Source organism: Salvelinus alpinus, chromosome 35 (assembly GCF_045679555.1).
Source record: "Salvelinus alpinus chromosome 35, SLU_Salpinus.1, whole genome shotgun sequence".
NCBI classification, from domain to species: Eukaryota; Metazoa; Chordata; class Actinopteri; order Salmoniformes; family Salmonidae; genus Salvelinus; species Salvelinus alpinus.
Window position 1 is genome coordinate 18,906,544 of NC_092120.1, and position 51,899 is coordinate 18,958,442.

The following is a 51,899-nucleotide window of genomic DNA, read 5'->3' on the forward strand; positions in this document are numbered from 1 at the left end:
TCTTCACAAGACGGGAGATGGGTCATAGTAACTGTTAAACTTGACAATGCTATTTTCATCATCTGTAATGTATACGGACATAACTCACATGCTCCTAATAAGACCCTTTTTACCAGGAAAGTACAGGATTTAAGCAACAGATACTCAGAGGCTTTTCTAATTATTTCAGGGGATTTTAATGGAACACCTGATGCATCTGTTGATCGTTTTCCTCCTAGAACGAGTCAAAGCCCTCAAAATAGCAATATTTTCACTACATTATGCAACGTTCTCTGTGTTGAGAATGCCTGGCGTTATTTCAATCCGGATGCAAAGGGTTATACCTGTACCAACAAAACTATGTCACGTAAATCTAGAATAGATTTATTCATAATTTCCTATTTTTTGTTACAATTTGTTATAGATGTAGATCATCAGTTGGCTCCCTTTTCTGATCATCACTTGATTTCCCTGAATTTACAAGCTACTAAAAAATCAAAAGGTACTCGAGGATACTGGAAATTAAACAACACACTTCTTCTTAAAGATACTACTCTCATTGAAAACATCAAATCGTTAGCTAAAGATATTTTTTTGCAAGAAAAGACTTCGGTCATGGAAGTAGATGGGTGTCCACAAACCCGTGTAGTGTATCTCTGGGTAAGCTAGTGCGTCTAGCAATCTCGCATGTTCATTGGTGTAGCTACCAAATCTAGTCAGAGAATCTCATTGGACAATGGATTTCGCGGCATTTCTGTAGGGCGCATGCGTTCTATACTGTCAACTTTCCAGCGCGCGGAATTGTACAGGGGAGGGAATCGTTGTGAATACGTTTTACACTTTATTGTCTTGCCACCTGTTTAAACATTATTTTATCATATAACGTAAACTAACGGCACCATGTGGAACCAAGGTGAGTTTGTCCTTGTAGCAATGTTTTTTATGGCTGTCAACAATAGCTCAAAAGCGCTGCCTAGTTGTTGTAAATAACGTTAGCTTGCTAGCTAGTTACTGTTGCCAGTTACTGTAGCCAGCTCTCTGTTTTGTTGTGCAGTTTGGGTGCCTAGCTAGCTACGGTACCTGAATTGGCTGTATTTCTTCTGTAAACTAAAAGGCACCGAGCTTTTTGTCGTACAGTAACGGGAAACAACAGTAGCAAACGTTAGCTAGGTAACGTTAACTCTAACTAACTAGCTACTGTAGTTAGCTAGTTACTGTAGTGCTTTTGTCAGCTAACGTAAACTCACGTAAACTCGTACATCGCATTGGTCCGTACAATTGCCCTTATTTTCGCCTCAAAAACGTAATACTTCCAGATCAACTGTAATGTCAATACCATTGTAAAGCACAATTTCTCCACTTTCCAACATTATCAATTACATGACCTAAACGCTGCCCGTTTCTGCATAATTCAAGCAGGCAATGAGCCCACGTCGGGTCTTTTTAAAAATGGCGGGTGGGGAAGCGAAACTAATGCGTGATAGTGAGAAGGAGAGATGTTGTGTGGGAAAATAGCTTTTTTTCACTCGATCTGTCCAACTTATCACCTCTAAAATGTAAATAAAACACTATAAAGAGTTTATATAATGTGTCGTTACATACCTATTTGAAGGTTTGTGTCGAATTTGAATCGGGTTTTTAGGGCAGTGCTAAAGTGATCTTAGAAGTAAACAGCGGCTTTGAGAATGATGATCGCATGCAATGATGATGCAAAAAATGACTAGGTATCCCCCCATACCTCCGTCACTGTCCATTTCCTGTTTTTAAACGATGAGAGAAGTGCTACACCTGGTGGATAGAGATTGTAAGACAGAAATAGTTCCTTTATGCGTGCTGTACATTACAACATGACAAGTCACGATGTAACGGAGGGTCCGTTTTTTCAACTTTTCTCCAATACTATAGAGCCATTACCATGTCGATCAACGCTTGAATAGAAACCTGGTTCACACCCCCGATTTTGAAGTCAACACAGTCGCTACAGTCCCATTAGTTTTCTTTGTAGCCTCGTTTGAATGTTGCGGTTGTGCACATTTGTACGGAATGGGGTGAGTTTACGTTAGCTAACTTATGTGGCTCGCTAGTTAACGTTGTGTGTAGTCTCCATCTATAAGCTACCTAACGTCGTTAGCTAGTAATGCAAGCTTGTTTACATGGTTTTAGTCAGAGAGTGGATTATTGCTGCAGTTGTCTCATTGTCACAACCGGCAGTGATTGTGCGCAGCATTATGGGACTCCCAATTGGTCCAGCGTCGTCCGGGTTTGGCCGGTGTATGTCGTAATTATAAATTATAATTTGTTCTTAACTGACTTGCCTAGCTAAATAAAAAAAACACTGTCATTTCATGTAGGGGGATCATACGGTGAATCAAACATGGGTGGTGGATACACTCAGTCCCCGGGAGGATTCGCATCACCTGCTGCCTCCCAGGGAGGAGAGAAGAAAGGGGTCTGTATTTGTCACTCACCAACTCCATATATTACACAGTTAGCGAACAGTAGGTGGAAGTCTGTCATCGTTATATTAGTAGCATAACCTATGGGCAACAGTTAAATAATAGCTAAACGGACAGTAAACATCCCCATGCACTATTGTCTGCCATTGTTTGTTTTTTTGTTGTAGGATAAAGTTGGCTCAATGTGAATTATTCAGACTTACTGTGTATGTATGTTTACAGAGACAACGTGCCCAACAGATTGTCCCCTGCACAGTGTCCCAGCTCATGTCTGCTGCCCAAGCGGAGGATGTCTTCAAAGTGGGAGAGGTAGAGGTTGCCCAGGTAACCCAAATTACATGTGTAAATATGAGGATGGTGGTGCGTTGTGATACAGTGACTCATAGACTGATCAGGATTTCAATCTTCCATGTACAAATGAAATGTGTGATGAGTGCCTTGGTATCCCATGACAGTATTCTCTTTTTGTGTGCTAGGTTACAATTGTGGGCATCATCAGAACCACTGACAAATCCATGACCAACATCCAGTACAAAGTCGATGACATGACAGGGGCCCCTATGGACGTGAAGCAGTGGGTAGATACAGAGGTAATCCTCATCAGGGCAACTGAGACTGCTAAGTACTAGGATCAGCAAGGATATACAGTACAGTCAACACTTGCAGTATAATTTCTAAATGTTAAATTAACAGATATTTTGTGACAACATGCTACACTCAAATGGGAGTTCAACTGCTAATCTGCTCACCTATGGTTCTGTCCTGCTGTCTCTCCTCACTCATAGGATCCCAGTGTGGACAGCACTGTCATCCCCCCAGGCACTTACGTTAAGGTCTCGGGCAATTTGCGCTCCTTCCAGGTGAGGTCATCATTCCCATACAAGTACATACCTTTATCTATAGGTCATATCACAGCCCTGACCACATGGTTTTCAAACAATGGAGAGCTATGTGTAACCTGAGATGTTTTATTTTATATGCATCTAGGGCAGGGAGTTGTCTCTTTGGCATTTTGATTCACAAATGGAAACTACACACATGCCAGTGGCGATTGGTGCCGTTTAAGATTAGGGTGGACGAGTCATATTTTTATGAGGCTGGTCATATTTCTATTACAGAATTTAGGATGACTGTCATTCGTATTCTATTCACCCAGCTCAATGTATCACAATAGGTTTAGGCTATTGCATAATACGCAAATTTGCCCTATACCCATGAGGTTGCTACAACCTAACCTACAAATTAACGTTTATAGTGTAGGTACACAGGTCGAGAGAAATTGGAGTAATCAAGGTGAGACCGTGACACATCAAATACTGCCTTGCACACTCTTGCCTGCATCTAGCTGATCTGGTGTCTAATCATTTGTCCAAACAGTTGCAAAATGTTCTGTTTTGCAACTAAAACAAGTTTCTATTGGACAAATTTGGGTAGGTCATCCCCGTTTAGTTCCGTTTGCTTCCGTTTAAGAAACATTTTCTAACAGACTTGGCGAGTGAATACACAGCTGATCACTCACACACACGGTTCACTTTCATAGCAGCCACATACAACATCATCACTTTGATGACCAGGTGCAACAATCTCCTCAAGCCAAACCTTCATACTATAACTGCTACACAGCCTACATCGTTGTCACCATATTAGCTAACGTCATAGTCAACAAAGTAGAACTAGTAAACCCACAATCAATCCCTGTGTACAATCACACAGTACAGTGTACAGCAATCAGTTTAGCATTTACACCGGCAGGCCGATGTGGCGATATATTAATAAAACAGAAAGCTCACCTTGACTTGGAAGAGTTGCAGTGTTGGATAGCCTTAGCCACCTAGCCAACATAAATTGCATTTCTCTCTGTCAGGTTCTTGTGTAGACTAAATCGTCTGCATTAGGTAAGTAAGTGAAAGGTAAACTGAGAATTCAAAAATACATCGAAATAGCCAGTGTACAAAACATTATGAACACCTGCTCTTTCGACGATGTAGACTGACCAGGTGAATCCAGGTGAAAGCTATGATCCCTTATTGACCCAATTTGGGTGGAGTCTCCTCTCTAAACATTACATCTTTATTACTAGGCAGGAAGTTAAGTGATGCGGGCAACAAACTGTTCCTTCTCCCTTAATGTGACCTGACCTCAGCCCCACATTCCTCACAAAACCACATCTCTCCATCAGTGCCTGTCAACATGTGATTGCCTTTCCTTTACTCAGTACATTCCACGCTTAATTGCCTCCACCATATACACTCCTACAGATAACCATTAACTTCTATTGTAGAAAACAGGCTATGGCACTCAATATTTCAATAGGATAGATACCTGATATTTAACAATATTTAAAGTTTAGGAGTCGGAACCCATCAAAGGGTAGGCGACAGGTTAAATAAGGAGTTATGAGACAATTTAGATATGGATTGTGTATGTGTGCCATTCAGAGGGTGAATGGGCAAGACAAAATATTTAAGTGCCTTTTGAACGGGGTATGGTCGTAGGTGCCAGAAGCACCGCTTTGTGTCAAGAACTGAATTGAGGTTGTTCTGAGGTCAAAAGTGGTCCTGCAACTCAATATTAGGAAGGTGTTCTTAATGTTTTGTACACTCAGGGTGGGTTGCACCTACATGGTTTAAATGAATCTAGGATTAGAGTAATCTAGGTTTTGTAAATATAATTAATCAGAGATGTTGCGCCACTTAATTTTTAATATGGATAAGTAACTCTATGATTAACGGTTTTAAACTATGATTAGTGACATGTTACACCAATATGAGGTATTTCGAGTTGAAGCGAAGTAGCTAGCCTACTTGACAAATAAGGCCACAAAGTTGCTGTTCCTTGATATTATTATAATAATAATAATAACAATGTAAAGTTAGAACTACTGCAACTCCATCGTGAAAGGTTCTCATTGGTTGGCTGATTTGAAATAAAATCTGTTATTTGCCAGTACTAGACAGAATTAATTCGCTAGCTAGTTTATAAACCAAGTTAGCTAGCACACAATATTATTTATTATTGTCATTACTTAACGTTATTTAGCCATTTTATTATTTGTCCGCTAGCCACCTGATCATGACACGTCAAAGAAGTTCAAATTTCTCCGCTTATGGGGGGAAAAAACGTAGAAATTTAGTAACGTACTGGAGGATAAAAAGACAGACAAGCACGACTGTTAAAAAGAAGGAAGACACCTGGGCCATTTTATGCGACAAATGTAATGGATCGACGCAGATTGAAGAGAAGAGGGACCCAAATTGGATGAAAGCGTGCAGGGAAAAAATGAAAAGCCAAAAAGGATGCGGCAGAGGAGAGGCGGGGGCTATTTCAGACCGGAGCCGGAGGGGGGCCTCAGTCCAAGGGAATTGATCCTATCACCCAGAAGATATGCGAGATGATTCCCCAGCAGTTTGCCCTTCTCCATAACCCCTATGATCACGACGGACAACTTGATCCACCAATATTTAGTAAGCATAAATAACTGGTAAATATCAATGCTTGTAATGCACGTTAAAACTTTAATGCTACTTCACTACAATGTTACCGTTATCAGGCCCATTACAGCATGTTGCATAACATCATCATTCGTACCAAGGCTGGGCATATCGTAAGCCCCAATTCAATTGTTGTACAAAATGGGCATGTAAATAGCCAACTAATAATGAGTTAATTATCATAAAACTCAACAGGATTCAACCGGTCTCTAATTATTCACTGAGGAACTAGTTTTGGTCTCTCCACATTAGATATGCTGCCATTTTATCAGTTAAACCACCTCAAGTGGCAGTTTAGAATGAATCTCCAATCTAAGTTTAAATATATATTTTAAATTTATTGAACAACAGGCTTAAAATGTATCTAAGTTAAGTGAAAACTCAATTTAAGATTAGAGGAATGATTTAATTTAACTAGGATTAATTTTAAACTAGATTTAACATTTGGTGCAAGAAGATTGATAGATAAACCTTGATTTAACCCAGTTTAAGAGTTAGTCCATTTTTGAAGAATTGAATTTGTTCAAAATGTTCAACTATTTTCTTTCTCAATCTTTCACACTTTATGCACTGCAGTGCTAGCTAGCTGTAGCATATGCTTTTCAGTACTAGATTAATTCTCTGCTCCTATGTTTGAATGGACAACATGTCAGTTTAAGCTGCAAGAGCTCTGATAGGTTGGAGGATGTCTTCCGGAGTCTTCAAAATTACTTTGTAAGCCTATGGAAAGGTGTGAGAACCATGACCCTTCTAGGTTTTGTATTCAAGTCAATGTACCCAGAGGAGGACAGAAAATATATGTCCTCCAGCTATACCCTGGTGCTACCCTGGAGGGTGCTGTTGAGGCTACTATAGCCCTTCATTGCAAAACAGTGTGTTTTAATCAGTTATTTGTTGCCGTGGATATATTTAGTATAGTTTTATCTAAAATTGCAAACTTTTTTTCACTTAAAAAAAATGAAATCTGCTGAGTGGGATGGTCCCCCCTTCTCTGAGGAGCCTCCACTAATCCGTGCAAATGCATTCATATCGCCTGCAAGTGTGCATTGCACATTCAGTCCTGTCTCTGTCTCTCTCTCTCTCTCTGTCTCTGTCTCTGTCTCTCTCTCTGTCTCTCTCTCTGTGTGTGTGTGTGTGTGTGTGTGTGTCTGATGTACTGTTTGTGTGTAACTTCCTGTCTTCAATAGAACCACAGGTCCGTGGTGGCGTTCAACGTCCGGCCCCTTCAGGACATGAACGAGATCACCTCCCACATGCTGGAGGTGGTGCAGGCACACATGTTGCTCAGCAAACCACAGACTATTATGGTGAGAACTTTCTTCACGCATGACAAAGAGCACCAGGGCCTAAAAAAACAACCGCCACCTGCCAAATGTGGGTAGATTTTGGCTAAGATGCCTATTTCACAAGCCACGTTGGCAGTTGGTCAGGGCTCCCACTTTGAGCGTTTCACTCGCATTTGTTAATAAAAAGTCAAGTATGATCACATTTATAGCAAAATAAATGAAGCAGTAGCTGTTTTCTAAGTATTTCTGCCATTTTGTTTCATAGCTGGTAAATTAAGCGCACAAAGTTAAAGAACCTGTACGTCCATGAAGAGCTAAGTGAAAAATTGTTTATTGGTAGCGCTGTGAACAGGCATAAAAATGTGTCTAATTTACTTGAATCTGAAGTTTATTTATGTGAGACTTTGTCCTTGAGTTTCTTGGCAATTTACTTTGTTTTGTTTTCAAGCTAGTTTGTTTTTCAATGTTTGAGTTTCAACTAGTAGGGCAGAGTGGACAATTCGGCTATTAGTCAGACTCTGAATCTCAAACACATGACTCTTGCATAGCTTTACCACAGTAACCTCCCGCCCGTGAAGGGGCAGGTGAACATCTGTGATATTTTGGTTAACACTCAGGTCACAAAAAATATGAAATTAAACAATATACCACATTACTTCTTACTAGTAATACATTTATTGTTTTAGCAACATTACAAAGCATGCTCATCTTTTTTTTGTGTTTTGTTGATGTAATTATAGGAGGGGGATATTTTGTCTGGTAAAATGTTTTGTGTGGTAGACCAAAAAGTACATTTTAGGCCCTGAAAAGCACCACTATGCCTGAATATCTGACTATTTTCCACCTGTCCACTCTGTGACTACTGTCATGCGAGTTGGCCTTGGCCCAACTGCCACATATTTAAATTGAGATGAATGAATCATTAAACTTAGCTTTGAATAAGGCCGTTCAAGCTCAGTAACGCCACAATCAAAACAAGTTTTGTTTCGAGTCTCTTCCTGTGTGTCACCACTCACACACAGTTTTTGTTCCCTTTTAGATGGGCGGAGGAGGGGGAATGAACACTAGCATGGTGCCCATGTTACGGCCGGGAATGGGTGGCAACATGGGAGGTGGATACTCGGGTGCTAACGACATGTCCACTAACGGCCTGAGCCCAAGCCAAAACCAGGTGAGTCTGTAATGGACTAAAGAAAAGTGCTGGAAACTTTAAATAGTTGGTAGGATAAACAATAGGTAGCCTAAACTCACCTACCATACCAATTAGAAAGTAAACCAGCATACCTTACCTGTTACCAGGTGAATGGAGAAAAAAAGTGTACTTTTAATTTAAAAATCCAGCACTAGATGATAGGAACATTTATTGGGTCTCATCAGTTTTTCTATTTATTAAAAATGCCTTACCAAACATACCATACTGCCATCTGTAGAACTGACAGAACAATTGGGAAGTCTTCAAGTTGTTCTAAATATGATTGGTACAATATTCTATATGAATGTGTGTTATTCTCATGTCTTCTCATAAGGTGCTGAGCTTGATAAGGAGCTGTCCAGACGCACAGGGTATAAGCACACAGGACTTGAAGCAGAGTCTCAGCGGCATGAGCTTGGCTGTCATCAAGTAAGACATTCCCTTCCCTCCGTCCTCAAATCAGGCTCTGAAGTTCTTGATATGCTTGAATGTGTCCTGTTTGACCACAACAGTGGTCGTGTTCTGCAGGGCACAACGTTGGCCAGCATTCAGATACAAATATTTTATAGAACAAATATGCTTTTCTGGGATGAAGAATAAGTAATATCAGCTCTATTCATTGCATTTCTATCTGCAATGTTCAACATTTGCCTACTGAACGTGGCCCAGTGCACTCTCATGTGCAAGGCATAACAGAGTAGACTGCATAATTAAGCATGCTGCATTGGCACCAGTCTTACTGTCCTTTGTCTAATCATAGGCAAGCAGTGGAGTTCCTCAGCAACGAAGGACACATCTTCTCCACCATCGACGAGGACCACTTCAAGTCTACGGACAATGATGAATAAAGCATCTCTCCATTCCCTGTTAGCACTAAGAACATGATCATAGTCTTGGGATCATTCTCAACACACTGCGCTATGAGCGGACGATTGTGTATATAAGGATAACGCCCAAAATCCTCTTAGAGTTTTAAGATCTCTGAAAATAGAACCTGTAGTCATTATTGGAACCATGATTCATACTGAGTAACATCATGGGATGTCTATATAATCCTGAGGGTTTCTGTGAAATTTGGCCTTCTTGGTTTGACTGACACATCCTGTTTCAACTTCCGTTTCGTTAATTATATTACAGTATGAGAGGGTGCATCACAGGCTAATGGTTTTTCTCACAGTGAATGCAATCTGTGACTGACCAGTTCCTGAATCATTGGTATTGGTAGTTGTCATTTAAAAATGGTGAACAGAATGCAAAACAGAATGCCATTCCTATTCAGAATTTTTTATGTCTCTGTTTTGTTTTTGTCTCTAGTAAACATATTTTCAGAAAAATGTTCTCCAGATATTTGTTCCCCAGATATTAATATTACTTTATATAGTCAATTGGGAAGTATCTCTTACAATGTGTATCCTTAGAATTCAGAAATATAAGATCATACAGTATTGATAACCAAAGCAATGATACATATGCACCAGTAAAGCTTTGTATTGCGAATGAAGATCCCCACTGTTATCACTCTGGCTTTCTGATATGGACCTCCAGTTTTAAAATGAGGGGGGAAATTTAGTTACAAAATACACTGCTAAATTATGAAATGTAACCGGACCTTAAACACCAATGGGCTATTATAAGCATTTGGGACAATCGGTTGGCAAGTGTTGCTTGTGATTGCAGCAACGTAGAGAAAATGAAAACCAAGTAACAAAATCTGGGTACAATAAGACATGTATCCTGTTTTTGCATAGTCCCATCCCATAGTCCCCAAGTATTTACATTTACAGTGGCTGGCTATCAGTCTGCATAGTTCTGACATTCAGTTGTCTTGCACCCCATAGTCTAGTCTATTTTATGCGATGAGACTTGGTTACTTGAATAGTTAGCCTTTTAATAGTAGTTCATGTGGCTGGTTCAGTAAAGTAAAAAACTGTCCTGTGCTGTTTTCAACATGTCGTCCACTTGCTCATAATCATGGTCGCTGCCCTCATCTGCTTGCACTTCATATTTCGGCACTGTTGAAAGACAAGTTAATTTTAGGCTTACCGTATAATCTAGGTTTTGTGTGAAGTGGTCACCCAGTGCAAAAACATTTATCTTAACAAAGAATAAAACTACAGATAACAGTAAAATGTTTTATAAAAAGCTACACCAAATGCAGAACGATGAATGGGATACTTTTTGGTGTTGACTTTTACTTCCCTGATGTCATAGCTCACAAGTAATTTCCAATGTAGGACATACTGTACCTTTATTGTTGGGCTTGTGACTTATAGACGTGACATAAGTGTTTGGCTGAGCCTTTCCTGACTTGACACCGGTCATAGGCTTTCTTGGATTCAGCGGAGGGGCATCCGTGATAGCCTTCACGACAACAGGAAAATGAAACTACCGTTATATTAGGAGTGTACATGCTATGTTGAAAAAACAGGAACCACATACTTGCATGGGGCGAGGTGTCTGCATAATCAAATAACATTTTCACATGATAACTGATGAGACTACAGTAACATATGTGGAGTGTGTTGTGTGTAAATGTTTTATAAGACATTGAACAACCCAATACCCTATTATATGAGGCAGCATTCTAGTCCTAGTCAAATCAAGTCACAACTTATTCCACTTATTTAAAGTGTATTTCACAATATCTCAACACACAAACACACGTTTCCCCAGGTTCTGTGTTGTTGTGGGTTTGTATGTGTGTGTATTTCAGGAAATAGCTTCCTGGATTCTAAGCAGCTGATTGGTCGACCCCATCGCAGATTGGAGCTCTGACCCCTCCCTCTTGTCAGGGGATACAGCTGTCTCTGCATTTACCAACTCCTTCTCCAGCTTGATCAAATCCAGTGTTCCTTTGTTAGAAGAGAGCTTTTGATGTTCTGTGTTGATTGTTGTGGCAGTCAGTAAAAGTTTTGTGGATATTATTTTGTAGCCGCTCCTTCCAAGGTATGTATGCCAATAGGATTTAGTGTTTTTGATTATTGAAATTGTTCACTAAGTATTAGTAATAGTAATTGTTCCTGGGGGGAGGGGAACGCACATTGGGAGTGTTTAGGCAAAAGACCTGCGGGCATACATAACCTGTAGTATTGAATATGTCTATGCACACTAGGTAAGACCTGGGCGGACCACCCCCTGTATTTTGGTTAGCGCGCCAGGTGGTGCTAAAGGTTAGGTAAGTAGTGGTAAGGTAGGAGAGTGGACTAACTTTTACTTTCTTTGCTTTGGTTCCATCCAGCCCCTTTTCCCCACCTTACCGTGTGTAGGAGTAATACATATTTTGTAAACTGTATTTTTCTCTGCTTCTGTCATCCTTCCCCGCACCTACGATCACATCATTTTTTCACTCCACGGGGAAAAGAGATGTAGTGGGGTGTTGCGTTCCCTCCAAGAGGCGTACGTAACACCACTTTACAGATACTTAAAAAAAAAAAAGTTGAAACAGCAGACAGAGACAGTACAGTGACAAAAAAACGAGACAATTTCACAGCTAAGACAAGGAATGTGGGGGCTCCAAGGCAGAGTACAAGGGCAATACATGGGATGCAAGACAGTAGGCAGGACATGTAGGACAGTAAACGAGTCCAGCAAGACAGGAGTGACAACAGGAGATGAGCAGCGCTATATCCTGCCTAGAAAGTACATAAGGTCTGAAAGGAAGAGCTTACCGGAGGCAGAGGAGCAGGGGGCCTGTGAGTCTTTTTGCTATCAAGACTTAGACCACTCAACAGGGAAAGGGTGCCACTTTTGGGTGGATGGCAGGGGGTGTCTGGTTGTGAGGGTGAAGGGGTTGCCTTTGAAGACTTTGAGCCTGACGATGGCTTTGATCTTGACGATGGCTTTGGTGGACGTGGTGGTGGGGGTTCATCTGATGCGGTGAGCTTTCGAAATTCGCAATAGAATGAGTCCGTCACCTCTGTAACTGTCTCCAGGTGATATTCTTGGGCCAAAGGCAAGGGGTCATTAGTTAAGGACAAAGACATGTTAAGCCAGTGAGTGGGTATCTCAAAGCACCTCTCTGGCTTTCCTGGAAGGCTGGCCTGTATCATGGGCTGTATAGTTGTAGCCTCCAGCCTCAGGGATGAGAACCCCACCAGAGGATCTGTCTCCAGCTCTGCGTCACGGCTCGCCACCTTAACGTCCAACGGCAGGGCAAAGGCCTTGCCCAAGTCCTTCAGGCTGTACTTCTTGTTGTCCGTGAGCTTCTCCACAAAGTGGCTCTGCATGTACAGGGGCAAGTGGACCACCTCGCTCTCCTCCTCTTCATCCTCCTCCTCGTCATCGCCCACTTCTTGGAGACGTCTACATACAAGGACCTCCATGGTCTGGTTATTCTTCTCCTGGCTGGTTCTTCCACCAGGCAGCTTCACCTTCTCGCAGCGCAGCACCTCCAGCTGCTCGCCCACACTGAGCGCCAGAAACCCCTCCTCGTCCAGCTCCTCACTGTGCTGCGTCACCCTGACCTTGAGAAACAGTGCCCGGGTCGAGGCGGCGTACAGCTCGTACACTGACTCAAACTCCCGCGGCCTCCGTCGCAGGCGTCCCCCGTAGCGCTGCGACACTAGGAAGTACTGGCGGGCATTGCGCCCCTTGATACCCGAAGCCAGAACCATGGCTGAGGAACCACGCTTGTGAAGGACTAGAGGATGGCCCTTGTGTAGTTCAGCCAGCCAGGTACAGCGGAACAAAGGCTGGCCCTCATGGTGCTCCAGTATTTCAGCCATGGTGGGGAAGGCCTCGTCTGGCTGGGCAAATACCTCGGGCAGAGTGAGCGGGGTCACAAATGTCAAGTCTTGGGATTGCGTCGTCACGTCAACTACATCCACCTCCAAGCTGGAGGGGAACTTGACTATGTTCTTCCTCACTGTGAGAAAATTTGAGAAATTATGTTGAAGGGTGTAGACCCACACAGTAAAGTACTAAACTTGATGCTGAGCAGAACACAAAAACTAAGCTTTATGTTCAAAATGTGCAATGATTTGTGAAAAAGAAATGCAGGCTACAGCTTGCCAATAGCTTTAATGACGTGCTCCTCAGCCAACACTTCTCTCACTTCTAGATTATAACATGATCAGTGTTTTTTCATTGGATAAGGAAGTATGCCGTTTGTTGACTCAGAACCAGGTTCTACTCACAGTGCATGATGGCCTGGACCTGGTATATGGGGCTGAAGACTAGCGATCCCCTGTGCTTGGTATTCTTGCTGAAGTGAAAGCGCCGGATACAGAGGTGGGGCGAGGATATGATCTCCTGGAGGGTGTAGGTCTGGTCACTCTCACACTCATAGAACTCCCCACGGCAGGAGAAGGGGACTAGCACTTCAGCCAACGCCCCCTGCTGGCCTCTGAGTTGACAGCGGACGCAGCTCTCCTCACCCCCGTCTTGCTGCTCGATGTACAGCATGGTCACGGCCACCCCGGCGCCGAGGGTGAAATTCTCAAAAGTCAGCTCACATTGGCTGGTGAAGGTGAAGGGAAAGCAGGTGTCCAGGCCTACAGGCCTCAGGCTCACCATCTCCTCCACTGTGCTGTATGGCATCTCCTCTGGAACCAGCTTGAACAGATCTGAGAGGGAGAGTCCGCAATGAGCCCATGAATAACACAGCATTGATCAAGGGACTTTATTAGAATTGATTAAACATATTACCATGGTTAGTAAAGAATTGGGGGGCTCACTTACATAGAATTACTAAAACTGCCATTCTTGGTAGAGTCAATCATCTTTGCTAGGTGGACCAGAGGTTTTTCTATTTCTAGCCCTGGCTAAGCGCATTTGTTGAAAGCCTCACCTGCATGGTTGAGGGGCAGCTGAAACTTCTCATTGTTGCTGATGTCCTCACAGCTGACAGACAGGAGCTCGATGTCGATGACCTTCACCAGGTCCCCCGTGGATAGGCACACCTCGTTTCCCGACAGCTCATAAACAGACCCTATAAAGCATCAACACACCACAATTTCAGTTCTGATGACAATGCATATTTGCAGCAACATGCACGTACAGAACTTGTTGATTATATATTTTTTTATCAGAGGTGATAACTCAATAATACTGTCCCATTACAATGCATGCCTGAACTGATGGAAGTAGATCTTAATATATACAGTACACAGTATTAACTTCTCTGTTCTAGGAACCACTCATGAGACTTTGTACACTCATTTTTCCCCCATTTCCGTATTTGTCTGCTGCAACATTTCAAGGTAGTCTATTGACTGACCGTCCATCCATATAACCAAGCATATGATCTATTAATCTTTGAACATGTGATATTACATACACTCCTCTATGTATTTATTTAGACTGAAGCAAAATGTTTCATGAGGCGACAGTACAGTGTCACCTTTTGTTTGAGGGTATTTTCATACATATCTGTTTAACTGTTTAGAAAGGAAAGCACTTTATATATCTAGTCCTCCCATTTGAAGGTGTCATACAGTATTTAGACATTCACTTATGAGTATTGAAGTATTCAAAAATGCGGTATTTTAATCCCGTATTCCTAGCACGCAATGACTACATCAAGCTTGTGACTCTACAAACTTGCTGGATGCATTTGCCGTTTCTTTTCGTTGTGTTTCAGATGATGTTGTGCCCAATAGAAGTCAAATGAAAGTTTATTGGTCACCTACACAGTTTTCCAGATGTTATTGGAGGTGCAGTGAAACAGTGCAGCAATACAATAACAATACGCACATAATCCGAAAGTAAAATTAAATGACAAGGAATTAAGACATCAGAACAATTTTCAGAGTCCGGAATATAAATACATACACTACCGTTCAAAAGTTTGGGGTCACTTAGAAATGTCCTTGTTTTTGAAAGAAAAGCAAAAGAAATGTGTCCATTAAAATAGCATAAAATTAATCAGAAATACAGTGTAGACATTGGTAATGTTGTAAATGACATTTGTGGCTGGAAACAGCAGATTTTTAATGGAATATCTTCATAGGCGTACAGAGGCCCATTACCAGCAACCATCACGCCTGTGTTCCAATGGCACGTTGTGTCAGCTAATCCAAGTTGATCATTTTAAAAGGCTAATTGATCATTAGAAAATCCTCTTGCAATTATGTTTGCACATCTGAAAACTGTTGTGCTGATTAAAGAAGCAATAAACATGGCCTTCTTTAGACTAGTTTAGTATCTGGAGCATCAGCATTTGTGTGTTCGATTACAGGCTCAAAATGGCTAGAAACAAATTACTTTCTTCTGAAACTCGTCAGTCTATTCTTTTTCTGAGAAATGAAGGCTATTCTATGCGAGAAATTGCCAAGAAACTGAAGATCGCGTACAACACTGTGTACTACTCCCTTGACAGAACAGCGCAAACGGGCTCTAACCAGAATAGAATGAGGAGTGGGAGGCCCCGGTGCACAACTGAGAAGGACAAGTACATCAGAGTGTCTAGTTTGAGAAACAGATGCCTCACAAGTCCTCAACTGGCAGCTTCATTAAATAGTACCCGCAAAACACCAGTCTCAACATCAACAGTGAAGAGGTGACTCCGGGATGCTGGCCTTCTAGGCAGAGTTGCAAAGAAAAAGCCATATCTCAGACTGGCCAATAAAAAGAAAAGATTAAAATGGGAAAAAGAACACAGACACCAAACAGAGGAACTCTGCCTAGAAGGCCAGCATCCCGGAGTCGCCTCTTCACTGTTGACGTTGAGACTGGTGTTTTGTGGGTTCTATTTAATGAAGCTGCCAGCTGAGGACTTGTGAGGCATCTGTTTCTCAAACTAGACACTTCTTCTTTTTCTTCTTTAATCAGCACAACAGTTTTCAGCTGTGCTAACATAATAATGTCAGACCTGCCCTCACAGCATGGCTCGTCAGTTTTGTGAAGTAAACAACACTCTGGCAGGAGCTGAAGGGAGGTGTGGCTCAAGGAACTCCTTTGGGTCCTCTCATCTTCCTTGCAGTCATAAACGGTGCAGTCTGGGATGTTGACGGTAGGTGGAAGTACATTGATGATTTCAGTCTGGCCCACACATGCACAATGGGAAAACTCTGCACACCAAAGCAGGCCCTGGACAACTTTGACTCATTGGTTCAGGCAAGCAAAATGTTACTGAACTCTGCCAAGTGCAAGGTCCTATCAGTGACCCTCACTAGAAATCCACCTGTCCCATGCCCTCTCCAGTTCGAGGGGCAGGGCTGCATTGGAGCTCAAAGTATCTAATAGTGTGAAGGTTCTAGGGTTATCGGTACAGATGGATTCACAATGGGGTAAGCAGGTTGTTACAGTTTTATTCAAACACTTTGGGTGCAATTTTCACAAGTATGTGGTACATTTTCACAACACTTAGTACAAAACTCAAAACAGTGTGGCAGACGGCAGGGAGAGGTGAGGGGAGTGGTTATTGAGGGGAGATATAGTGCAGCCTGCTGGCTCCACCCCCAAGCCTTATATGGACTTCCTGCCCCAACGACGCAACGCTGTCGTTCCTTAAGCCAGGGAGTGCTTGGGGATAAAGGAGGAAGCAGCCTGCACGATTGGAGAGAGAATTGTGTATTATGAAGAGTGGGAGAAGAGAAAACAGTATCAGTGAGATTACCCCTTTTGTGTACCCGAATTGGCTGAGGACCCGAGTTTTTGGATTCCCCTGGAGGACGGAACAGACAACGAGAACGGCTTGTGAACTGGGAAGTAATTTGTGAATTCCCCCTTCTTTCTCTGTGCACAAAAATCCCTAATAAACTCCCCTTTGCATTCTAGTTGTGCTACTGGTGCATGTTGTGTTATTGAACTTGATGACTTTGAAACCCCACACCCATGAGCCTGCTACAACATATTATCAAAAAGGCAGTTTCAAAACTCAAAGCACATTTCCAAATGACTGAGTAAAACACAATCATAGTCACTTTTTTCACTAAAATTCAATCAGTGTTTCATCTAGAAATACATGTTTTGCATTGCAACATGTTCATATTAAGAATTTGCCTTTCGCAATGCTCACATTACTTTTAATATGATAGTCTTATTTGGTAATATACCTTTCACTATTACTTAATCCAACTGCTCTTATTCGATAATCACAACCTTTTTGTAAACCTATACACTTTAAACTGGTTTGTCTACCATATACAGATTTGGAGAACTACAGAATTCCAATGTATGTTTGTAAAATATAAACGTATAAAGTAGGATATACACTGAGTGTACAAAACATTAAGGACACCTGCTCTTTCCATGATCTTGACTGACCAGGTGAAGCCAAGTGAAAGCTATGATCCCTTATTGATGTCACTTGTTAAATCCACTTCGGTGTAGGGGAGGAGACAGGTTAAAGAAGGATTTTTAATCCTTGAGACAATTGAGACATGGATTGTGTATGTGTGCCGTTCAGAGGGTGAATCGGCAAGACAAAATATTGAAATGTCTTTAAACAGGGTATGGTAGTAGGTGCCAGGCACACCGGTTTGTGTCAAGAACTGCAATGCCGCTGGGTTTTTCACACTCAACAGTTTCCCATGTGTATCAAGAATGGTCCGAGGACAGACGCTACGTGCTTCAGCACTGGGTGGTACTGTTCTGTGAGCTTGTGTGGCCTACCATTTCGCAGCTGAGCCGATGTTGCTCCTACTCGTTTACACTTCACAATGACAGCATTTACAGTTGACCAGGGCAGAAATTTGACAAACTGACTTGTTGGAAAGGTAGCATCCTATGATGGTGTCACGGAGCTCTTCAGTAAGGCCATTCTACTGCTAATGTTTGCCTTTGGCGATTGCATGGCTGTGTGCTCAATTTTATACACCTGTAAGCAACGGATGTGACTGAAATAGCCGAATCCACTCATTTTAATTGGTGTCCACATACTTTTGTATATATAGTGTATCTTGCATTTTTTGCTATTGGATCAACTGGTTGTTGAAACAACTAAATTTAGAATGTATCATTATGTTGTATTTTGGTGATTAAACCAATGTTTTCATGATATTTCACAGTAAACTTATATTTTGGATGAATGGTTGTGTGGTGAAAGATGTGTCCAAACAAAATGAATGCACAATAAAAGGTTTTGAATGTAAGACTGGCTGTGTTACAAGTGTTACCAGTTTGGAGTTTTGTACTAAGAGTTAAAAGATTCACCACATACTTGTGAAAATAGCAACAAAGTGATTGAAAAAAACTGTGAAACTCAATGTGGTCCTGTGTGGCTCAGTTGGTAGAGCATGGCGCTTGCAACGCCAGGGTTGTGGGTTCATTCCCCACGGGGGGACCAGGATGAATATGTATGAACTTTCCAATTTGTAAGTCGCTCTGGATAAGAGCGTCAGCTAAATGTAAATGTTTTATTTTAGGAAAGTTGAGAGATAATGTTTGTAAGAAGGCAATTGTAGGCCAAAATGTATTCTTTTAACTTTGCTGAAATAAAACAGAATTTTTAATGGTGAGCTTTTCTTTCTATGAGGATCACATTTTTTGGTTGTACCTCAACTCACGTTGGTTAAGCGCTCGCCACTTATTTTCACATCAGTCTAGATGTATGTCAGGCTTGGATTCGCAATACCAAAACGATTCATTCATGATTATCCATGATCATGGTAGCATCCACATTAATATAGAAGTGTTCAGTAACATATGGTACTCTTATTTACAATAAAAGTGACTCCAAAATGACACAATACATCATTTACTATTAATTTCTACTGGGCACAACATCATCTGAAACACAACCAAAGAAAACTGCAAATGCATGCTTGGACTATTTAATCAAATACTACACCTTTGACTACTTTAATACACATATCTATTTTACCATTTAGAAGTTACAGTATCTAGTCCACCCATTTGAGGGTGTCATTTATTTGGACAAATGTAATTATATGTATATGAAAATACCCTCAGTTTTAAATACGACATTCTGTACTGTTGCCTAATTATGAGACTTTTGTTCTACTTCTGTTTGTGTATGTCAGAATTGAGTATTAAAAAACTGCCACTGACTGTTAATCAGTAAGCTTGTCTGTCTCATTTCAGGCAATGTAAAAATGGGTTTTCCCACACATGGAGTTTATGAAAGAAAGTATGAAAAAGTCCTACCTTGAAAGTATACACCAGAGCAAACCTGTAGAATCCGTGGCAGACAAGTTTGATCCAAGGATGCAATTAATTCTTGCAGGGACATAACTACTTCAGTGCCTGCCATCACTGCAGTGCAGAACCCGATGTTGTGCTGTCTAGGCTCAACTGTGGTTCCCAAGAGAGGTGCCACTGATCTAACAGTTGAAAGCAACGATTGTATGAGGAAGTAGGCAACCAGATATTTTCAAGTACAGTTAACCTCTGCCCTGTGACACTAGCTTGTGTTGCCAATAAAGAAATGTGAACCTGGCTTTTACTTCTTTATTGTTTGCTTATTTTATGCAGCCATAAACATTTTATTATTTGCCTACAATCAAAAAAGAAAGCTTACAACTCACCATGTTTCCTATGGAAAATCTATGGTTCCTAGCAGTACAGTATTGCATTGTGGATTTTTTGTTATTCTATTCATGTTCTTCTCTGTACGTGAATATATTTTTTATAGATTTCTCATTATCAGCTGTAAAGCAAACTGCCCCTCAGGAATAATAAACATTATATACTCTACACCATAGCAGTCCAAAGGTCTAATTAAAAAACATTCTGCAAAATTGTATGGTCTGTGATAAATGGGAAGCTACATGAACATGCACCAAAATTAAATGTTGCACCGCAACTTCCTACAATTTTCAGTCTATAAATGGAATATAAAACAAGGAGGATGTTGCTCTAGTAGTCTATGTTCTTCTGTCCAGTGGCTTTTCAATAAAAAAGAGTATATTCTATTGACTATTCTTGAAGCTTTTCAATCTGATTCAAGTGAATGAGCGATAATGAAAGCTAGGCAGAACTGTATGCGTTAGTGCGTGTATGTTCACAGTTCATAGTTGCCATTACATTTTAGTAGGTAACCTTTTTTTCTAGGGTCGAATCAAGTCATTGTAGATAATGGAATGTATTACTTTCTTTTCGTCCATTTGGGCAGAGACAGAGAGATTTAGCTGTCAACGGATTAACCCCCCAAAAACTACAATTCCCAAACCAAGGGAACATTTTACCCAGCATTCAACGGGTTTGTGAATGGATAATTCTGCAAGATGGCGACAAATGCAACTGCTACAAACTTACCATCTTTTGATTGTCCAACATGGTGAGAAAATGCATTTACCGAGATATTTACGTTATACAAAGACATCAAGTGCATGCAAAATCACAAAACAGCATTACTTTTTTTAATTTTGTAGCTGGAAACGTATGTATTCCTTTTAGCCACGTCTTATTAGCTAACACATGCTAGCTAGCTGATACATTTCACTGAATGGTGTGCTTAGCTTTTGGTCCTTGTTCTTTTCAGGGCAGGCAAGCCCCCTCCAGGACTCCATTTGGACGTGATGAAAGGTGACAAAATGGTCGAGGTAAGAGCTTGGGGCTTCACGGGGCAAACATTTGAACTGCCTGTCTGTATTAGCCACACTCAAACAAGGGTAGATATTCTGTATTGTTCCTTAGAATATGGCTAATATCTTGCATAATAGATCATCCATTACGCAACTGATGGGTTTACTTACATTCTGTACTTACCAACTGTACCAGCTTTATCAAAAGCTGTGATAGAGAACCATATGTGGTCCTACATGACGTAGTTTACCCATAAATGTCTATAGTCTAGACTGTCTACTTCAATAGAGTATATACAATATAGTCTACTTCAGTCTGTATACTTCAGTATAGGTAGCTAGGTGTCATGGTGTACTTAACTAAATAAACACATCGATCATACATGCATGCACCAGATACGGACCCGACTGTGAGTTCCGTGACTGTTGGGTTTAAAAAAAGGTGCTACAGAAACCTCAGCCCTGATATTTAAGCTCATGAGTGTGAAGGTGCACTCCTGAGTTATGGCTCAGAGGCACAGTGCTTTAAACTGTTTCTTACAGCTGGAAAGGATTTCATTCAATGTCATCAGTGTTGTTAGCCTGGTTGTCTGGTTTTGATCTCTTGCCGACTCCTTATGGAATTGTCTTGCTAAAACAGCTTGGCGTGAGTGATGAGTTGGCAAGAAAGCAGAATTATATATGGGACCTGACAGGGCAATACATGTATTTTCTCATATCTGTTATGATGGTGAATCCTTGTAGAAACTGATCATTGACGAGAAAAAGTACTACTTATTCGGGAGGAACCCGGACATGTGTGACTTCACCATCGACCACCAGTCATGTTCACGCGTGCATGCTGCCTTGGTCTACCACAAGCACCTGAAGAGGGTGTTCCTTATTGATAACAACAGCAGTAAGTGAACTGTCGTGTACATTAGTCTGTAAAATACTGTATCTTACTGTAGCTAGTAAAAGGACTCAATGTAACAGTTGCATTGCCTTAGCCTTTATTCTACAGTGCACTCCTCTATGGAACTATTATGTTTTGTTGACTCTTTACTTCACTTTCTATAAACTACATCCCAACATGATATGTGGACTTGAAGGTTGTAAATTACGTTCTCAGCGCATGGTACCTATCTGGGACACATCCGCCTGGAGCCCAATAAGCCTCAGCAGGTCCCCATAGACTCCACCATGTCGTTTGGAGCGTCCACGCGAGCCTACACCATCCGGGAGAAACCTCAGAGCCAGCAAGGAACCAACGCCACCACAGGGGACAGCAAGGCCGGAGAGGACGAGGAGGGGTCTAAGGGCCTCTTAGGATTACCAGAGGAGGAGACCGAGCTAGAGGTGTGTCTTTGTGCGTCTTCAGTAGTTGTCTACTAGGGCATTTGTCTGGACATGCTGGTAAGGATGGTGTGTACTATTACCACAGTGGCTATAGATACACTATGTAAAGCAGGACATAGTGAGTTATCTTTTGTTCTGTCAGTGTCTTTAGTGTTTTTTTAGCTCTCTGTTTCCAATTCTGTGTGTTTAGACAAGGCTATTCCTATTAAGCACATGAGTGTATTAGCTTTGTTTGGGAAAGGAGAAGTGAAACATTCATCCTGTCTGGGCTGTGACAGAACCTGACAGAGTTCAACACGGCCCACAACAAGCGCATCTCAACCCTGACCATCGAGGAGGGCAACCTAGAGATCCAGAGACCCAAGAGGAAGAGGCGGAACTCCAGAGTCACCTTCAACGAGGACGATGAGGTCATCAACCCGGGTAAGCTCTCTCTTCAACCCCATTGGCCTAGCACCAGTATCCCAGTATCTGTAGTTGAGGAAAAAGTGTTTCTGTGCCCGTCTTCATATTTCACAAAGTGTCTAAGAGAGAGTTTATTTAATTTGATGATTTTAAAGAAAATATTGATCCTAGTTGAACACTTTGAGATGCTTTGTAAACAAAAGTTTGGACACCTATTCATTCAAGGGAATTCTCTCAACCAGCTTCACCAAGAATGCTCTTCCAACAGTCTTGACGTAGTTCCCACATGCTGAGCACTTGTTGGCTGCTTTTCCTTCACTCTGCGGTTCAACTCATTTCAATTGGGTTGGGGTTGGATGATTGTGGAGGCCAGGTCATCTGATGCAGTACTCCATCACTCTCTTTCTTGGTCAAATAGCCCTTACACAGCCTGGGGGGGTGTTGCGTCATTGTCCTGTTGAAAAACAAATGATAGTCCCAATAAGCGCAAAACGGATAGGATGCCGTATCGCTGCAGAATTCTAAATAAATCACTGACGGTGTCACCAGGAAAGCACCATCACACCACCACCTCCGTGCTTCACGGTGGGAACCACACATACGGAGATCATCCGTTCACCTACTCTGCTTCTCACAAAGACACGGTGGTTGGAACCAAAAATCTCTAATTTGGACTCACATCAGACAAAATGACATATTTCCTCCGGTCTAATGTCCATTGCTTGTGTTTCTTGGGCCAAGCAAGTCTCTTCTTATTAGTGTTCTTTTAGTAGCAGTTTCTTTACAGCAATTCGACCATGAAGGCCTGGTTCATGCAGTCTCCTCTGAACATTTGATGTTGAGATGTGTCTGTTACTTGAACTTTGTGAAGCATTTATTTTGGCTGCAATTTCTGAGGCTGGTAACTCTAATGAACTTATCCTCTGCAGCAGAGATAACTCTGGGTCTTCCTTTCCTGTGGTGGTCCTCATGAGAGCCAGTTTCATCATAGCACTTGATGGTTTTTGCGACTGCACTTGAAGAAACTTTCAAAGTTCTTGATATTTTCCGCGTTGACTGACCTTCATGTCTTAAAGTAATGATGAACTGTCGTTTCTCTTTGCTTGTTTGAGCTGTTCTTGCCATAATATGGACTTGGTCTTTTACTAAATAGGGCTATCTTCTGTATACCACCCCTACCTTGTCACAACACATTGACTTAAACGCATTAAGAAGGAAAGAAATTCTACAAATGTACTTTTAAAAGCCACCCCTTTTGGTTGAGAGAATGCCAAAAGCTGTCATTTAGGCAAAGGGTGGCTATTTGAAGAGTCTCAAATATCAAATATATATTTTGATTTGTTTTACACTTTTTTTGGTTACTACAAAATTCCCTGTGTTATTTCGTTGTTTTGATTTCTTCACTATTATTCTACAATGCAGAAAATAGTAAAAAATAAAGAAAAACCCTGGAAATGAGTAATTGTCAACTTTTGACTGGTACTGTAAGTAATTACGTAAACTGAGGTTGGGTGAAAATAAAGAGCTGTGTGCCAATCTAAAACCTGTTGCTTTACTCATGTATTGCATGCGGTAACTCAGTACTTCTTGAAACCTTACAGAGGACATTGATCCCTCAGTGGGGCGCTTCAGGAACATGGTGCAGACTGCTGTCGTCCCTATAAAGGTAAGCCACTAAAATGCATCTATTGCATGAGGTGTCAAGATCCTTTTATACAGTCACATTTCAATTTAAGGAAGCCTATAATTAAGAAAATTGCAATGATATCCCAGAAACAAACACTATACATAGCCTACAGATGAGTTACTACTCAGTCTTTGGTCATTTCCACTCTAGAAACAGAAAATGGAGAGGCACGGCTCACTTAGTATGGACGACGTTGTGACGAGGCGCATCCACAACTACACCTTCGGCGGCGGCCTTTACGGGGACCTGCCACCCACCAGCCACGAGGTCCACCCCGCCGGGGCCCCGAGCGGAGCCACTATCCTGGGGGGTCTCCCTCTACCCTTCCCCAACCCGGCCCCAGAGGTGAACCTGGCCCCGGATGCCCCCCAGCCACCTGTCACCCTCAACCCTGTCCCCGTTACAGGCCCCTATCTCTCCGAGGTCCTCAACGAGCCCCGCAAGAAAAAGTACGCTAAAGAGGCATGGCCAGGCAAGAAGCCCACCCCCTCCCTACTAATCTAACCCTCTCCCTACACTACGGCTCTTTCTCAATTCGTCTTTCCTCTATTCTTTACCTCCTCTCATGCATTGTAGAAGATCCAAGGTCTCTCCTCTTGGACCTTCTTCAATGTATTTTGAGGCGAGGAGAGAGGAGACGAGGAATCCAGGAAAGTCGAATTGGGAAAGAGCCTATGTGGTGGAGGCAGGGCTGACTCTCAGGGTATGGGCGGAGACATCAGGGACCATGACCCGTTGGAGGCGGATCGATTTTACTTATAAGACTGTTTTGGGGATTTTCTAGTTTTGTTACTTCCTCATTCTCCTAAAGATTATCCGAAAGTCTTCAGTAGTACATTCCATGAAGACAGGAACACCACTCCTTCGGGAGATGAATGTTTGATGTGTTTTACAAATTAAGTCATGTAAAAAAGGCAGTACTTGGCAGACCAAGTCAGTTGGTCAGATAAGAGTATTTTGTGGCATAAATCGGTGTCCCATGGCCGTGATATTTTACCTCTAATTGATAGTCAGGCATCGTGCAGGGAAACAAACACGAAGCGGATGTAACTTAGGAAAACAGCCCTTATGTTGGAAACAAACATCATTATGTTCTCATCCAGATTCACATGGATTTATTTTCCATGCTACAGCACCCAATATTACAGCAGTTTTTTAAAGGACCTGTTCCGTGTTATCATTTTTGCTATGGAAAAAACATTGCGATACTGGTATCACAGCCTAATCGTTATATGGTTGGTCACTGTGAGTTCCATATTACGATCTCCACTTCCTTCTATAAGGTCTTGATATTTGTTTGAAGTCAATCTTTGGATGTAGTATTTTTGCCCACTGTAAACATGCGTGTACAGTGCATTTGGAAAGTATTCAGACCCCTTGATTTTTTTCCCACATTTTGTTACTTTACAGCCTTATTCTAAAATGGATGAGAAAAACAACAATTTCATCCATCTACACACAATACTCCATGTCAAAGCAAAAACAGGTTTAGACATTTTAGCAAGTTATTAAAAATAGAAGGCTGAAATATCACATTTACATAAGTATTCAGACCCTTTACTCAGTACTTTGTTGAAGCACCTTTGGCAGCGATTACAGCCTCGAGTTTTCTTGGGTATGACGCTACAAGCTTGGCAGACTTTTATTTAGGGAGTTTCTCCCATTCTTCTCTGCAGATCCTCTCAAGCTCTGTCAGGTTGGATGGGGACTGTTGCTACACAGCTATCTTCAGGTCTCTCCAGAGATGTTCAAGTCCGGGCTCTGGCGGGGCCACTCAAGGACATTCAGAGACTTGTCCCGAAGCCACTCCTGCGTTGTCTTGGCTGTGTGCTTAGGGTCGTTGTTCTTTTGGAAGGTGAACCTTCACCCCAGACTGAGGTCCTGAGCGCTCTGGAGCAGGTTTTCATTAAGGATCTCTCTGTACTTTGCTCCGTTCATCTTTCCCTCGATCCTGACTAGTCTCCCAGTCCCTGCTGCTAAAAAGCATCCCCACAGCATGATGCTGCCACCACCATGCTTCACCGTAGGGATGGTGCCAGGTTTCTTCCAGATGTGACGCTTGGAATTCAGGCCAAAGAGTTCAATCTTGTTTTCATCAGACCAGAGAATCTTGTTTCTCATGGTCTGAGAGTCTTTAGGTGCCTTTTGGCAAACTCTAAGCGGGCTGTCGTGCCTTTTGTGAAGGAGTGGCTTCTGTCTGTCCACTCTACCATAAAGGCCTGATTGGTGAAGTGCTGCAGAGATGGTTGTCCTTCTGGAAGATTCTCCCATCTCCACAGAGGATCTCTGGAGCTCCTTCAGTGACCATTGGGTTCTTGGCCACTTCCCTGACCAAGGCCCTTCTCCCCCGATTGCTCAGTTTGGCCAGGCGGCCAGCTCTAGGAAGAGTCTTTGGTGGTTCCAAACTTCTTCCATTTAAGAACGATGGAAGCCACTGTGTTCTTGGGGACCTTCAATGCTGCAGATTTTTTTTGGTGTACTTCCCCAGATCTGTGCTTCGGCACAATCCTGTCTCGGAGCTCTGCGGATAATTCATTCATCCTCATGGCTTGGTTTTAGCTCTGACCTGCACTGTCAACAGTGGGACCTTGTATAGACAGGTGTCACTTTCCAAATCATGTCCAATCAATTGAATTTACCACAGGTGGACTCCAAGTTGTAGAAACATCAAGGATGATCAATGGAAACAAGATGTACCTGAGCTCAATTTTGAGTCTCATAGCAAAGGGTTTGAATACTTACGTAAATAAGTTATTTCTATATATTTTTTTAATATATAGATTTGCAAAAATTACTTAACTTCAAGAGGTCGGAACTTTCTGAATGGACTGTACATTTATTTTTTTATCTGTTAAACTTGTAATGTGAAAACTGTTTTATACAAGAGGGATTATTATAGGAATTGACAAAAGTAGATCAGAGTTTCTGAAAAAAGATATGTCCATTTTCCTAAAGACTGAATAGGACTATAGGTTTATATTTTTACAGTGCTATCAAAATGAGTGCAGCGAGGAGAGAATTTAATGTTTACTCAGTTTACATTTACAATCAAGCTCAGAAATAAACCGTTAATAGACTGCGCAGAGTATATTTAAATACTGTCTTCCCATTCTAAAAAAGATAGCAGTATAACCTGTGAGTTGCAACTCTGCCTGAATGTTAGTGAGTCCTGAAGTCCTCTAGATTTTACATATCGCAATGTAAATTGGCCTGATCTGAGCCACCGATAAAATGGATTGGTCACATGAGTTAAGACTGTAAGGTTCTCAGTTGGTGCAATTTGATGTTGAGTGTTGTTTTACAGGCCTTTTTTGAATTGATTACATTTCAAATGTTGTACACATGGTCCTGCATCAAAGCACCCATAAAATGACTCAAAATGTAATTTCTTGATGTTCAAAGATCTGTGTTTTCACACCAGCAGAATACATTCTTAGGTTGCCCCCTTTACTGGTTAATGAAACATTTGTGGTATTTGAGAACTTGCAAAAGCCATGCTATTTGCATCAACTTTGTACAGATGGACAGACACGTGTACCCAGACCTTTTGTCCCACTTTCGGATGATGTTGGCTTTTTTATTCACATAATACACTGTAAATAAAAACTGAATTTTGTCACAAACATAGATTTTTGTGGGGTTTACAGAATAGTGTCGTTTTTACATGGTAGTAGGTCTATATCTTCAAACACCATGATTCAATTGGGATTTTGTCAGTTATTCTTTAATTCCAAGGATAGTAGCCATCTTATTATTAAATACCAGTATCTACCAGCACATTACATGAATGAATGCCAAGTGTTAAACCTATTACAGAATATTCCATAGACAAACATTGACCAGGCAGACTAATTTGTGAGGACTTTGAACAGTCATCAGTGTTGGTCAGAGCATGCCAGTCTGTCGGTTATGTGAAGGCCAGCCGAAACCGCACTTAGTGTTTCTCAATCCATCAGCTGGCAGGTGACCCTTCACTCAGTGGCATGGATGCTAACTGTTGGGTGGTTAAGACTGCTTTACATACTCATGTGACACCGTAGCAGGGTTGGGGTCAATTCCATTTCAAATCCAGTCAATTCAGAAAGTAAACCAAATTCCTAATTGAAGAGAATTGGAATTTCAGTGTACATCCTGAATTGACTCCAACCCTGTACCATAGCATCTTGGGTGTATTTATGGATTGGAAGACACATTATTGCAGAAAGAAATAGAGCTGACACGATTCCCTATTCAGACTATTTCTGTTCTACGCAAACACTTATCTGAACGTTCTGCAGCGTTACATCCTCCTGCACAGGCCCCTGATGTGGCACCATGCATTTCCGACCATCTGTTTTTCAGTTTTGTTCCCCAAATCACCACGACAAGGAAGGAACGTATTCATATCACCACATGGTAGGACTTACCATACAAAATGATAAGTATTGTAAAAGGGATAGTTTACTCAATTACAAAATGACATTGGTTTCATTACCCTGTAAGCAGTCTACGGACAAGGTATGACAGCAATTCCTGCTTTGGTTGAGTTTCTCTGGCACCATTTTAGCATTTGTGGCACAAATCTCATTCATGGGCCTGATATTAGAATTTTTCGTGCATCATGTCCAAGTCATCCAAAAGTATCTCAAATTGATCGTGAAGCTCAAGCTCACTTCTCGATTATTTGAACATGTGAAAAATGCTGATGTCAGTCCCATGACTTGAAAGGGACAGCGTGTGGAAACGGTGCCAGGGAAACTAAACCAGAGCATGGATTGCTGTCACACCTGCTTACAGGTTAAGGAAACAAATATTACGCTATCTCTTTAAGTGCTATGTAGATTCAAGTAACAGCGAGGGAAGAAGTGTTTTAAGTTACCTGAGGTAGCGTGCTGGAAACACCATACAAACTTGCGAGGTAAACCATATAGGCAACAACAAAGAGAAACCATGTTATAAGAACCTCTTATTGTTCTTAAAGGGACAGAGGTACACTGTCCCTTTAAGAGAATGCAAATGAAAGGATTACACCAACATTTTCCTGAGTGGTTTGCGCTACACGTTTAATTGAAATACTGAGAATAACATTAACTCAATCCTTTGTCTATTCCTTTTCAAAGGGACATTTACCATAGGCTATATGTCAAAAGGAAAAATGAACAACATTTAGGCAGTTAGTTGCTGGCAAAATATTAGTAACATAAATTAGTGTTATTCATCTTTGTAGAACACATTCTATATGGATATTTAAATACAAATTCTGAATACAGCTTTGAGAAGTTAATATTTGAAAAATATTCCTTAAATCTAACATTTGTTTTATTTCCCATTTCCTGGCGAATTAGCATGTTAAAAACTAATTCATATGAACATTCCATAAAACAGTAGCCTATGCCGGATAAAACAAGTGCAACTATACATTCCTTATGGTTCAAGATTGACAGGTTTGATTTTCAGATGGATCCCATTGAGTGAGCGGAGCACCAGTCTTGGAATCATTTTTGGTTTCTTCATTGGGTCCTCGGTCAGCTGATATCGCTTGAGTGTCTGTGCCACCACCACCTTCATCTCATTCATGGCAAAGTTCTGCCCAATGCAGTTTCTATAGCGGGAGAAGAGGACATGGACGAACATGGACAACATATTGAGTCAGTGAAGTGTTATTTGTACATATCACTAATGCCAGTCCTGCATGGTAGGCTATACATTTGAAAGCATTTAGTTGTAGAACTACTATACATTCACCCTGTGTAATAAATAAGTTATGCAGTAAGACTATCAAAGGGTTATAGCTTTTTTACACAATAAAACATTACCATATCATCTGACAGAACCAATAGCTCTTTGAAGTGAGTTCAGCCAGTGCCTACTCCACAGACCTATAATAACTACTGTTGTGTCAGAGGGGGATGGGATCTAGCCTGATCCCAGATCCGTTTGTGCTATTTTGCCAACTCCTAATTTCATTGTCATGCCAAACAAGAGAGTACAAACAGATCTGGGACCATGCTAGACAACATATTTGTCCCCCTCTGACACAACAATTGGGGTTAATATAGTTAGGTTGGATCTAGGTCACAGGCATCAAGGGGCCGAAGGGCTCCAAAATCCAGTCAGGTAAATGAGTAGCTCTATGCTTCCATCCTAGTCCCAGACTAGTAATGTGAGAGCCAAACTCTGCTGCAAATGCTGCTTTCTTAAATAGTGGCACTGGTGTGGTAACGAACCTCGGGCCGGCAGAGAAGGGGACAAAGGCATGGGGTGATCTTTTTGCAGAGTTCTCAGGCAGAAATCGGAGTGGGTCGAATGCCTACGAGAATACAAAATAAAATAGTAAATTGAAACAGTGGGAAAGACTGTGCATAGGTAGACAGCTGGCCCCAAATATGTTGTCTTGTTAATAGTCACTGCAAACATGACCATATGAGTTGGCAAGACGGCACAAACAAACCAGGCTGGTGAGACAAACTGCCACCAGGCTTGTATAAAGGGACCTTGAAACAGGTTTCAGTTCCCTATTGTGTAAACCCTGAATCTTAAAGCGATGGATTAGACAAAATCAGACCCATGGACTTACTGCTAGGTCACAAGGATTTCATTACAAACTAACTCAGCAACAGCCTCATGTTGTTTCCTCTGTCAATACTGCAGACCTTGTCCTTTTATGACGCATGTTCAGCTGTTCAAGCTAGCATTTCCTCTACTACTAATCATTAATTATATTAACCCAGTTAAATGTTCATGAGAAAATGGTGTTTATAAAGATGGTGTGCATACGTTAGGATTCTCCCAAACGGTCGCGTTCCTATGAATGCCAAAAATGCTGGTACCAACAAGACAACCTAGAGGGAGTAAAGAGAGAGAAATTATATTTCCACAGTGTTAGTGCTTGACATCTGTTTTGTTTCCTATGGACAGAGTGATAATATTGTCCACGCTGCAAAAGGATCCATCCGCTGAGGCAGAAAGAGACACTATCTGGCAGAGGTGTGGACCCGAGTCATATGACTTGGACTCGAGTCAGACTCGAGTCACAAATATGATGACTTACAATTCGACTTTAACACCAATGACTCGTGACTTGACTTGGACCTTATAACTTGACCTGACTTGACACCCTCCCCAAACTGACTTGATACCCTCCTCAAGCCCAAATGTTAAAAATGATGCTATTAAAAAAAGGTGTGCAGTGCATCAACTCTTCATTTAACGGATTACAGTTTGAATCGGACAGCAGCCAATCAAATTGTGCCAGCTAAGAAAAAGTTGTGCGTGGCAGTGCAGAGGAACGTCGGCGGGTGAATTCAGATGGAGCCCTTGGAAAGATGATACCCAAAATTATAATTTTCGGATATAAAGACGACGCTGTATCAACAAAAAACGGATTGCAACTTGCAAAACATGCGGGAAGAAAATTAGACGGAGGCGCAACAATTTCCAACTTTGTTCGACATTTGAAGCTGCACAAAGAACGGTAAGTCGTGGCTAATATAGCCGACAGCTATATATTTTATTACTTTACTAGTGTATCATGTAGGCTAACGTTAAATCAATGAGCCTCCACACAGCCAGTCAGTGCGGGAACGTGATCATTGCACCCAAGATTGAGCTACAACTGGCTAGGCAGTTGGTAGCCTAAGTCCTGCCTGATGTTACTGCTGTTCCTAAAACCATTGACATACGTTAGCCTACTGTAACCACACAGAGAGTGTATGTGTGTGTGTGTTAAGGTTGGGCGATTGTGTACAAGCCTACATCGCCCGAATGCGCCCCATAGCGATCCTCGATAGTCGATCACTATTGGGGGGGGGGGGGGGGGTGGTCTTTCTCATGGCTACCCATGTATTTCCATGGAAATATAAGGTTTATTTAGAAAGTAATAAATATATAGATATTTTTAAAAGCATTCATGATTTGCGTAAATGTAATATACTAACTATTACTCTTGTTAAAAATATGAAATGGTATTACATTTGGTGAAGAGCACATTATGACTCAAAGTTTAGGACTTGCGACTTACTTGTGAAACAATTTTTTATTTTACCTTAATTTAACTAGGCAGGTCAGTTAAGAACAAATTCTTATTTTCAATGACGGCCTAGGAACAGTGGGTTAACTGCCTTGTTCAGGGGCGGAACTACAGATTTTTTTCTTGTCAGCTCGGGATTCGATCTTGCAACCTTTCGGTAACTAGTCCAACACTCTAACTACTAGGCTACCCTGCCACCCCAAAAGAACAGTGACAATGACTTGGTCGCACCTCTGCTATCTGGACAGACCTTTTGTTTTTGGCAGTAGTAAACACGATGAGAAGAACATGCTGAGAATGCTCCAACAGCACCAATTCATTTGACATAAAAAATACTAGGGGCCTGTTTCCAGGACAGAGATTAAGCCTAGTCCTGGACTAAAAAGCACTTTAAATGGAGGACCTGCAATGAACATTTTACTTAGTCCAGGACTAGGCTTAATGTGTGTCAAAGAAACTGCCACTAGAAATACATCATTGTTTATGAAAAAGATGAATAAACAAGTTGCAGTTAGTCTCTACATACTAACTAGTTGGTGAACTAGCTCTGGAGACAAACAAACATGAGTTAATATTTAATTTGTTATTGCCGGTGACTGAGCCAAAGGTTATGGAGGACTCCATTGCAACCACTTACCGCCTCATTTTAAGGCAGAGCCATTGTGCATTTAAAACTATCATTTAAAAAGTCTGGTGGGTGTAGTGGTTAGTTCCACTGCCTACAGCAAATATACCTACCAGTGTCGGCGTGGGTTTGATTCCGACACCACTGCCTGTGTGACCCACTCTCCTAACACTATCTCGCCTCAGTCCAATAAAATGTACAAACAAATTCCCCTTCGGTACATCACAATGCGACATTTTTTAAATGTACACATTTACCTTCAGGCACAGTCCTCCCATCGAAGAACGTAATGGGTTTGGTTATCTTCCTGGACATCCCAGGTACAGGAGGGTAGAGGCGGAGGGATTCCTTTATGCACATGGTTGTGTACGGTATTTTACTGAGATCTTCCCTGAAGAATATAGAACATTTTCTTTATATCAATTCTCTTTTAGTAAACATGTGTGGGCTTCAATCTAAGAGGAAATACAGACCTGATTTCCCTTCCTTTACTCTATCTATATCTTAAATAAAGGAATGGCTTTGGTAACTAGTTCCAAACATGGAGCCTATTGGCGATTGTGTAGCCCTTAGCTGCAATCAATGACCAAAAGCGCCCTCTTTGGCCTCATGGGTGGAATGTTAGTCATATTTTTCATCATTTCATAATTAATAAATATTTTAAAAAATTTAGGAAGAAAATCTGGTGTTTCTATGTCAAACCAGTTTGTTATATTTCAGTCCTCTGTGACGTATATAAAGTGTAATATTGGGATGCAACCTTAAAATGTAATACATTTCAACTCTATATCTGACATAGTACAGGTGTCTTCATTTCTTTAAGCCCAAAACCATGTGTGTGAGGTGTATAGTTTTGTTTCAAAGTAGATTTGTTTAAGACTACCAAGAATCACTCTGAGTGACCCTGATTTAGACCAGTGTCGTAAATGATCCCAAAAGTAACAAAATAATAATTTATATATACTGTAGCTGCGGACTGTAAAATAACCAAATAAAACCTTGAAACTTAAATGCATATCTAACATACACCGCACAGCATGATCTCTGAACAATAAATCTGGACAAAACAGCCTTTCACTCCATGTCACTCTCCTCCAGCCAAATGAATGCATATCTAACATATAACATGACTAGGACAGTAAATCAGGCCCCGTATTCATAAAGCATTTCAGAGTAGGAGTGCTGATCTAAGATCAGTTTTGTCTTTTAAATCATCATGAATAAGAAGGGCTGGTCCTAGATCAGCATTCCTACTCTGAGGCGCTTTATGAATACGGGCCCTGGACAGTAGAACCTACCATTCCATGGTGTCCCTCTCCTCCAGGGCGCTGATGACCTCGTCCCTGCAGATCTGCTGGTGCTCCGGGTTGCAGGCCAGGCTGTACAGGGTCCAGGAGATCCCACTGGCTGTGGTGTCGTGCCCCTCGAACATGAAGGTGTCCACCTCCGCTCGGATAGCCTCATCCGACAGGCCCTGCTGGTCCTCGTCCTGGATTGAAAACCATCAGGAACAATCACATCCTTGCATGTTCTTCCTCGTTTGGCTTCATTTTATGGAAAAGGTATAACTCACACACCTATAGTGTTACTAGCCTGGTCCCAGATCGATTTGTGCTCTTGCCAACTCCATTGCTCATTTTCAAGCCAAGCCATGTGTTTGGCAAGACAATGACTGACAACGAGTTGGATAGCACAAACAAACTGGCACTCAGGCTATAGTGTTACCAGTGGCATGGAGAAAGAATATAATGAATAGAAAATCAACTCCGACACACTGGCGATCTTGAGGCTACGATGAGTTTCTTTTCGAATTGGCTTCATTCAATGACATAATATACCATCGCCAATGTAGCCGCTTTAACTAATGACCTGGTTAGATGACTGCATAAATGGCATAATGGTGGATAATAGTGTAGTAGCGTAATAGAGGAGGTGTGACGTACTCGCGCGCAGAGCAGGATATCCAGAAAGTCCAGGTTTCTCTTAGCCTGTATCCTGCTCAGTTCCTTTTCGTCCTTCAAGGCTTCTTTTCGCTTTCGTATGATTTCCTCTACAAGCAGAGGGCATCAATCAAATTTTACATCAAATATATCTATAAAGCCCTTCTTTTTTTTACATCTCAGATGTCACAAAGTTCGATACAGAAACCCAGCCTAAAACCCCAAACAGCAAGCAATGCAGATGTAAAAACATGGTGGCTAGGGAGAAACTCCTGAGAAACACATCATGGGAGAGCATCAGACATAGCAGCAGCAGCATAGCTCCTTCTTATGGCATGGTTATAACATGGTTAAGCCTATAGCTGTACATGAATACAAGATGTATGCATTTAATCAATGGAAAATGCATACATGCATACTCCACAAGGCGAATGCATAATGCTGTTTTTTTAGGGTATATTTGCTTTGTCAAATTCACACATCTAAATGTTTTCAGGGGTGAGACTTGCAGGCACAGGGGATTAAGATATTAATTTCAACCTTCATTCACAGAACGCACCTGTATGACTGTGTGCAACATTGCATGCTTTCCTGTATTTGTACCCATGTGGGCTAAGTTGGAAGATCCACTCGCTGTGGTAGGGAAAGATCCGGAAGCGGACATTCACCAGATCACTGAGCTCGTACACAGCCTTGATGTACGAGTTGGTTCCACTGAAACGAGAGAAAAACAACAGAAAAGTATAAGTTACTTCCTCTCAATCATTGCTGATAGGCAGGGCCTTGGGTTTTTTCCTGATCATGTGATCTGGCCCGAAAACCTCTGGGCCCGTATTCACAACAAGTCTCTGTAGGAGTGCTGATCTAGGATCAGGTCCCCTCTATCTTTATATTCGTATTAATTATGATCTAAAAGGGAAATCTGATCCTATATCGGCAGTCGTACTCTGAAACTTTCGTGAATACGGGTCCTGGGCCTTAGTTAAAGGACAAGAAAGAAAAGCGTTAGTATTGGGTTGGGGCTTACAATTTATATAACATTTACGCTGACAAGACAAGGTATTCAACATGAGCAGATGTACATGGCAGATGATGCAGTGGTTAAAAACATTTAACTGACTGACCTCTCTCCCCCTTGCACTGTCTGGCAGTTAGTGTTGGAGCTGAAGGCACACTTCATAATGCTGTCCAGTGTCATGAGGCTCACATGCTCAAATAACTCAAATGACTTGTCGGATTTTGAGTGAGTCTCCCATTTGTCCTGGAACAGAAAGAGGACATACATAGTCAACTTGCACAAGATGGACAGTGACATATAGTACATCACTCCCTTTTTAAATTATCCCTTTAGCTTGTTCATGCAGAATTGCCCTCCAAATACAGTTGTCAAACTATACAGCATTCTAATACAGTTGGCAGAATATGTAACGTTAACAGAAATTCCCCCCAAATAGGCTATGGTTGTCAATCTATACAGTAATTAGGGTAGAGCTAACAAAACGCACCAGCATAGTTTTGGCAGAATCAGCCATCAGTTTGACATAGGGCTTTAAAACATCGTAATGGAAGCCAGGGGTCAGGAGTCTTCTGTGGCGGAACCATTTCTGACCTTCAGACACCAGTAAACCATCCCCTAGAGAGAGAGAGAGAGAGCGAGACAGAGAGCACATCCTGAGACACTCATATGTTGTACGTTCATGCAAAAGAATAGAACTACAGAATATACTTTATAACCATAACTGTATAATTGTGGCATGGGTCATAATGTTATTGAAAACCAGAACTGCACCCAAAAGGATGAATATTAGAAAATGCCTATTCTTAAAATATCTGCAGTTAAATATATAGAATCTAACTGTGTTGGTTCAATATTTGTAACATATGTGATTATGGCAAAGACAATGCAACCTTACCTATCCACGGAATTAGAAATCTATATAAAAGGTCATCTTTGGGCTCTATTAAGAAAGAGAGTGAAACAGGTATTATGTCACATGTAGTGAGATTCCATAGATAGACATTACATAGATGCAACTAGTTAAAATAATTATGTGAGTCTTGTCGTTCCAAAGAGACCAACCTGTTGATGCCAGGATGGTTTTGACGTAATCTGGGTGGTGAATATTGAGGAAGGACACAAATGGACCAAACCACATTTGAAATGCAAAGGGGTACGACTCTCCCCATTTGACAACCTTATACATATCGGTCCCGTCTTCTTTAAACTGCAAGGCAACAGAGAAAACATGCACTTATAAAATAAAGCAGCAAATGCACGAGCATGACACCGAAACTTGCCTCTGAAGCTGATGGTACAAAGTTCCACACGGAGGAAACAATTTTGCAGTCACTCAATGTGCACGTTAAAGAAATTCTCATTTTAACCTAACGTTACCTCTCGGACATGCCCGAAAAGCCAGTGTTTTGGTGGTCCTGGGAATGTATCGAGCGCCCGAATCCATTCATTCCTTTTGACAATAAGTTTAGAGATTTTAAGAATTACATAGACCAAGCTAAATATTGCAACCAAGTGATGAATGCGATAGGACTCCAGCGTCACTTTTTTCAACGTTTCAAATAACTCCATTGCAATGGACGTCTACCTGCCGAGGCTACCATTGACAACTTTTACAACACAAGGTGACGGTCTGGTGAGTGACAACTGCGAGAAGCAGAAGCGAGTAGGGTGAGTGGTTTGAGGTCATTTAGGGGCGGAGTCCCGCCTGTGGGAACTAATAGCAGCCCTAATAGCACTGTCTACCAATTCTTTACCTTGATGTATCTAATCCTTGTTTATTTTTAAATCCATGATATCTTCAAATATTCAGCTCTGCATATATCAGAATCATGTTTTTCCACCTGACAGTTATTGTGAATGATTATAGCGCTATATTATCAGGAGAACACACAACCTTGGGGAACACCAAGAAGAGGACACTGCTGGACAAAATACAACCAAATATTGGACATTGGCCATCAACCTCTACTATAATATAACTATAGATGATATACTGTAGTCAGGTAGCACATGTTGACTTCCTGTTAACCTTTTGATTGGCTATCCCTCTCTGAAAAACAACATAGAGGCCAAGATCTAGGCCGAAACATACTGTATCTATACCAAAATCAAATCTAGAATCGGCTTTCTATATCGCAACAAAGCCTCCTTCACTCACACTGCCAAACTTACCCTAGTAAAACTGACCATCCTTCCGATCCTCGACTTCGGCGATGTCATCTACAAAATAGCTTCCAATACTCTACTCAGCAAACTGGATGCAGTCTATCACAGTGCCATCCGTTTTGTTACCAAAGCCCCTTATACCACCCACCACTGCGACCTGTATGCTCTAGTCGACTGGCCCTCGCTACATATTCGTCGCCAGACCCACTGGCTCCAGGTCATCTATAAATCTATGCTAGGTAAAGCTCCGCCTTATCTCAGCTCACTGGTCACGATAACAACACTCACCTGTAGCACGCGCTCCAGCAGGTATATCTCACTGGTCGTCCCCAAAGCCAGCACCTAATTTGGCCGCCTTTCCTTCCAGTTCTCTGCTGCCAGTGACTGGAACGAATTGCAAAAATCTCTGAAGCTGGAGACTTACATTTCCCTCACTAACTTTAAACATCAGCTATCTGAGCAGCTAACCGATTGCTGCAGCTGTACATAGTCCATCTGTAAATAGCCCACCCAATCTACCTACCTCATCCCCATATTGTTTTTATTTACTTTTCTGCTCTTTTGCACACCAGTATCACTACTTGCATATCATCATCTGCTCATCTATCACTCCAGTGTTAATCTGCTAAATTGTAATTACTTCGCTACTATGGCCTATTTATTGCCTTACCTCCTCACGCCATTTGCACACACTGCATATAGACTTTCTTTTTTTCTATTGTGTTATTGACTGTACGCTTGTTTATTTCATGTGTAACTCTGTGTTGTTGTTTGTGTCGCACTGCTTTGCTTTATCTTGGCCAGGTCGCAGTTGTAAATGAGAACTTGTTCTCAACTAGCATACCTGGTTAAATAAAGGTGAAATAAAAAATAAATACAAAAAATCTAACAGCAATTGCAACGCAATGGAACCAACATTTCCAATGAAGGCTGATAAGCCTAGTGACTAATGACATGCTCTTGATTAACACATCAGCTTCTGCCTTTGGTGATAACGCCTTGCAAGAAGCTGCATGCAAACCCGCTGATGGAAAATGGAGATACAGATCACATTAGGCAAGGACCCCATTTTGTGTCACTGACACCTACACCACAGCCTATGCCATTGGTTCTGAGGAAACATCTGTGTGGGAGGTGTTTGTAAATGTTTATGTAAAGCATTATTTCTTATTTCTGTTTCATACCGAGTCAACTGTTAGATTTGTAACTTCAGCTTAATTTCCTATTGCTTTAAATTACCAACATTAAGTGGCAGTTTCGGCTTAGGTCTGTAGCCTAAACATTTTAGAGCAGATTACTTGTAGTTGTTTTAAATACAATGCTAAAGTAATCTGCCTCAACAGTGTTCATTGTAATCATGATCGCTACCTCTGCCATAATTATTGTATTTATGGTTTGGGCCTCATTTCCAACATCAGGTAAGTGTCTGAAATTTACAAAAACATTAATATCGCTCAATACTTAGCTGAGTGAAACTACCTGGGGGTTAGAATTCTCACATATGTATTGGCCTTTATTGAAAATTCATAAGGCAATACAGTGTTTAACCTTATTGTACACTGTTATACAGCCAAACAATTAGTATACAGATGTACCACAGAAACGTTTAAAAATATGTTTTCGAATACTCATTGATTGAATTCAATTTCAATATTCAAATGTCTCTTTGGACGTTGAAAACCTGCTAATCAGTTTAATGAAATTGGACATGCATTGAGTGATTTGTTTAGACTATTTATGAAGCTGAATTAACATTATGTTGTTATTGTTTTCTATAGGCGTAAGAGAAATGTATAACTATTTCAATCATCAATCCATAATTTATTCATCCATAAACACTTTATAAACAGTACTTTCACGTAATGCTATTGTACTTCCTTATTGTTTTTATCAATCTGTTGTAGAATCTTCAAGTCCTCTTCGCATACCGCTTGGTAGAAAATTGTTGATACCCTGCAAGAGTAAGGAAAGTCATCCAGAATCTTTTAGCTAGTTTTACCGTACGAACAATGTTGGTCAGCGCCGCACACAGATTTTTCATGAGGATAAAAGTGGCCTACATCGCCTTTCCAAAGATTTCTGGCATAGAAAGAGTGTTTCAAGGAATCGTTCACTGGTAATCAGCCCTTTTACAGAGAAGGATCAAGGAATATACTCATGTGAATTGTACAAAAATGACAAGATGACATACGGATTGTCCACTTCAGTTCTTCTTGAAAAACATTAGTCAGCCTATTGTAATTGGAGATCATTTGCAAGCAGATTGATCATCTACACTAAATCAGTTTACAGCTCACCCTAACCATCTATCTCTTTATTTAGAATCTCACATGCCAGTAATAGCCACTGTGCCAGGCAGTGGTTTTATGAATGAAGTAACAAAGAATGTGATTACCAGAACATATTACGCACTTGACTCCGCTCTGAACAACAACACCACCAACAAAAGCATAGGTGAGAACCAAAAGTTTTGAGTAGTTCTTAAACCCCAATCTCATTGATCTTCCACATGTTCTATAACTTCAACAGGATTGACAGATACTTCACTACCAGCATTTTCTGTAGTAACACTACGCAACACTGTTGCCTCTTTTACAGACAATGGGCCTACTCCTTCAGATAACCGAGAAACTCAATGGCTGGCATCAACAGTAGCTGGAGTCTCTGCAGCTGTGTGCCTTTTCCTTGTTGTACTGGCACTGTTTATATTATGCCATTTCAAATGGAGAATACTCACAGGTAGGAGAAATATTCCGTATTGTTATATTTGAAGATCACAAGATTAATACGATTGTTTGGAGATGGTATGCAGTTTGAGGCCCTATCTGTTGTAATGGGAATACTTAAAAAAAAAAATAATGTGTGTCTGTTTGTTCAAATGTTTAAGCTTCTGCCAATCAACTTCTCTTTGGTGGCCAGGGGACCAGCTTTGTAAGTTATCTTATCTAGCCGACATTACTATTATTATTCTTGTTAAAACGATGATGATGATTAGTTGCACAGCAGTATGGTATTATGCACATAAATCTATGCATCTCCTTTCAACAGGAGGAAGAACCTACACGTGTTTATTCATCCTTGGTTATCAGGAGACTCCAACAGAGAGATGACATCAGAAATGACAATGAGTGTGTGTACAGTCATACCAGGGTCTAGGAACTAAGAATGATACTACTTTGATGAGAGGGGTAATAAATAGCCTAAATCAAGTTTTTCTATTGTGCGCAGGCACACAAAATGCCAAAAAGGCCTACTATTGTTGTTGGGAATTATTTGCAGGCTTTTGAATGTTTGGTTTTATATAATCACATTATTGCATGACCTTTTGTTTGTATTTCAAATTTGTATTGCACTGTCAAGCACTTTGGTACTTAAAACCTTTAAACCACTGTAAAAAAAAGAAAATGAAGAAAGTCTGCTCTTTATCTCAAAAAGCATAAAGCCTTTGTATTTAGATGTCTATACAAGTCATTTGTGACATAATTGTAAACAAGTTGCTGAAATGTGACATTTTGAACTCATCATCGATCCACTGAGTTGCTTTCAGAACACTCTACAACGTTTCCGTTCTTGAATGCGCCATGCTCGAACCCGCTGCGTGATGCGCATGCGCGGATCTGGGTGAAACGCTAGATACTGACTAGCTATTCCTCTCCATCACACGGGCTCAATCAACTCTGTTCTGTCACTGCTGATAGTGGCGTCTGTGTAGCGGTTGCTTTTGAACGTTTGTTTATAGCTGCTGCTTTTGAACGTTTGTTTGTAGCTGCCTAGCTAGCTAGTTTCAATTTAACCTTATTTAGCTATGAGCTAACGTTAGCTAGGTTGCAAGTTAGCTTGAGTTGGTGCAGTGCAGATTGGGAAGGAAGAAGCAGATACGCGGCAGTTTAAGGCCAAACACAAGGCAAGTTTAGTGCATTTCGCATTATTTCTCAGTAACTATCTTATCGGTGAGTTGTAACACTTTCTGGCTGTAGTTTATTTGGCCGGCTAGCTAACTGGCTAGCTAACTTTGTTTGAATAAAATGAACTACTGTCTGTCTAAACTAGCTCTAACTAGCCTGCTAACTTAGCCAGTCAGGAAAGTTGGATAGGTTAGCGATGCATTCATGAAAAATATATGTTTATAGTCACCGTTAGTCTGTAACACGAAGTGTTTTCATTTTTCCCATTGATCTAGTTAACGTTACCTGTCTGACACTGACGAGTGATGGAGGCCCCACCAGTGTCAGTGCTGCCCATCACGGGGGGCACAATCAACATGATGGAGTACCTGCTGCAAGGTGAGTCTGCCTAGGTCGAAATTCTAGCGTCTTCATTAGGTGTCTGAAGTGTGGTTGGTTCTTGTAGGGGTCTTGGAAAAAACATCCGGATCATATTGAATATAAATATTGTAATGAAACAGGCAGGGAGCAGGTCTCGAACCCTCAACCTTCTAGCCCAAAGTCCAGCGCGCTATCGACTGTGCCCCAAAAGCATGCTTATGCAGCAGAGTTGATATCCGCGCTAATAAACCCAGGGTCGTTACACTACTCTCTCCTTTCAAAGAGCGCGTCCTCACGCTAGCTTGCGACTCTACGTCTTATAGGAACGCACTCACTGGCCAAGCACACGCACTGTCGTGGATGCAAGGTCCGATCCCACTTCTGGCACCAATGTAATGACACAGGCAGGGAGTAGGTCTCGAACCCTCAACCTTCTAGCACTAAGTCCAGCGAGCTATAGACTGTGCCGCAAAACATGCTCGAGCGGCAGAGTCGATATCCGCGTTTATAAACCCAGGGTCGTTACAATATGTTAAGGTGTAGACCCCATACCAGCTCCTGTGCTGTGGCTTGGTCAACTCGGTATCAGTTGCAATTCAATAATTGAACAGTACAGTCTGTTACCATTGAGGCCTTTTAGGTTTTTGAATTGGCATTTCAATTCACTCTAAAAAGTCCAAATGACAAGTTACCCTGCTTTCAAGTTACGCTTGTAAATGTAACATTGCTGACACTGTTCTGTCATGTCGCCACTCAAGGCAGCGTCTTGGACCAGGCCCTCGAAAGCCTATTGCACCGCCTCCGGGGCCTTTGTGACAACATGGAACCCGAGACGTTCGCCGACCATGAGCTGGTCTACCTCCTGAAGGGCCAGCAGGGCAACCCGTTCCTGCTGCGCGCCCGCCGCTCCCTCTCTCACCCAACAGTTCCCTGGCACCTGCGCTACCTGGGCCAGCCGGAGGTGGGTGACAAGTCCCGCCACGCGCTGGTTCGCAACTGTGTGGATGTGGCCACCTCGCACAGCCTGCCCGACTTCCTCAACGAAATGGGCTTCCGCATGGACCACGAGTTTGTAGCCAAGGGCCACATTTTCCGTAGAGGCGTGCTCAAAGTGGTGGTGAGTAAACTGTCACGCATCCTGGTCCCTGGGAATACAGAGAACACTGAGCCGCTGTCACTCTCCTACCTGGTGGAACTCAGTGTATTGGCCCCCGCGGGCCAGGATACCATGTCGGAGGACATGCGCAGCTTTGCTGAGCAGCTCAAGCCCCTTGTTCACCTGGAGAAGATTGACCCCAAGAGACACATGTAAGAAGGGGTGTGTTAAGATGAGCCTCTGTTGGCAGTCATGGACAAAGTGGAGTTTTTATTCAAATGTATTTTTCTTTTTACATGGGACTTAGTTTTGTATGATTCCTATAAGAAAGCTCTTTCCCACAGTCCTTTGTCTCTGTGAAACGCTAGATCTCACAATCTTGATGTGTATCTCGTACATTTGGAGCAGGACCACCTGTCATTAGGATGTTAGTAGTGTTTGAAAAGGACTTCACAGGAGGATTGACACAGCCAACATGGACATTGTGACAAATGAGGCTTTGAACGAGTCAATAAATAACAATGTTTCTATTCAGTGCTGAACTCTTAGCACATTGGTTTTGTGTGATGGTGATAGTGCTTTGTTCTGTGTTGGAGATGTTTCCAGAAATGCACAGCTATAGTGTTTATTAAACATGATTTTTCTCAACTCAACTGTGTCCTCTTGGTTTGCAGCGCTCAACAGATGCGGCTGCAGCAGTACACAACATTGTGGAATGTTCAGACAGGCCAGTTTGTTCTAATCTACATTCACAACATATTCTGACATGTAGAATAATGAATCATTACATTTTAAGTCATTTGGGCTCCCGAGTGTCGCACCGGTCTAAGGCACTGCATCTCAGTGCTAAAGGTGTCACTACAGACACCCTGGTTCGCTTCCAGTCTGTATCACAACCGGCCATGATTGGTAGTGCCGTAGGGCGGCACACAATTGGCCCAGCGTTGTCCGGCTTTGGCCGGTGTAAGCCGTCATTGTAAATAAGAATTTGTAACAGACTTTAGTTTAAAAGAAGAGCGACTTACAGGAGCAATTGGGTATGCCTTGCCTTAGGACACATCGACAGATTTTCCACCGGCTCGGGGAATCAAACCAGCGACCTTTCGGTTACTGGCCCAACGCCCATACCTGCCGCCGCATCATTCCAGCTCTCATACCTGCCGCCCCATTATTCCAGCTCTATTAATAACAGTTATGTCTGCAACATTCCCCAAAGTTTGTCTTCTACATGTGACCCTGTTGACAGGTTCCATTTCCATCGTTTACCACTAGGGAGCTCTCCTACTCTATTTGTAAAAACCCGGCCTTTCTGGTTAGAGCCAGTTATATCTGCACCTCCGATCATCTACACAGGAGCCGTGGTTGCCATGGTAATAATTAGCCACGAGATCTGCACATCTCATCCAGCAACTCTAATTAGCTTTTTCAATTGCTTAATTATACATATACCTGTGAAAGCTTTCCCTTTCTTCTTCTCACAAAAGCATTGATTTCCCTTCCCCTCTCATTTCTCTTAACCCATTAGTACCTCAATGGCAACCTGAGCAGAGGGAGGCTCTTGTATGTACAAGACTTGAGGCCTCCGGTTGTTTAATCTACAGTTATTTCAAAATGGTCTTGTCTCCATTGTATCATCTCCATTCTTGGCTAGAGATCAGTTTTCCGCTGATGCCCTCCCATATACAGTGCATTCAGAAAGTATTCAGACCCCTTCACTATTTCCACATTTTGTTACGTTACAGCCTTATTCTAAAACGGATTAAATATTTTTTTTACTCAGTGTACACACTACCTCAGCATGACAAAGCGAAAACAGGTTTTTAGAAATGTTTGTACATTTATTAAAACACAATTTGTTTTCAGACCCTTTGCTATGAGACTTGAAAGTGAGCTCAGGTCATCCTTGAGATGATTCTACAACTTGATTTGAGCACCTGTGGTAAATTCAATTGATTGGACATGATTTGGAATGGCACACACCTGTCTATATAAGGTCCCACAGTTGACGGTGCATGTCAGAGCAAAAACCAAGCCATGAGGATGAAGGAGTTGTTCGTAGAGCTCCGAGACCAGATTGTGTTGAGGCACAGATCTGGGCAAGGGGTACAAAAAAATGTCTTCAGTATTGAAGGTCCCCAAGAACACAGTGGCCTCCTCCATTATTAAATGGAAGAAGTTTAGAACCACCAAGACTCTTCCTAGAGCTGGCTGTCCGGCCAAACTGAGCAATCGGGGAGAAGGGCCTTGGTCAGATGGTGACCAAGAACCTAATGGTCACTCTGACAGAGCTCCAGAGTTCCTCAACCATCTCTGCAGCACTCCACCAATCAGACCTTTATGGTAGAGTGGCCAGGCGGAAACCACTCCTCAGTAAAAGGCACATGACAGCCCGCTTGGAGTTTGCCAAAAGGCACATAAAGGACTCTGACCATGAGAAACCAGATTCTCTGGTCTGATGAAGCCAAGATTAAACTCTTTGGCCTGATTGCCAAGCGTCACGTCTGGAGGAAACCTGGCACCATTGCTTCAGTGAAGCATGGTGGTGGCAGAATCATCATGTGGGGATGTTTTTCAGCGGCAGGTACTGGGAGACTAGTCAGGATCGAGGGAAAGATGAACAGAGCAAAGTACAGAGAGATCCTTGTTGAAAACCTGCTCCAGAGCACTCAGGACCTCAATCTGGGGCAAAGGTTCACCTTCCAACAGGACAACGAACCTAAGCACACAGCCAAGACAACGCAGGAGTGGCTTCGGGCTAAGTCTCCGTAATGTCCTTGAGTGGCCCAGCCAGAGCCCGGACTTGAACCCGATCGAACATCTCTGGAGAGACCTGAAAATAGCTGTGCAGCGACACTCCCCATCCAACCTGTCAGAGCTTGAGAAGATATACAGAGAAGAATGGGAGATACTCCCCAAATACAGGTGTGCCAAGCTTGTAGCGTCATACCCAAGAATGCTCGAGGCTGTAATTGCTGCCAAAGGTGCTTAAACAAAGTACAGAATAAAGGGTCTAAATACTACAGTACCAGTCAAAAGTTTGTACACTCAGTGTCACTAGCAAACACCATCACACCACCTCCATGTTTCACGGTGGGAACCACACATGCGGAGATCATCCGTTCACTGCAGTTGGAACCAAAAATCTCAAATTTGGACTCATCAGACCAAAGGAAAGATTTCCACGCGTCTAATGTCCATTGCTCATGTTTCTTGGGCCAAGCAGGTCTCTTCTTCTTGTTGGTGTCCTTTAGTAATGGTTTCTTTGCAGCAATTCGACCATGAAGGCCTGATTCATGCAGTCTCTGTCACGACTTCTGCCGAAGTCGATGCCTCTCCTTGTTCTGGCGGTGCTCGGTCTTCTAGCCATCATTGATCTATGTTTAATTTTTAATTGGTTTTGTCTTGTTTTCTTACACACCTGGTTCCAATCCCATTCATTATATGTTGTGTATTTAACCCTCTGTTTCCCCTCATGTCCTTGTCAGAGATTGTTTGTTGTTATGTTCATGTTTCATGGATTGGTGTGTGACGGGTTCTTGTACCCACATTTATTTTATTATGGACTTTGGTTTTGGAGTTTGTGTTTTAAGTTATTAAAATACTCCATTTATACCAAGTTTGATTCTCCTGAGCCTGACTTCCCTGCCACCTACATACACGACGTGACAGTCTCCTCTTAACAGTTGATGTGTCTGTTACTTGAACTCTGTGAAGCATTTATTTGGGCTGCAATTTCTGCAGCAGAGGTAACTCTGGGTCTTCCATTCCTGTGGCGGTCCTCATGAGAGACAGTTTCGTCATAGAATTAGAGTTTTTTTGCGACTGCACTTGAAGAAACTATCCAATTTGTTAACATTTTTCGCATTGACTGACCTTCATGTCTTAAAGTAATGATGGACTGTCGTTTCTCTTTACTTATTTGAGCTGTTCTTGCCATAATATGGACTTGGTCTTTTACCAAATAGGGCTATCTTCTGTATACCACCCCTACCTTGTCACAACACGACTGATTGACTCAAATGCATTAAGAAGGAAAGAAATTACACAAATTAACTTTTAACAAGCCAAACCTGTTAATTGAAATGCATCCCAGGTGACTACCTAATGAAGCTGGTTGAGAGATTGCCAAGAGTGTGCAAAGCTGTCATCAAGGCAAAGGGTGGCTACTTTGAAGAATATAAAATCTATTTAGATATTTTTTACTTTTTTTGGTTACTATATAATTACGTAAGTGTTATTTCGTAGTGTTGATGTCTTCATTATTATTCTACAATGTAGAAAATAGTAAAAAATAAAGAAAAATTGTTGAATGAGTAGGTGTGTCCAAACGTTTGATTGGTACTGTATGTAAATGTGATATTTAATTTGAATTTTTTTGTATTTTTTGGGGGGTCATTATCGGGTATTGTGTGCACATTTATTGGGGGGGCCAATTTTAATAAATTTTAAAATAAGGCTGTGTTATAACAAACTTGTTACAAGTGCACATCATGTCCAATGCTCAAACTGCGATATTTTGTTTTTTACTTACCCATAGTCAGACGAACTCATGGTTACCATTTTTAATCTCTGCGTGCAGTTTGCATATCATTAGTTTAGCGCATTTGCTGGAAGTCTCCTGGTACAGTAGCCAGCTGTGGGGAAATAGACATTCGAACTACTCCGAAGCTGGGTGGTTGGTCATGTATAATCCTACAAAGCTAAACATACTGTAGTCATCGATCTTTTATAAATGTGTTACTTTTACTGATCGTAAGAAATAAGAATCTATCCACTTCCTTATTCATTCTCCGTCGTATAGAGATTGCAAAGTTGTATCTGTCCCATTATGGTGTCTGAGTGCACGGGCAGTGCCATTGAGACCGATAATGGAAAAGTAGGTAAGTAGAATAATGACCTAAATTGTGAAATCTCGCAGGGCACAGTATTCCATGTCCCTGCTTCAACTGAGCAGGCAGTTCAATGTCAAGTGACCCTGTGTGTGAAGTGGTGACTGTCTGAAAGGAGGGTTTGGGAAGCAGGTGGCTGTCTACTCCTTGATTTATTGGCATGTCAGGGTTGGTGAGCAGTTTGACGTTTATTGTTATGAATCTGAACTGTGCGTTTTCAGCTAGATGGCCCAGCTGCAAAGTCTAAATTGTCTGGTAAAAATGAATGAAAACAAAAATGGCCTTTTCGGCCTTAATTTAAGGTTAGGGTTAGGCATTAGGGTTAGGGCCTGCCTTCCAACATGTCTGTCTCCACTTCCATTTAGTCTGTAATTATTCAAATACAGCTCTTTTCTGTGCACAGTATTCCATAGTGGCTGATTTATCAATGAAAGTACAAGATAGAGGCATAGCCCTTCTTACCACTTTGACCAACAACCTAAACCAGAGTCATGGCCCTAAGGACTGAGTCTGGTGTTTCTTGCTGCCTATAAAGTGAATTATATATTAAAGAAGCAGATGCCTCTTGCCCAGGGCTGTTTATGTCCAGCCCATCATACACATTCTGCTGGCTTTATTCCACTTAAACGTGTGCTTAGTAGCCTGATCTATGGTCATGAGCCCCCCCCCCCCCCTCCCTGGGTACCTCTCCTCCGTGCTGCCTGGAGAGCCCAGCCAGGCTAATCAGCTGCTTGGCATCGGGCCCTCTCAGCCATTGTGGATCCTGCCAACCAATGGCTTCTTCTTGTGCTAGTGAGTTAATTTAACTCACTAGCACAAGGCTCCAACGCTTGAGGCCAAGCGATGGAGCCTCAGTGTCTTAGAAAATAGAATACAGAGTTCCTCCTAAAAACCAGATTAGACAATGAGATAAATGTAGTAGCATGGCATCTTGGGTTGCACACAGTCAATAGTCAATGCTCATCATGTGTAGTCAGTAGTAAAGCGTATAGCGATCTGTGGCTCAGCAGAAGATTATGGGCATCTCATAGACAACCCTTTTTTAAGAAATATGAATCGTATTAATCGAGGATTTTCAGGATAATGCACTTGCAGATAATGTACTTATATGCCCATTGTAGAGGAGCATGGACATTAGCATGACCTTTCCACTCCTCATCTCACTCTCCATGACTCTAATAAGTGTGAAGTCAATGCGTATTCCCCAATGCCATGTTCATGTATTTGACAACCAGAACACCCATCTAAGCCACCTTACCATCTTCTGCCACCCAAAGAAACAGCCTAGTACGGGAGAATCTTCAAGGAGATTTTTGTCATCCAGACAGTGTTTAACTTGTAAATAGGATTAAGCGGGCCAGTATCGTATTAGTTAAACCTCTCACTGTCGGAGCCCTCGAAACAGAGGAGAGAAGCTGTTACCTGTGCTCCACTTTTTCCCCCTCTCCTTTCCATTCTGCTGCATTCCGTCTTAATTATAGCCTCTTGGCTCCACTCATCTTTGTGCCTCTGAGCATTATGTTCATACCAGGTAGGGCCCGTGCCAAAATCTGTGCCACAATAAGCCTGACTCCATGCCCAGGGCAGGAAGTATTTAAGTCAGCCTAAGTTGGGCCGGTGCCATGTAGGGGGTGAAATCCAGACTTGCCTACTCAGGAACATTCTTGATACTTGGAAAGGATCCTCTCTCCTCCCTGTGTCATTGGGAGCCCATATGCTTGGTGAGGGAGGCGAACTGTGACTGAAGAGGAGGGAGGCGTTTTCCTAGGACGGACATTGGTCTCCCCAGGGGCTCCTTGTGGCTCCTCCAACTTCCAGTCTTCCACTCATCCCAGTACCACCAGAGCGACAGGGGTACATGGCTCACTTATGTAAAGTTGTGAGGTTACTGGAGGTGGGAGGTGGGAGGAGGAATGATGGGTGGGTCTTGGCTGTGGGGAAGTGGGAGGGAACCCTTTTATTTATTTATATTTTTTGTAAGTGAATGAAATTCCACTGAGTGCTTCTTCGGTGTGTCAGTTTGTGCTGTTGTGGAGCAGCTCTCAGACCAGCCTGCTGCTGTCCTGCTTGCGGCTGAAATGGTTCGTTGTGGTGAACAGGCTTTTCTAAGATCAGCCACAGAGAGCTCCTGCAACCAGCCCTCCTGCCTCGGATTGTCTGGTATGGGGACCCGTGTAAAGCAGCCTGCCTGGCTACGTCTCCTGACAGTGACAGGGCCTCCCTCTGTCTCTCCACCTCTTCCTGGCCTTCCCTCTTCTCCCTCCTTAGGTGTGGTCCTCTTCCAAGCCTCTGGATTGGTTGCACTGTCTCTCATCACCTCTGATTAGTTTGTTCTTTGTCTGAGTAGGTGTTCTTGTTGTGAGGCATTATGCAATGCTGGCAGAAACTCCATAGCTTGGAAATTGTAACTTTTCAGTTTCTGTGAAGAGTGGATGTCCACTCCCCGCGAAAATCTAACTAGCATAGTAAAATAAAATCCCCATAAAATCTGTCTGTTAAGCTAGAGATACAGTATCCGTTTTTTTGTTGTTGCATGGGCTGCGTCTCAATCAACCACATCCGTTGATGTCGGCCTTCATCATCTGCGGTGAAAGGTGGCAGAGCTACAGCGGTATTTGTCAGACCAGGAGACATCCTGAAAATCTGTCTTCTCACGAAAACATCAATAGCGTCCGAACGGTTTGGCCTAGCCACTAATATGACCCCTCTATGGAAAGGTGAGACTCTCACGAACACGTTGGTTGTTTTGCTCTAGGATGCCCACAAGACTCATCTGAAAAAGGGGGGTTCAATAATAATAATTTCTTGATTTTATATATCTCAATTATAGGACAGACACTTCAAAACAAACTTTATTAAAATGTATTATATTTTATTATTTATCTGTTCATCCATGTATGAATCTGTTATTCAATGCAGTTCTGTGGGCTAACAGCAGTAAGGCCAAATTCAATGTTTCGTCAAATGTAATTGTTTGTTATTTTTTTATACCTAAAGGGGCCTTACATTTCTTACTCAAATGGCTAAATGATCCTTGGTATGACCATCTTAAAACAATTTCTTATGTTAGCTTAGTAGATCCCCCCCCAAGCTTAGACTCTGAGCGGTTAATTAATTATTTAAATTAATATGAATAAAATTATTTTATGTTCAGAGGTTTTCCTCTGTATTAGCAATATAATATTATGACTGTGTTTAATTGGATGTGCAATATTTATTGGTCAAACCGTGACACACTATGACACATCCTTCCAACTCACCAAGTGCTACATTTGACATTTACAATTTCACAACTGTGACTGCATTTTGTAGACATGACTGTGCAACTTTAAATGTACTTACTGTAGTAGGTGTGCTGGGTGCGGATTTGGTAGACAATCTCAGTTTGTACTTTAAATAGATGTTTTTGTGGGTTGGGATCTTTGTGGCCACTTATATCACTCAAGGAATATGTGAGCGTGCATAGGTTTTTATGTGTGCTGTCGATCCCTCATGTAAACAATGCTATTCGATCCACCATCTAGTATTGTCCTCAGAACAAAAGCTTCTGCCAAAACCTTCAATCATGGGTAAAATGATGTAGAACATTGACAACCCCTTTTACAGAACAAATAAATGCAATGTGAAGTA

The 51,899-nt window shown here is 41.9% G+C and overlaps 5 protein-coding genes and 1 non-coding gene across 10 annotated transcripts; 4 read left to right on the forward strand and 2 right to left on the reverse strand.

The window, feature by feature from the left end:
• The first annotated feature begins 744 nt into the window (after positions 1-744).
• Positions 745-9,738, forward strand: rpa2 (replication protein A2). Its single transcript, XM_071383795.1, has 9 exons — positions 745-892; positions 2,331-2,428; positions 2,658-2,759; positions 2,912-3,025; positions 3,221-3,295; positions 7,114-7,233; positions 8,252-8,383; positions 8,739-8,833; positions 9,165-9,738. The coding sequence occupies exons 1-9, from the start codon at positions 880-882 to the stop codon at positions 9,250-9,252; spliced, it is 837 nt and encodes a 278-aa protein (XP_071239896.1). The 5' UTR covers positions 745-879; the 3' UTR covers positions 9,253-9,738.
• On the reverse strand, positions 9,673-19,628 carry LOC139564333 (protein THEMIS2-like). The gene is made up of 6 exons (XM_071383791.1): positions 19,454-19,628; positions 14,193-14,333; positions 13,540-13,968; positions 12,073-13,268; positions 10,651-10,765; positions 9,673-10,416 (listed from the first exon to the last, which is right to left on the reverse strand). The coding sequence occupies exons 1-6, from the start codon at positions 19,557-19,559 to the stop codon at positions 10,316-10,318; spliced, it is 2,088 nt and encodes a 695-aa protein (XP_071239892.1). The 5' UTR covers positions 19,560-19,628; the 3' UTR covers positions 9,673-10,315.
• Positions 19,629-20,429: 801 nt separating this feature from the next.
• Positions 20,430-24,908, forward strand: LOC139564335 (nuclear inhibitor of protein phosphatase 1-like). Its single transcript, XM_071383794.1, has 7 exons — positions 20,430-20,585; positions 20,790-20,850; positions 21,577-21,730; positions 21,944-22,170; positions 22,449-22,593; positions 24,177-24,241; positions 24,413-24,908. The coding sequence occupies exons 1-7, from the start codon at positions 20,533-20,535 to the stop codon at positions 24,764-24,766; spliced, it is 1,059 nt and encodes a 352-aa protein (XP_071239895.1). The 5' UTR covers positions 20,430-20,532; the 3' UTR covers positions 24,767-24,908.
• Positions 21,220-21,355, forward strand: LOC139564720 (small Cajal body-specific RNA 1). Its single transcript, XR_011672814.1, has one exon. It is a non-coding gene; the product is annotated as a small Cajal body-specific RNA 1 (non-coding RNA).
• Positions 24,909-29,287: 4,379 nt separating the features above from the next.
• On the reverse strand, positions 29,288-37,422 carry LOC139564334 (cytochrome P450 4B1-like). Of its 2 annotated transcripts, XM_071383792.1 has the most exons (12): positions 37,231-37,422; positions 36,916-37,060; positions 36,749-36,793; positions 36,341-36,468; positions 35,960-36,096; positions 35,395-35,549; positions 34,839-34,945; positions 34,194-34,384; positions 33,153-33,286; positions 31,019-31,083; positions 30,469-30,551; positions 29,288-29,843 (listed from the first exon to the last, which is right to left on the reverse strand). In XM_071383792.1, exons 1-12 carry the CDS (start codon positions 37,420-37,422, stop codon positions 29,666-29,668), a joined length of 1,560 nt encoding a protein of 519 aa, XP_071239893.1. In that variant the 3' UTR covers positions 29,288-29,665. The 2 variants fall into 2 exon arrangements, with proteins under 2 accessions (XP_071239893.1, XP_071239894.1); XM_071383793.1 differs by lacking the exon at positions 30,469-30,551.
• Positions 37,290-44,028, forward strand: LOC139564337 (mediator of RNA polymerase II transcription subunit 18). 4 transcript variants are annotated; one of them, XM_071383798.1, is made up of 8 exons: positions 37,290-37,521; positions 39,924-40,135; positions 40,342-40,473; positions 40,618-40,758; positions 40,907-40,950; positions 41,068-41,149; positions 42,200-42,302; positions 43,043-44,028. In XM_071383798.1, exons 7-8 carry the CDS (start codon positions 42,230-42,232, stop codon positions 43,594-43,596), a joined length of 627 nt encoding a protein of 208 aa, XP_071239899.1. In that variant the 5' UTR covers positions 37,290-37,521; positions 39,924-40,135; positions 40,342-40,473; positions 40,618-40,758; positions 40,907-40,950; positions 41,068-41,149; positions 42,200-42,229; the 3' UTR covers positions 43,597-44,028. The 4 variants fall into 4 exon arrangements, with proteins under 4 accessions (XP_071239899.1, XP_071239900.1, XP_071239898.1 ...); XM_071383799.1 differs by having other exon boundaries at positions 37,438-37,521; positions 39,924-39,980; XM_071383797.1 differs by lacking the exons at positions 37,290-37,521; positions 39,924-40,135; positions 40,342-40,473; ... (1 more) ...; positions 40,907-40,950; positions 41,068-41,149 and adding an exon at positions 41,549-41,923.
• The last annotated feature ends 7,871 nt before the right edge of the window (positions 44,029-51,899 follow it).

Bases quoted from the DNA above. Each gene is read 5' to 3' on its own strand.
- rpa2 (XM_071383795.1), top strand. The intron at 2,429-2,657 runs GTCTGTATTTGT...GTATGTTTACAG, and splicing joins AGGGAGGAGAGAAGAAAGGG to AGACAACGTGCCCAACAGAT. The intron at 8,384-8,738 runs GTGAGTCTGTAA...TCTTCTCATAAG, and splicing joins TGAGCCCAAGCCAAAACCAG to GTGCTGAGCTTGATAAGGAG.
- LOC139564337 (XM_071383798.1), top strand. From the start codon at position 42,230: ATGGAGGCCCCACCAGTGTCAGTGCTGCCCATCACGGGGGGCACAATC. The intron at 42,303-43,042 runs GTGAGTCTGCCT...TCGCCACTCAAG, and splicing joins GATGGAGTACCTGCTGCAAG to GCAGCGTCTTGGACCAGGCC.
- LOC139564335 (XM_071383794.1), top strand. From the start codon at position 20,533: ATGGCGACAAATGCAACTGCTACAAACTTACCATCTTTTGATTGTCCA. The intron at 20,851-21,576 runs GTAAGAGCTTGG...GAATCCTTGTAG, and splicing joins AAGGTGACAAAATGGTCGAG to AAACTGATCATTGACGAGAA. The intron at 22,594-24,176 runs GTAAGCTCTCTC...GAAACCTTACAG, and splicing joins CGATGAGGTCATCAACCCGG to AGGACATTGATCCCTCAGTG.
- LOC139564333 (XM_071383791.1), bottom strand. From the start codon at position 19,559: ATGGCAGGCACTGAAGTAGTTATGTCCCTGCAAGAATTAATTGCATCC. The intron at 13,969-14,192 runs GTGAGGCTTTCA...TCTCCCTCTCAG, and splicing joins GCTGCCCCTCAACCATGCAG to ATCTGTTCAAGCTGGTTCCA. The intron at 10,766-12,072 runs GTAAGCTCTTCC...GTTGTCGTGAAG, and splicing joins CCCCTGCTCCTCTGCCTCCG to GCTATCACGGATGCCCCTCC.
- LOC139564334 (XM_071383792.1), bottom strand. From the start codon at position 37,422: ATGGAGTTATTTGAAACGTTGAAAAAAGTGACGCTGGAGTCCTATCGC. The intron at 37,061-37,230 runs GTAACGTTAGGT...GTTGCCTTGCAG, and splicing joins TTTTCGGGCATGTCCGAGAG to TTTAAAGAAGACGGGACCGA. The intron at 34,946-35,394 runs GTGCGTTCTGTG...CTCTGCTTGTAG, and splicing joins TGTTGCACACAGTCATACAG to AGGAAATCATACGAAAGCGA.